Source organism: Vigna umbellata, chromosome 1 (assembly GCF_029865625.1).
Source record: "Vigna umbellata cultivar VRB3 chromosome 1, Vumbellata_1.0, whole genome shotgun sequence".
NCBI lineage: Eukaryota > Viridiplantae > Streptophyta > Magnoliopsida > Fabales > Fabaceae > Vigna > Vigna umbellata.
Genome location: NC_142165.1, coordinates 56,922,942 through 56,982,787, shown reverse-complemented (window position 1 = coordinate 56,982,787; position 59,846 = coordinate 56,922,942). Strand labels below are relative to the sequence as shown.

The following is a 59,846-nucleotide window of genomic DNA, read 5'->3' as shown; positions in this document are numbered from 1 at the left end:
TTAGTTTTCATTTCTTTCCTCTCTCTCTATATATATATATATATATATATATATATATATATATATATATATTTATTTTTTTTTGTTTTTTTTATTATTCTCTACTCAGAAACAAAATTAGTTTTCATTTTTTTCCTCTCCCTTCTCTTCCCCCTCTTACAAAGGTTTTATTCATAAGTGTTTTACTCAGAAACAGAATTAACTAATCTCTACTTAGTGTTTTATTCAATCAAAACATTTACTTTTAAGGTTTACTACTTAGTATTAAATTATTCCAAGCAACAATTTCATAACTAAGTAGGGGAACTACTTAGTTTTGAATTCTTCAATTCTATAAACTTAGTACTACTTAGTTTTATAATCAGTTTAGTAAATTCATCTTATGTAGTGTTTCGTTGAATATCGTCACTTATTCTAACCTTTCAATCCTCATGACATGAACAAAGGTCGTTTTAATGGATAAATCATGGATAGACATGCCTCGAAATATAAGTCAATATATGAGAGGATTGGATACCTTCTTGGACTTTGCATTAAGTAATAGTGGTGTTAGGGGAAAGATAATATGTCCATGTCAGAAATGCAATTTTAAGAAATGGCAAAGTCGTGAAGAAGTATATGATCACTTAATTATTAAACCTTTTCTAAAAGGGTAAATAGTGTGGTTTCTACACGGGAGAGAAGAGTAAATACGAAGCGCCTCAAGTAATGGTCGAAGCTCCTCAAGTAATGGCCGAGAAAAAGATGGTGGAAGAGTTGAAATTAATGATAATATGTGTGAAATGATTAATGATGTATTTGCACATCATTGCTCTAACAATGACATGGCGGATGATGACGAGATGGGTGCAAAGTCAAGCCATACTAGAAGTCATGATGGGACCAATATTTTTGAATTAATGCAAGATGGACAACAAAGTTTATATGAAGGATGTGATAAATATTCAAAACTTTCATTCTTGGTGAAGTTGTATCACATCAAATGTCTATGCAGAATAAGTGACAAAGCTATGTCCATGATACTAGAGCTTCTAGCAGATGCATTTCAACATGCTAAAATTCCAAATTCATTCTATGAAGCCAAAAAAGTCATTAACAAGCTTGGTCTTCATTACACCAAAGTTGATGCTTGCCCGAATGAGCATTGCAAGGAAGAGGGAAGAAATGGTGAAGTGTTATTGTTCTTCAGCTTTCTATTTCTCATTATATTTATGACATACTTACTATGCATTCGTCCATTTTCATAGGAAAGAGAGTGTGGGCACAAAGTTAGCAGAGGAAAAGTCTGGATAGGTACCCATAAGAAGAGCAATGGAGCTTTTGTTAGTGATAAGGCAAGAGAAATTGGAGTAAGTTTTATTCCTGCTATAGATGTATAACAATTTAGTGCAATAAATATGAAATTTATAGATGTAATTATGAGTTGTTGTTCACATTGATTGACGTTGCGCCATTGAAAATTGCATTCTTAAATATTGAGTTTGTTTGAACTGTGAAACAAATGAGTTAATATGATTAGTAATGCTTATGAGTATTGGTTTAATATTATAGATAACTTGATTATGTATGTCTGGTATTGCATGAACTCATCTTTAAACTCTAAAACTGTGTTAAGTGTCGAATGTATGTTATTATGTGAACTGTATAAATGGTGTAATATGAACATAAGATAGGAAATTGATGGTCAAAGCCTAAACTAGCTTGTGTGTTATCATGTACCTAAGTTGTAGAATGGAAGTGTGTGGTTATTAGAACTTTGTGCTTATGGTGAGTTATAGGAAGTATTATACTGGTGATGAGTGCATATTTATGCCCACATTTATGCTTTAAAATTAAATTTTTTGATGAAATTCATGTGCTTGAATGATTGATTTAAAGAGGATTTGGGATGATTTGATATATTGTGTTTGGAATTAAAAGGGACTTAAAAAGTGATTTTAATTGCATAAATTATTCTTGGAAATTCTTACGTTTATTTGTGTAGCTGAAATTATAAGTTCTATTGGTCCAAATGGCAATTCAAGGCCCAAAATCAGGTTTTATTTGGAAAATAATGTACAGATGGGCCAAACAGATAGACTTTACCCTTGCACCTCCTAAAATCCCTACATACACTCCTATTTCTGAAACAGGCCAACAACCAAGCCCAAACACTAAGCCTTTTCTACTACACCTCCCTAAGTTTCCTATACACACCCCTCCTAAACTAGACTCCACCAGATCATGCCATATGGCAATCTAAAACCTTAAGTTCTATCCAACCACATGCTGCCACATCACCCCCCTCTGCCACATTATCATCTTCTCCCCAGAAACCCTAATTCCCAATGTCGCGACGCCGCTATGAACCCTAGATCTGACCAACCACCTCATCGCCAGCGCCGTCGCACAGCAACCACCATCAACCACCAAGGCTGCCGCCACCAAACCTGTGAGCTCCTCCTCCATTCGCGAAATGGTCTCCGCTTTCAAAACCCCCTAATCCGGCCACCACAATGCCTCAACCATGGCAGTTTCTCCCTCGCCGTCATCTCCTTCACCTTTCTCGCGTACCATCCTTGCCAGAATCGCAAGGCCGCGACATCAACATCACGAGCCTCCTCCATGTGCCGCCGCATGAATCATCCTCACCACTAGTCAGCAGCAAGGTCGTCGCCTAATATTGATCCACATCGCACAAGCCGCCACAACCTCCTCGCGCAATTCACCTTCGCCAAACCTTAGCGCCGCTGTTCGAAAGTCATGGCGCGGGTCATCTTCTCCTTCATTCATCAGACCTGCAAACAAACCCAGAAACATAGAAATCGCCGCCATCTCCATTCGAAAATTCTGGTGCGAGAGAAGCGGAGTTCCTTCAAGCAGGCGGCGCAGGAATAGGCATAGAAGCTCCCTCTCCCCCCAATCTTAAACCCTAACTTTGGGTGGGAAAGGGGCTAACACGTGTTAGTCCCTCATTGGGCGCAACATCTCTGGTCAACAGATTTGAATCTGGTCAAGGTTGGTCAAACAGGGGTTCTGTTTCAATTTTGGGAAATTCAGTTGGGGCTGAAGTGCAGATAGAGGAAATTTCAGGGCTTATGTGTAATTTTGGAAATTCAGAAAAGCTAAAAGATAAAATTCAATTGTTGAATTAATTTAATTTGGGAATATCAACAGAAAATATCTTCCAAATAATGTTATAATTATCTAAATCTTTTAGTTATTTGGAAGATATAAGATAAAAGATTCTATCAACTGAATATTTAGAGTCCAAGCCCAATCAAGCCCTATATAAAGAGACTTAGGGGAGGCAGAAGACTACACTTCATTCATTCATTCATTCACTACTTCTCTCACTTTTCTTTCATCTTGTATTCATCTCCATTCATGGAGAGCTAAGCATCTAGGGCTATTCTGCTGTAATTCCATTATGGATTCTGAGGTTAGGTTGAGTTAATGCAATTGTTTATTTTGATTATTGATTTAAGTTGTTCTCTCTCTATGTATTTCATCTCTCTATCAAATTAAAAGCAAAGATTTTTGCATCATAATGTGTTTGAATCTACATGCATATTGATTATATGAGTTCTAGGGTTTCTAGGTTTAATTGAGAATCTACTTTGATTTAATTTAGGAACTTTCATATGATTAAATGATTTTTATTATCAATTGAGAATGTACTTTGATTGGTAGTAATAATTTCAACTATAATCAATTAAGAATTTACTTTGATTGATTAGCTTTTAATTTGGTCAGGAGATTTAAGAATAGACATGATTAAACACAATAGGATTTGATTGAGAATGTACTTTGGTTGAATTCATTGTGAATAATCTAGAAAGGTTTTGCATTTGATTGAGAATTTACTTTGGTTAAATGCATGATCGTCCTCAAATTAATTAAGAATGTACTTTAATAACCGATGATGAATCTATCTTGGAAAAGCAGTGGAATTAGCCTGTTTCATCATAACTATTTTTAAGTTTCTTATTTGTTCTTTAAACGTTCTCCAAACATACTTTTATTCTTGAGCATTACATTGCATTCATAAGATTGAAATATTGAAAGACAATTCCGTATTCATTGGGAGACGACTCAGGGTTACTTTAACCCTATCTACTTTCTTGAATACTACTTGGCAATACTGAAGTTGCATTGAAAAGTAGTATTAATTTGATAGCTTCAACGACATCCTATCAACTGGTCAAAAGTGAAGGATGAATATAATTAGTTAAACCTTTGTCTCACTTATTCTCTCAACCGAACAAACTGTTGCTCTTTTAAACTCTTCTTCTAATTCGTGCATATTTAAGTGATGGATTAAAACAATTTTATATCTGTGGAATAAACAATTTCGATACTCATTCAATATTAAACCATTGCTATCATATCAGTTCATAAACTAAATACTTGAACCAAAGAAAATTGAATTGAAAGTCTTCTGATAGTGTAGTAAAAATAGCCCTTTGAAATCTGGTTCTGGAAATTAACATCGCAACTCTTTAATCTGGTGTTGTTTCTGTTTGGACTTAGAATCAAATTGTTTGTGCATTGATAATTGTATATCTATTGATAATGAAATTGGGTGAATTGTTTTATCTGATTTAGATGATTTCACTATTTTATTAAATGTTGTATGTAGGAAAAAAATTCAAGCATATGAATCTACAATATCATCGACTCAATCAAAAGAAATATCCAGTTCAGATTCATTGGCTCATGCTTTAGGAATCAAAGAGCATTGTGGATGCGTTCGCGGTTTAGGTTTGGATCCTTGCCCATCTAAAGTCTTTGGAGTCCATGCTCGTTCTCATGGTGGATCATCTTCAACTCCTGCTTCTAATGTTGAATTACAAACTCAGGTTAATGAATATTTTATCAATTACTTGGTTTGTTCTTTTTATGATCAACTTCTTAGATATCATTTTTCTTACTTTTTTAATAATTTCAACTTTTAAAGGTATCTTCATTTGACAACACAAGTCAATGAAATGAAGACAGTGATATCATTATTGTTGCAAAATTATCCGGGTCGATTGTCTTCACAACTTGCTACATTTCAACCATCATCGGTAACAATTGCTAAATTTATTTGTATGATCTTTTTTTAAATATATAACCGACTAACTATTATGTTATATTGTAGGTGTTTGATCAAGGAAGTGTGCCAAACGATAGATGTAATGAAGAAGAAGAACCTTAGACATCTTTGTATTTAATTTTTAGTATTGAACATCTTTGTCTTTAATTTTTTATAGCAGAACTGTGTAGAGAATTTAAAATGCCATAACATTGAATTTTGTTTGGAGTGTGGCACTCTCTGAAAACAAACTTGATCGAGAGGCTACTTTCGGATGGTAAAGTACTTCTCTATATATCCTTATCCTCAAAAATGATATTATACAATTAAATTGTGCTATAAAGTTCTTACTTTCATTCTGGTTTGTGGGAACTAAGGTGCATGAAAAATCTATATTGAAAAGAAACAAAAAAGGTAAAAGTCATTGTAAGCAGAAGTATAACGCATCCTGATACCTTTAGATTTTTACTGCACTAATGATAATACTATATATAGTTAGTAATAGAGTATGAATGTCAGATAATTTATTTGTTCCATTGAAGGTTTAGGGATCCATTAACAAAAGGAGATTATCCAAAATTTACAAAGAAGCATTCTAAATTTCTTATTAATTCATTTGATTTTATTAGCATAAACTACTACACTGCTAGATAGGTATCTGATGCATCAAAATTAAGAAATTCTCCAATTTCAACCCAAAAAAAAAAATTGTATGCATTTCCGGTGGTTTTGGATGAAACCTCGGATAATTTTCGAACCCAGCTACTTCCGACGGTTCGTAGAACCCCAGCTAGTTCCGACGGTTCTCCAGAAACCCCTGAAAAAGGAGCAGTTTGCAGAACCCATTGGGTGTCGGCGGTTTCCCAGAAACCCCTAGTAATAGGGATGGCTTTAGGGAACCCCGATTAGTTCCGACGGTTCCCAAAACCCTTGGAAATTGACAGAAAATCGTCGGTAACTTTGTGACGGTGGTTTCCCAATGGTTCTTGTAACCCCTCGAAACATATTTTTCAGGGGTTAAAATCCCCGGTAACGTTAAAAATAACCTCTATTGGATATTTTTGTATTGGTTACGAGGAAGGCTTCACTCTAATTTGTTAATTAGGAGGAATAATGCTACATAATGTATGGAATGGTTGAATTAACTTCTTCTATCGTTCAATATTTAACATAAACACTAGTGCAGTAAGAGGAAATGACACCGGTTACTTTTCCTTATAGGCCCCGGTTCTACAACCGAGGCATATACAAACGAGATAAAAAATAGTAGGTTTTATGCCTCGGTTGCTGGTCGAGTCAAAAAGAATAGGATTGTGCCTCGGTTTTCAGGTAACCGAGGCAGTAACGTATTATTTTTTTTTTCAGCCGTCCTCAACCGTCCTCAGTCGTCCAACCATTTGGGGTTCACAGCAAAAACAACAACATATCAGAAATGCACAACACAGAAAAGCCGTTGGGGGAGAAACGCCGATGGTGGCCAGGCCGGAGGCGACCCACTCGCCGTTGGGAGAGAAACGCCGATGGTGGCCGAGGCGGAGGAGACGAACTCGCGCGAGGTTGAACGCTGATTTAGGGCTTCGCGATCTGGAGCACTGTCGGAGGCAGAGGCAGAGGCAGAGGCAGCAGTGACGGTGGCGCGGTGGAGGAACCCTATTTCCGGCAGAGGCAGAGGCAGAGGCAGAGGGCGCGATCTGGAGGAACCCGCGACGTAGAGGTGGCGATCTGGAGCACTGTCGGAGGCAGAGGCAGAGGCAGCAGTGACGGTGGCGTGGTGGAGGAACCCTATTTCCGGCAGAGGCAGAGGCAGAGGTCGCGATCTGGAGGAACCCGCGACGCAGAAGTCGCGATCTGGAGCACTGTCGGAGGCAGAGGCAGCAGTGACGGTGGCGCGGTGGAGGAACCCTATTTTCGGCAGAGGCAGAGGCAGAGGTCGCGATCTGGAGGAACCCGCGACGCAGAGGTAGCCGTGGAAGAGGTGGAGGAACCCGCGACGCAGAGGAAGAATGGAGAGCAGGAGGAAGGAGAAGCTGAGGAAGGAGAAGCCGTGGAAGTGTTGATTTGACACAAAGACGCTAAGTGCAGAGTGGCAGCGAAAATAAGCTTTTGTTTTGGCACCGGTTAAATGGCCAACCCGAGGTATAAAGCGCTAGAAACCATTTACGATTTCGGTTCCTAATGAACCGATGCCTTTAAGTCTGACGTAGCAGGTAAAGTTGCAGGTGTAGCAGTGATATAGGCCTCGGGTCTCAGATTAACCGATACAATATCGTTATTTTATCGCGGGTCTTAGCTTAACTGAGGCATATATGTTAGCTTTATTTACGATTCTGCCACCGCGCTTTTATATGCTTCGGGTTTACTTAAACCGAAGCGTATATAGCGATTTTAAATCTTTTTTTTACTAGTGAAACAAAACTAATTCAGTATATAATATAAAATTTTCAAAACAGGAATTAGACAATTAAAAAAACTCACAAGAAAAAATAATATACTGATTTAAGTTACATCATGTGCAAATTTAATGGCATAACAAATGTGGAGTATCACTTTGTCACATCAAAACAATACTGTTGCTGGCAAACTCAATCGTTAAGGTAATAAATTTAAACTTTATTAATCAGATAGCATCAACACATATACTTAGCATGATTTAGGACCTGACACCATGACGAGAGCTGTATATAAATGGATGTCATATTCATGTCCGTTCTCGGATACTCTCATTGTCAACCATGTAACTAATATCACTGTTGGTAATTTTAACTCCTGAACTCGCTTCAACATGTTTCGTTTTTTCCGATGATGTTTTTATTTCTTTGCTTTTACCCCACAGCACCATGTACAACCCAGACACAATAAGCACGGCTCCAATGACACTGAACATCAAACCATCATAAAGTAGAATAAGATAATAATAAAAACTGCAGGTAAACTATGTAACGATAGTAAATTTCGTAAGCAAGTTTAAAGAAATTTTTGGATTGAACAAAGGTGCACTCATATATGTAACTTTTATGTGTACCTTCCTAGATATAGGTTTTCCTCCAACAGCAAAGGAGCAAAAATAGCCACAATGACAAGTGAGAGAGGGTTGAAAACAGATGCATACAATGGACCTTTAACTCCTACACACCAAGAAGTGACAATAACAACAACTCCAGATAGCACAATTCCCTGCCACAGCATTTTTGTTTCTTAATAATTAGCAATTGGAATGTATACTATTTGACCCTCAAATGATAAATACGAAATTAGCATATATATACAGAGAAAGCTGCAGTCAGAAGCCTGATACTCCAACCCAATCTCCATTGGCTCCAATCCTTCTCAACACATAGAGCAAAGACTGTGGCTTGAATTGCCCCCATTAAGGTCATCAATGCAGTACTTGAGAGATGGCTTGGATATTCTTTGCTCATCCTTGTCTGCATCATATACTGATCATTCACCATATAAAACCACAATTTACTCGTTTATGTATTAAAAAAACAGTTTTCTAACCTGAATGATGAGCCATGATGAAAAACTTAGAACACTTCCAAGACCACATAAAACACCTACCCATCTTCTTCCAGAGTCAACGTGAGATGATCCTAGGTGCCCCTTTTGATTTTTATGTAAGAGACTAGTGTGGAATCTCCACATCTTAATTTCTTCCCCTCTGTAAAATGTCAACAGCATTGACCCAACAATTCCTATTATTGGTCCCAACACCTTCACCCTCCCTGAGGCGGTTCGCAAGCTTAACTTTTCCAAGCTAAAAAAGTACAAATGAAATAGTTGTTTATTTTATAGAATTTAATATCTTTTAGAATATTAAATTTGATCAAATAATCCATGTATTAAAAATAAATAAAACTGCAGTGATGAAGATTTGTGACTACGTACCCGAACAAAACGGAAAAGATAAAAGTAACCACAGGAACGAGATTATAAAGGGAAGTAGCAAATGTTGCTGATACCCAAGCCAAACCGATGAAATAAAGATTTTGCGCTAAACTGCCCCTGTTCCATTGTCAAAATCACTTCAGTTAATGATTTTCCATTACAAGGCAAATTAAGGATGAAGAGGGAAGAATCATCAACCATGCATACCCAAATAGACCGCAAAAAAATGCCATCAAAAGCACCCTCCACGTCAACTTTGGCCTGCTCTTTCTGTTTTAAATATCACGTATGCGATACCAGCGTGTGTTCATGCTTCATATCAGAAAACAGAAATAGACGTTAAGGGGATTTTAAATGCATACCTTTCTATAACAAGAGCTAGAGAAAGAGAGAATGCAGCTCCGAAAATGTGACGGTAGGAAGTGAGGACCATAATGCTCATTCCATCATTTATGGTCAATTTATAAAGCACGTTCGCAGCCGCAGTTGCAACCTGCGACAGCACCATTAGCGACGCAGGCTTCAGCTCTTGCACTACTTTTCTATGATATTTCATCTTTGCTCAGCTGTTGCAATAGTTTGAGCTTCAAGAAGACCAAAATATATAGAGGTTATGTGCCATCCCAACCAAGCTAAAAAAATTTCGGATTAATTTATTTGTATATTACAAAAGCCCTAGCATTCAATATCTCAGCATTTCATTTAACCTCATCAATATCAAAATTTCATATTTCTATTTGTTACATTTTTTTTTTCAAGTTAATAAGTAAATTTTCTTTTATTTTCTAAATAAATGTAAGTTGTGTTTAACAAAAACTAACGGGACAAAAAAACTAAAGAAATTGAAAAATTAATCGGCTGAAAGAAAGTTGATACCTAACGTTTAAACCACTTAGTTTATAAAATTATAAAATATTTAGTGAAATTTTCCGATAAAAATATTTACGATGGTGAATAAAATAAAATACTTTTACTCGATATTTTATATAATTTTTAATCTTTATTTATAACTCCTTTAAAATTTATTTCTACATAAAATGTTTTAATTATATTTATTTTACATTCAATTTGACACTCATATTTTTGTTTACAACAAGACATTTAAAAATATATATTGTGTATTTTTTATTAAGTATATTTTATATCTTGTCATGTTTTTTGTTCAAATTTGAAATAACATAAAAAAAAGATTATTTTTAAATGGAAATAAGAAATTTAAAATAAAGAAAAAAATTAGCATACACAATGTGATACCAAAATACTTAAATATAAAAAAATACACCATTAGTTAATATTAATGTATTGCAATGTAATTATGAAATAATAAAATAAATATTATAGATAGTATAATAATTAAACTAAATTACATATTATAATAATAATAACTTGTGTTTATCGTTGTTAATATATTATTAAGTAAAATCACTAGTTCGAAATAAGTCTTCTACATATAGTGTTCAACGTCAGTATTGGAAAAGGTAAATGCTAAAAATGAGTGGTAACATTATTTTAAATAATTCTTCTATTTAGATGAAGAAAATTTCCATATTTTGACGTCATATGTTTAATTGAGGTTTGAAAAGAGAGATTGTGATGTCAATTAACGTTGAAATTTCATTTTTTGGACATTATATGATTGCAAGAATCATGTCCACCTGTACAAAAATGACATTTGGGTTGTCTAGGAAACAATTAGACGTATGAAAAGGGGAATTCCAACGTCAATTAACACTGGAGTTTCACCTTTTAGACATTAAAACGTGTGGCAGCTAGTTGTAAAAATTTACTACCATAAGAAGTCGAAAGTCCTAGATTCTGACATCAATTACCTACAAGACGTCAGAATTACTCTTTTTCTAAATGTCTTGTAAAAATTTGTAAAAACAAAACTCACGCACATTGTTTCACCCTTTCATTTATACTTAAACCTGAATTTTTGAATACGAGTGTAAGGAAGAAGAAATGTTAATTTTTTATCACTTACCTCTTGCAAAAGTGTTTCTCTTGCCTTTATTACTTTATTAGTTTTGACCGATTTATATCGTTTTTTTGATTATTGACCACTACAGGAAATTCATTGATTATCGGCGGGCTATTAGCGACGGCCTTTAGGCCTTCAGTAAACTTTGTTTACCGAAGGATTTTCCGAGGGTCTCCAAAGTAGTACATAATTGGAGGATTTTGGCCTTCGGTAATCGACATGGGACATTACCGAAGGAACTTGGCCTTCGGTAAGTGGTTGGTGTATTAGAAAATTTTTCCCTCCCCCTCATTTCGCAAAAGCTCTTCTTCCCCCAATATTCAGAATCTCCCAACTCGTTCTTCCCCTAAGTCCTTCTCCCAACTCCCTGTACTGCTTGTGCACACTGTTCCCTCCACCATCATTGCGCTCCAGCCTCGTCGTTCACTCAAGCAAGCCATCTTCGTCATTCGGCCGACCATTCCAAGAACGTCCTACCAGTAATCTTGTCGAAGGGTCTTGGTTGTTGGCTACCGGTGTTCGCCTGCGTTAGCTGCCGGAGTTCGCCGCTCACATTATCATTAGGGCGAAAATAAGGTATTCCCTCTCACATTTTCATTTCGCATTCAAACACATTTTCCCTCCCTTCTCTGATTTCCCCAATCTAAGAATCGTCACAATTATTTGGTCCAAGGGCCGTAGGCGCGGGGTGCTGGAGTTCGCCTCCCTCTATTGTGCTTCAACCGCAACGTGAGCTCGTGAACCGCCATTGCAGTTCAATCGTGCCTCTGCAAACCTGTATTGGCCTGAACTTCACTTTCGGTTTGAGGACTCCTGTTCGGGACACTTCACTCGCGAGGTAATATTCCTTCGTTCCCCACCTGAAACCCTACAGAGATATGATATACGTGTGTTGGAAATGTGGTGTGGTGTGTGATTTTGTATTGTTGAATTTGTAATTGTATAATGAGAAACATGACATTCTGTTCCATTTATCTTCTTTCATTTGATTTGGCTGGTCTTGTTTCTGGTTTCTAGTTCTAAATAGGAATGTAGGTTAGTTATTGTGTTCTCATTCAAACAATCAAACATGAGACAACCATAAGCATAAAGAGTTTATTTATGAATGTACATATACCTTGAGGTGCTGCGGAACTCATAGAGCTTGCCACGGTTGGAAAAAATGATGAGGGCAACCTCAGAATCACAAAGGACTGAGAGCTCATATAGGCCTTGTTGAGCAAGCCATTTCTTCTCTTGGCAAATGTGACTTGCCTGTTCATTTGGTTCTTTATCCTCTTCAGTTAAACCATCCCTCTTCCCATCTCTATTTTCTCTATCTACATCTCTTAAAAACACACACTCTTTCTTGCTCTGGAAACTCTCTTTCCTGTATTGGTTAATAGAAGATTGTGCTTTGTTAAATTGACTCTTTGCTTAGGGTACTGAAAGAGATAAAACAGTAGTGCAATAGTGGAAATAAAAGAGGAAACCTGAAAAAGGTTCCCTTACGTTTTTTTTTTCATCTCCCTGCCGTATACCCTCCATAATATGTGTAATCAGCTTACTAACTTACCACAATTCCACACCTCAACTTTTTCTGTAAATGCTACACACATTTACTACTTCATTCAACTTTTTTTATGCTTCAATAGGAAATGTATATTGAGTTAGTAGGTTATCTTCACTAGCAAAATACCCTTTGATCTAAATGTTTGTTAAGTTGTATTGTATCTAATGTATATTCATTTTATAATTGATTTTGGATTCTAAAGTTTGCAATTTGAGCATGTATGAATTGTTTATTTTGATGATAGCCTTGACGGAAAATAAATTGTGCAATTTGAGCATAGAAACTTATGTTGATGTTGTTTTAGTTTGCTGCTGATCGATCTATCTAAAACACTAAAGCCTTGATGGGAATCAGCATTTTCCCCTAAACCTAAACTTAAAATAACTCACAAAACTGAATAACAGTACACAATGTGCAAATAGGAGGAGCGGTTACTTGTTAAGTAACCTTACCGTTCAACCTTTCCAAAATAACTTTCTGTCAAAGTTATTCACTGTTTCCCCCTGAAATTGGCTTGCATAATACTCCCACATATGAAATAAGGAAAGAGTGAGTAGAGGAATTGCCCATTATTGCAATATAGATGTCGAGATTGCACCAGATCAATGATAGAAGTGAATGTTAATGAGCCTATTTGGAAGTAGAAGCCCACCCTATAAGTTATTACAATGTTTGATGGTGCACTTTCACACTAAGAAGTGCAAACTAAGCTATTACAATGTTTGGTGGTGCACTTGGAATTGCTTGAAAATGAACACAAAATGGAAAGAAATTACAAAGGTTCCGTGATACCAAGTCAAATTTACAATGCAATGTTGGTACAATGAAATAAAGCCAAGTGTGGCTGCTAGTTCAGATTGGTTGAAGACCAAATGTGATGTGTTTTTGCTGCTGAAATGGCTGCTGGACCAGCAATGTTAAAGTGTTGTTGGAGTCCAAGCTTGAAGCCCTTTTAACACCTCATCCATTTCCTAAGATGCTACCCCCTTGGAGCAAGTAATCTGAGGTAGAAACACTGCACCAAAACGTCACAGCACCAAAGCAAACACCTAACCAGTCAACAAACAAATCAGCTGCTGCACCAGGATTTAATTTTCGTAGTACAGTTTTTTGGCACAAATTTGAACGCAAACAAGTTGAATTCAAGTGAATTTAAGCTTGGAATAACAAAAGGGACACAAAAGGAACCTAGTAGAGGCACTAGAACAGGTTAAACAAGCAAGAAAAGACTCAAAACAGTGATGAAATTGTGTGCTTCGAAACTGTTTGATAAAATTCAAAACTGTTTGACAAAATGCCCCAAAGAACAGCAGATTTTGTGTTTCTGGTTTTTGACCTTTCAAATCTGGATTGCAAGGTTTAAATTGGTTTTTATGATTGTTATACACTTGGATAAGCATATAAATGTAATTGGAAACTTAAACCCAACGTTTGCCAATCCAAAAATGAAAATTAGAATATGGCTAATGCCAAACAACACAAAAAAAACATTCTGCACCAGAAATATGACTGAAAATTGGTGGTTTAAGTGTCAAAATTGATTGGCAGTGGTGCAAAGGCTTAAGTGAGACATCAAAAAAGTGTATATCATCATTGTGAACATGTTTAAATTCTGAAATAGCAAAGAAACATTCTGCATCCGAAAATGAATGGTACACTTCCAATTTTAAGAAAATTTGATGGTTTAAATGGTGATTTGGCTCATTGGCTGGAAAATGACCAAATGAACAGTATGCAGAAGTTTTAAAGGGTCAAATAAACTGTTGCTAATGTTCACAATGCACAAAAAACAAGGGGAGGCAGAAATTGCCAGTGCAAGTTGTTATTTATGCAGAATAAAAGCACCAAAATTGCAACATTAGTGAGAAATGTAGGAAAGAAATTGGAAACTGCAGTGGTGAAAATGAACAGCAGTGATTCAAAGGTTGAAATGCCACTTCAAACAAGTTTGTATCATCAAATGGAATATGTTGAAGCACTTAAACAGCCACAAGAAAGTCCATATCAGTTTTGACTGGTTTAGTTCGAAATTTAACCAAATTTGATGACTAAAACTATAATTTGATACAAAGGCTGGAAAATTACCATATGAACAGTAACAACAGGTTTCAAATGGCTAAATATACTTGCACAAACAGTCAATCAGCACAGAAACACATTGCAGCAACAATTGATAGTGGTAGTTCCCAAAAATGTAGAAAAATATACTAAAAATTGTTGCAGCATGAAGAAAACAGCAAGTTCAAAGCTGGATGGATCAACAAACATGCAAGAAAGGTCCTAAGCAACTACATCTAGCTTCAGAAATTGAGTTAGGGAAATAACACATGGCCTAAGACACACAAGGACAGCAGCACGGTGCAAAGCTGGATTAAAATAGTGACATATGTAAAACAGATTTTGGAATCAACTCAACCATTCATTTTTCAATTCTGTGATTGATTGGAGTTGCTATCACTTGAGACATGCTTAAAATCATAAAAGAAACTTGTCTCAAGCTTTAGACAGAACAAAACTGAGCAGAATCAGTATTGACCAAAGCAGACCAGAAATTGAATTGGAGAATTGTGAAACAAAGACAGCACAAGCTACTAAAAGTAGGCAACTCAGGTATGCATTTTGCATTTTAGTGATTAACAAGAGTTGATACTACTTGAAACATGTTTACCAATAGTAAACAAACTTGTACCAAGATTCAAAACCACAAAATCTGACCAAAAACAGTGAGCACAACTTGAAACCAGTGAAGAGTGTTGATGCAAATTTATAAAACTGGAAACAATGTTTACACTGCTATTAGCTCTAATGATCAAAGCTGGACATGGTGCCATTGCTTTTCATGACCAACATAGAGCATAAATTGCTTTAAACACAAACAAAACTGAAAAACCAAATAAATAGAAGATTTGACTATTTATGGACCTAAGATTACACTACACCATGGTAAATTTGGTGAGAATGATGATGTGCAATCTGTAAAAGACGCTTAAAAGTGTCTACACAAGTTGTTACCTCCTAGAAATGACTAAGAATGAACTCAAGAATTGATTCCTAACACACTTTCTTGAAATCAGTACTAAAACCTCATAAGGGCTACTAGAAATGCACTAGAATGGTCAAATTTTGATGACTGCACTAAACTAGCCTAAGAAACTTCAAACAAACTGTCCTAACAATTTTAGGATGGTAAAACAATGCTAATTAGAAAGTCACACTACAAAAACAACTTAGAACTCAAAATATGACACCCTAGAACCTAAAACTAATTAGTAGAATACACTAAAAGTGGTTATAATGCATATTGTAATAAAGTAGTAACCAAAATAGTAAAACAACTATCTATACAAGTTTTAAAACATAAAAGAAAGATAGAAATGAGGGCACAATGAGATGAGACAAAGTATACAAAATCAAACAGCAGTAAAAATGAAAACTGCACCAGAAAAATGATTTTAAAAGTGTGCTTTGAAACCCAAAAATGATTGGCAGTGTTTGTAAAGCTTAAGTGATGATTCAAGCAACTTTTATTCATCAATTTAAAGGTGTTTAAACATTGAAACAACAACGAATCACAGTACACTCGAAAATCACTAATTCACTTCCAAATTTAAGGAAAATTAATGGTTTAGGAAGTGATTTTGCATGTAGGCTCAAATTTGACCAAATGAACAGTGCACACAGGTTTGAAGTGGTAAGGTAAACTTGTTCAAACATTCACAATGCACAGAAACAAGCAGATGCTTCAAGTCAGACCTGCTATAGCCAATTATGCAGCATTTTTAAACCAAAATTAGCAATAGAAGTTTGAGTTTGTAGTGACTAAAAAGTGAACTTATAAGGTGAGAAATTGTGATTTCACCTAATGTAGACTCATTCTAAGGTATGTAAACATCCTAACAAGTCTAACTTAGTGAAATCAAGGTAGGAAAGTAGTGAAAAGCAAAGAATAACCTAAAACTAAAAGTTTTAGTATTTACCACCTAAAAAGTGTGTTCAAAGGGTGAACAATTGCAAATAGAACTAATGTAGACTAAATTTAAGTAATGTGAACATCTTAACATGTCTAAAGTACTGAAATAAACCTAGGAAACTATTCAAAAGCAAAGAATTAGGTACAACTCAAGTTTTGAGTAGTTGGAAGCTATAAAAGTGTGCTTAATAGGTAAGAATTTGCAACCAGACCTAATGTACACTTATTTTAAGTAACATCCTACCATGTCTAAACTAGTGGAATGAAGCTAGGAAACTTGTCAAAAGCAAAGAATTACCTCAAACTCAAATTTTGAGTATTTAGAACCTAAAAAGTTTGGGTATTTTAAGTAATGTGATTGTCAGTAGATACTTTTATAGCTATTTGATTGCCTAAATTATGTTAATATGTATTATATATCCATGCTTTTATTATAGATATTTGATTGCGTAAATTATGCTGATGTGTATATTGTATGTTCATGTATATTGTCTTTCATTTATTAGGCTACAACTTGATTAAGTTAAGTAGTCATTTAAAATCCTATGGTACTACACACATTCTCAATGCAATGAGAAGGGTAAAAATACTATAAACACTTAACCTACAAAATATTTGGAAGTACTCTAGACAAGAGAACTTCAGTAGTAATAAGTTGTCTCCTCCAACTTTAATACACAACCCCTTAGAATATCTAAGGCATTTCAATACTGAGGACTTCTCTTTGCATGCCCTTATTGAATGCCTATGACAATAGTGTTCAAATTGCCTTCCATGTTCGACTTGAGTAGTAATAGGTTTATTACTTATGTCACATGAAGTGTTGTTGTTTTGGCTAAGTTTTGATTTGTTTGGCTTGTCACAGAACATGGCCCATTTTCCCAACCATCGTGGATGGATGTACGACCGTTGTTATAGTGGAAGGAGAGGTTTGAAGGAATCTTTTGTCATCGGAGTTGAAGAGTTTGTGGAGACGGCCCGACGATATAAATATTATGCCCTTGATGGAGGGATTCGATGTCCATGCATCAAGTGCGAATGTACAAGGATTTTGAAAGATGAAGTCGTCAAACTTCACCTTTACCAAAAAGGGTTCATGCCTAATTACACGGTTTGGACATTTCATGGTGAAGAAATTCCTTCGACCTCCACTCAACTGAAAAGCGGCTTGCATCAGGTTCGAATACTATTGTACATACATCTGAGATAGATCAATTTGCCTATATGCAAGAGATGGTCGACAATGCTCTTCGTCACCATGCTGAACAAGAAGTAGACGATAGTCATGATGAAGAGTCTCCAAATGAAACGACTCAGAGGTTTTACAATTTACTTACAGAGGCAAATCTACCTGTATTTGAAGGTTCATCTGAGTCAAAATTGTTAGTGTGCATTAGACTCATGGCTGGCAAATCTAATTGGAACGTTCCCATTCAAGCAGTGGACTTCTATACAAAATTGATGTTAGATTTGACACCACCAAACAATTTTATGCCGAAGAATTATTACCAAGCCAAAAAATGTGTTTCAAAGTTGGGATTGGAAGTCAAGAAGATTGATTGTTATGTTAATGGATGTATGTTATTCTATGACAATGATAGTGGCAAAAATGATGCATTGTTGGTTGAATGCAAGTTTTGTGGCTTACCTCGATATCATACGATGCATGCTAGACGGAGGCAAAAAAACCCATTCCCTTAAAGTCCATGTTCTACTTGCCTATAATTCCAAGGTTACAGAGAATGTTTACTTCAATGCAAACATCAGAACACATGACATGGCATGATGGTAACAAAACTAAAGGATTTTTGCGTCATCCTTCTGATGGTGAAGCTTGGAAGCACTTCAATCGTAAACATCCATCCTTTGCTAGTGAACCGCGTAACGTCAGACTTGGTCTATGCTCTGATGCGTTTACCCCGTACATTCAGGCGTCTGCATCACCATATTCATGTTGGCCCGTGATAGTTACCCCATACAATCTACCACCTGAGATGTGTATGACAAAGCCTTACATGTTTCTATCGTGTATAATACTAGGTCCATCTAATCCCAAATCATTGATTGATGTTTATTTGGAGCCTTTGATTGATGATTTGAAGAAGTTATGGAATGGTGTTTGGACGTATGACGTTTTAAGGAAGCAAAATTTTCTTATGAGGGCAGCCTTGATGTGGACTATTAATGACTTCCCAGCGTACGACATGTTATCTGGTTGGAGCACGCATGGTCGATTAGCTTGTCCACATTGCATGGAACATACAAAGTCATTCCAATTGAGTTATGGTCGGAAAAGTAGTTGGTTTGAGTGCCATCGACGATTCTTGCCCATTGATCACCCCTTTAGAAGAAACAAAAAGGTCTTTCGCAAAGGGCAAGTTGAAACGGATATGCCCCCGCCGAAGTTGACTGGATCACACGTTTGGAGAAGAGTGAAAGACTATCCAAAAGTCACTGAATATGGTCAGAATAGGATAGAAGGGTTTGGAGAATGGCATAATTGGACTAAAAGAAGCATATTCTGGGAACTTCCCTATTGGAAAGACAACTTGCTAAGACACAACCTCGATGTCATGCACACTGAAAAAAATTTCTTTGACAATGTCTTCAACACAGTTATGAATGTTATAGGTAAGACAGAAGATAATGAGAAAGCAAGAAAAGATTTACCTTTGTATTGTGGACGAAAAGACTTAGAGTTGAAGGCGCAAGGTAACGGCCGATTATTTAAACCAAAAGCAAATTACACCATGTCAAAAGATGAGGCAAGAATAGTGTGTGGATGGATCAAGGAGCTTAGAATGCCAGATGGACATGCTTCTAACTTGTCCAGATGTGCCAATGTTCAGAACGGTACTATTCAAGGGTTGAAGAGTCATGATTGTCATATATTCATGGAGACTTTCATCCCTCTTGCGTTCAGGTGTTTGCCAATGCACGTGTTAAATCCACTGATAGAAATCAGTAACTTCTTTAAAGATTTGTGTTGCACGACACTAAAGGAGAATTCCCTTAAAAAGATGGATGAAAATATCCCAATTATTCTCTACAAATTAGAAAGAATATTCCCTCCTGCATTCTTTGATTCAATGGAGCATATTCCAATTCATCTTGCATATGAAGCTTGGCTTGGGGGACCTGTGCAATATAGGTGGATGTATCCATTTGAAAGGTTTATGGGAGAATCCAAACGTTCAGTTAAAAATAAAGCTAGAGTAGAAGGCTCAATTTGTGCAGCTTACTTGCACAGAGAGACAACTTATTTTTGCTCACATTATTTCAAAAACTTCATGTTGTCCCCCACTCATGTCAGAAATGAAATGCAATGGCAAGTTGAACCACGTGAAGGTGCATTATCAGTTTTTCGACAATCAGGCCGTCACGTAGGGAAAGTATTCACTCATTGGTTAACTGATGCTGAATTCAACTCTGCTCATGTCCATGTCTTAATCAATTGCAATGAAGTAAAGTCGTACCTTGAGTATGTCATCATCCATCTCTTATCTTTCAAACGGTACAATTGTTATATACTAATGAATTTCATTTCTACCATCTCATTTGTTGTGGCTGAGCAAGTCGTAGAAGGAAATACTTTTGTAAGAATACACTCAGAGTTTCCCCATTGGTTTAGAAATCAGGTTCGTATTTTTTCCTACATTTAGAGCAAGGTTAATTTGACTCTTGCTTTTATAATTTTGTTAGTACCTTTGTAGGTTTTTAATCAGGCATTAACTCCCACGGTTCAAGAGTTAAGACATCTCTCCAATTGGCCAATGAGATGTGTCAAAGAATGGCACACTTACTTCACCAATGGTTACAAATTCCATACACATGAATGGTCTAAAGGAAAGAAAACATCAAATTGTGGTGTGTATGTGAAGGGCTTAACAGAGATGATGATTTCTACGGCATCATTCATAAAATATATGAGTTAGAGTACAACAGCACTACTTCTCCAAACAGAGTAGTACTTTTTTATTGTGAACGGTTTGATCCTTCTAGAGCTGGTACTAGAGTCGATCCACGCTTTAATATTGTCGAACTCAACCAGAGATTAAGATATGGACCGTTTGATCCTTTCATTCTACCAACTAATGTCAAACAGGTTTATTATGTGCCATATCCACCATTCCGCAATATTGACAAGCGTGGTTGGGCCGTAGCAATACAAACCAAGCCTAGAGGTCGCATTGACTCAAATGAGGTTGAGGAAGATGTTGCCTACCAACTTGACCAAATGTCACAACCATAAGAAATTATTGAAGTTGAACGTATAACCGCATTGGTCGACCCTGATGGTGATGGAGATGAATTAGAAGCAACAATACAAGGTGATGAAGAACAAGAAGAAGAGGAAGAAGAAGAAGAAGAAGAAGAAGAAGATGATGATGATGATGATGATGATGATGATGACGACGACGACGAAGAAGAAGAAGATGATGATCATAAAGAAGATGATGATCATAAAGACGATGATGAAGAAGAAGATGAAGATGAAGATCATGATGACGACGATTGAATGTTGGACATCTATTGTAGCAAATTGAACTATCATTGTAATAGAGTTATCTAAAATACCATCTTAAAAGTTGTATGCAATAATTTATACATTGACTTTAAAAACCATTGATCCTTCGTTATTCATTTCTATTTTTTCGCTTTATTTGTAACCATTTCAATGCAGTAATGACAGGACAAGGTTCAGAACGACCTGATAAAGGAAAGGGGGTAGCAAGGCCTAGAAAGAGGCAACTACAGACACCAAAGTATGTACTTAGGGTGCCTGCTAGACTACCTACCACTGCTGCCGGCAATACATCATCTGTGGGGCCTCCTCCTACCCCTACAATACAGCCTCCTACACCTACAGTAGACTCTACTCCTACCTTTGCAATACACCCTTATTCTACCCCTGCAGTACACCCTTCTACTACCCCTGCAACAGACCCTCTTCCTCCTCCTGTGATTATAACCGCCACTCCTCCCCCTGTGGTTATTACCCCCACTCCTGTCCCTGACCCTACTTCTATACCTTCCTCATCTGTCCTACCACCTTCTGAGACCGTCACACCATCTGCTGATCCAGATTCAAGTGGTGATGGTGAAGGTCTTGACCCGCCCCTCCATGATCGACCATGGATTGAGCCGAATGGTAAAGGGTAAGTTTTTAATCTCTTGATGTAATTTGATGTTTAAACCCTATTGTAATTCAAATGACTTTTGTTATGCAGGTTCATTCCATATAGTGTTGCTTCCCAGGCCATCACATGTTCAATTAAGCAACAGTTTTTAAGTCCATGGCCTACTTGGGGAGCAATACCTGATGACGACAAAAAGCCATTTTGGGAGCGCTTTCAGGTGAACAATACTTCTATAATTGTCCTTCTTATTTTAGTATGTTCTGTAATCAATGTTTGTTCTCTTTAATGTTACAGATGAAGGTGCAGTGGAAACCTGAACATGAAAGTCAGATACACAGAAATTTCCACATGAAAGCATCTCATCGGCTGTCAGAGATGTTTAGGGATGCCCGCAATGCAGGACAGCGCTCTTACTGGCTGGGTGAACAAATTTGGAACTCTTTACTGGCTCATTAGAATACAGTAGAGTTTCGCAATAAGTGTGCCAAAGCCCAGAGGAACAGAGCATCTGATAGGGGTGGCACCCTGCATACTGGTGGGTCGATCACCATTCATGAGCATGCCATTCGTATGGTATAATTTCATTACATAACTTTTTCTTTCATATATAAGTTATGTATTTTCTATTTCATATGTACACTTCTAAAGGTCAAATTATGTTACAGGCACAAGCTCTGGGACGGGCGGTCCATGTTGATGAGGTCTTTGCACAGACTCATGTAAGGAAGGGCACTAATCAATTCGTTGATGAAAGATCTCGGAAGACTCATGTAAGCAAATAACACTCTTAGTATTATTAATTTTTCATTTATATTATTCTATCATTCCCTAACATTGCTTTCAATGTTTCAACAGGAAGAATTTTCTACGAGACTTTCACAGGTTAGATCTGAACATGAGTCAGCTCCTACACCGGATGATGCCAATAATGCAGAAGATGACATCCGTAGGACACAGTGCTGGATCGACATCGTTGATGGGAAGAAAAAGGGACGAGTGTACGGTGCAGAACAACTTGCTGCAAACTATACAACATCGAGAGGAGGTACTCTGAAGCACCAACCTTCTTCTTCCACCACTACTCCTGACGAGGTCGTTCTTCGCCTCACGCAGGCACTACAGCAACATGACCAGGAAATCACTGATTTGAGAGCAGAGTTTACAAACTTTAAGGCCCTGGTCATGAGAGTGTTGCCTGGTACTTCACAGGATGATTTAAATATCCCTCCGACCCAACCACAACCCTCCTCGTCACCCGCTGTCCCTCAGCAGCCCACATCAGTCCAACCCTCATCAGTCCAACCCACACCAGTCCAACCATCTATAGAGGAGCAGGATGATGAAGATGGCTCTGATGATAACTATGTACAGTATTAGTTTCATTTTCTTATTAGCTGTTATAGAAACAATTGGATATTACAACATTAGGAGTTTACATCATTTGGATGTTAGATCAGTTGGATGATTTGGATGTTAGAACATCATTATGTTACATTCTTATATGTTATTAATATAAATACATGTTCTATGCATTAATGGATGTTCTATGGATTAATGGATGTGGTATGGATATTTATCATATGATTGCATCTTTGAGATGCACATTATGCAGGTCTGTATGTGCTTGAAAACTGTTATGCAAGTCTGTTTGTGTATGAAAATTGCTATGCAGGTCTGTTGTTGGTTTCATAATAAATACAAATGTCTTTGACATCTCCCTTGAACTCACCGAAGGCTTTTGCCCTTTGGTAAATACCCACTTTCGCTGATTACCGAAGGCTTTTTCCCTTCGGTAAATACCCACGTTCGATGATTACCGAAGACTTTTGCCCTTCGGTAAATACCCACATTCGCTGATTACTGAAGGCTTTTGCCCTTCGGTAATTACCAAAGGCTTTTGCCCTTCGAAAATTACCGAAGGCTTCTGCCCTTCGGTAATTATCGAAGGCTTCTGCCCTTCGGAAATTACCGAAGGGCGAAAGCCCTCGGTAAATGTTAGCGGCAAGGGAATTACCGAGGGCTTTTTGGCCGTCGATAAGCCGTCTGTAAATGCCTTCTACCGACGGTTTTGGGCTGTTTCCGAGGGCTTGTGGCCTTCGGTAAAGCCCTTCTTTTTTGTAGTGGACGTCCTTACACGAGTTGAAACTCTATCACCCCCAAGTGAACCAACTGGTTCGTTCATAAGTGCAAGGACAACATATGTCACATTTGTATTATTTACCATAAATATATGTGTTTTCACAAGTGGAGGTTACAATTTTGGTTTTGTTTATTGATTCATTTCGTGTTTCTGTTCTCCATTGAAGGTCTATCACAGCGAACAACAACGTCGGGAAGTTCTCCTCTCTCCATTGTTGCCAATGACTCTCTTCTATCAAGGTTAGTTTCTTGGTTTTGATAAACATTACAATATAGCCATATATTATTCGATACGTGATTTTTAGTTTTCTTATTATATTTTGTGTGTTGTTTCTTGTATTTGTCTTTGATATTTGTCAAAGTGATGCAGTAGAATGATTAGCCTGTACAACAAACCAAGATGGGGATGAATTGGTTTCTTATCGCAAATAATACCTTAATTAATTTTCTCATATACTATAAATTTCTTAATAACAATTTAAAGAAATAAGAGAGTAAGGAAGAAAGAAAATTGCAAAAGTGATTTTTATAATGGTTCGAATTACCCAGATTTTATGTCTAGTTGTTAATCTTAAACGAGAATTAACGCTTCACTATAACAAACCAACAAACTGTTACAATAAAATAGAAAATAACATACTTTAAGGTTAGAACACCTCTCTTATTACCCCAAGAAATGAAACTCGTTTCCCTTGAAACCCACAAGGGATGAACACCTCCCCGAATGCTTCACGAAAGATGAATACATCCTTTGAATCTTCACAAAGGATGGCAGACTTTAACTCAGCAATAACAACACTCAATCACAACTCCCGTGAAATTTCTCGCTCTATGCCAACACCAAGTTCTCAAAGCCAAAGCACAAGGGTTACACAAACCCTAGAACACACTTATCACAACACACAACAAAATAGATAAGTTTTTCGAAATTCAACTATTTTGTATGTTAGAATGAGAGTCCCAATCCAATTTATAGAGATCTCACTCAAGGATACCTTCAAATTTTTGTTGTCAGCTATTTAACATGTGATAATTGATTATCCACTTATGGTAATCGATTATGCATTGAATGAAAGCACAATAGTTAAAAACTTGCTTGAAAATTCTCATGATTGCTCTTGATAATCAATTATGGCAAGTCAAAATCGATTACTGATAATCGATTATTATAAGTTGGTAATTGATTATCTTCAGAATAAAATGAGGTTTTTTTTATTCAAAACAAATTTTAGCGCAACCTAACGCAAACAATACATAGAATCAAAGATAAACCACAACCTATACAAAAATATACTAAATTACAAAAGTTTTACCACAAGACAAGTCTTCATGAAGGTCTTATTGCAACAAGGTCTTCATGAAGGTCTTCCTTATAAAAAATATGTTCTTTAAAAATCTTTTCAAAATCTTTTGATATTTCTTGGAATGCAATCAATAAAGAATGAATAACAATGCAAGAGTAAAGGGAAAGAGAAATTCACACAATGATATATACTAGTTCGGCCAAGCCTACATCCAGTCTTCTTTTAATCAACCTTAGATTGAAACAAACTCCACTATAATGATTGAGTTCTTACAAGCAAGATACAGACACAACCTTTTCAATGTACTCTCCTCACAACTCTAAATCACTTATACCAAATATATCCAGAAAGAACAATCATCTTTCTGTCAACCCTTAGATACCCCACTCTAAGTCATAAGAACTCCTCTAAGTGCTTCTTCCTGGCAAGCAACAACAGGGAACCACAATCACTTGATTGTAAAATGAAAATTGATCTAGTACGGTACACCTTGTTGTGTAGAAAATGATCAGCCAATGTAAGCTCTTCAATTCTTCAAAGAATCTTGATGAAATTATCCAAATGTATGAATTCTTGATTCTTGAAAAGAGTATGACCTCTTGTAATAAAACTCAACAAATAATGTTAGATATGAAAGTTATGAATCATCAAAGTTGTTGAAAACAGAAAACAATGCATCTATTTATAGATATATTAGTACAGATGCATTTTAATCGATTAGCTAAATAATGTAATCGATTAAGTAAGTCATTCTGCTTTACCAGATTTACATTTTAGAGCATTTAATAGATTAAGCAAAGCACATAATCGATTAAGCAATTAATACAAGTCATAACATTTAAAAATATGACTGTTAAGATAGTTATGACTATTCTTGAAAACTTTTTCATTCAAATCACATCAATGCATTCATTAAGCATGTGCAGCCATAAGCATGAGTTTTAATCGATTATACCCATAATGTAATCGGTTAAAACTTGTTGTTTTGCTACAATAAAGTGTGTACTGATATTTGATGAATCTAACAGATTATTCAAACTATGTAATCGATTAATTCATACAGATATGTAATGTGAAAAGAGTTGTCAACAGAAATTCATTTGAAAACAATGAATGCATGTCACAGATAGTTCAAGCACATAGACATATATAAACAATCAATAGTTTTGTCATGTGCAGGAAACTATAAAACATTTATGTTGTCATCATAAAAAACTCATATGTGAGATATGGGTTCAGCTTTCCATAGCTCCCCTATCAACAAATATGTCAAGACTTGGACAACATACATGATCATTTATTCATGTCTAGTATAATAAGGAGTTATATAGTTTGGACTTGGCATGGAGAAGTACTACACAAGTATACAACGTCAAAAGGAACATATTATATTGATGAATGAATGAGTGGTCATTTAGAGAACATGGTACATGATGTTGGTAAAGAAAATTTTGGAAGAGCTGATTTATATGATTCTCTTAAGAACGATATAGAAGAAGAATTGTATCTAGGATGCACCGACTTTACACGACTGTCAGCAACTTTGAAATTGTTTAGTTTAAAAGAAAGGAATGGTTTGACCGATAAAAAATTCAAAGAATTATTATAGTTGTTGAAGGGGATGCTTCCAAAAAATAACATGTTACCTATATGTAATTACGAGGCGAAGAAAATTTTATGTCTAATGGGTTTGGAATACCAAAAGAGACATGCATGCTTCAAATTGTGTATTGTATAAAGATGAGTATGTTTCACTAAAGGTGTGCCCAACATGTGGTTTATCATGGTTTAAGAAGAAAATTGATGGAAATAATGGTGATGAAGACAATGATGGTCCATCTGTTAAGGTGATGTGGTACTTGCCTACAATACCTAGTTTGAAACGATTGTTTTCTATTAAAGAATATGCAAAGAACCTTAAATGGAACGTTGATGGAAGAAAGTGTGATAATCTTCTTGACACCCAGTTAATTCCCCACAATGGAAAAAGATTGATGAAACATTTCCAAAATTTGGTGTAGAGCCAAGAAACTTAAAACTTCTACTTGCTATCAATGATATGAATCCTTATGAGAACTTAAGTAGAAAACATAATTCATGGCCATTGTTGTTGATGATTTACAATATACTTCTTTTGTTCTGCATGAAGAGAAAATATATGATGTTGTTTAGGATGATGTCCGGTCCTAAACAACCTAATAATAATATTGATTTGTATCTGAAACTATTAATTGATGATTCGGAAATGTGGTGGAAAGAGGGCGTTGAGGTCTTCGATTCATATTCTGAAGAAACTTTTCGTTTGCATACAATGTTAATTTCCCAACATATGGAAACTTGAGTTATTACAGCGTTAAAGATTATTTTGCATGTCTCATTTGTGAAGAAACACTAATTATCTTCAATTGAAGGATGACCAAAAAATTGTGTATGCGAGACTCCTTCCTCGAAATCAACCTTATTGTAGATTGAAAAAAGCGTTTAATAAAGTCTTGAAGATGATGTTGTGTCGAGACCTCGTAATGGGAAAGAAGTATACAACTAGGTGAAGAGCATTGATGTTGTGTTCGGAAAACATCAAAAGTAGACCATTGAGAAAAACATTTGGAAGAAACGATCAATATTCATTAATCTTCCATATTGTTATAAACTTGATGCACGAAATTGCATAGACGTGATGCATATTGAAAAAAATGTATATGATAGTGCCGTCAAAACTTTACTAAACGTAAAAGGAAAGAAAAAAGATGGAGTAAAAGCACGACAAGATTTAGATGATATGGACATTCGTTGAGTTACATCCACAATCAATTGAAAGATACACCTACCTTCCTCTAACTTGTCAGACTCTTTTTAAGAAAGAAAAACAAATTTTTATTAATGTTTAAGTAGTGTGAATGTTCCACAAGGTTACTCATCAAATATTAGCATTCTTATTTCCAAGGAAAATTTAAAGTTAGTTGGTTTAAACACTCAATCGTATTTACCAAAAAAAATTCACCTTAAATAATTATATATATATATATATATATATATATATATATATATATATATATATATATATATATATATAACGTAATATTTTAAAAGCAAAATATGATGTGTTTCAAATTAATAAAAAGACTTCTTTACCAAATAATATTAGGATGTCATACAAATAAAAGTAAAAGTAGTTAGAAGCTAGAATCACATGTAAAACATATATTTTTAAGCATCGATCACTACTTACTTTACTTTCCTTTAATGTGTTTTAAACATAGGTTGAGTATCCATTGTCAATGATGTGTCACATTTTTTTTCTCACTCTTCGAGTTATGTATGTAGCGATAAAAAGAAAGACAAGTCAACTGGTTTTTCTTCCTATTCTTACTACTTTCATGTGTTCTAAACATATTTAATATGATAATATACTTGTTAAGATGTATCAGTGTAAAAGAAAGCATAAAGTTGGAAATGGAAGTAACAGATCAGAAAATAAGGACACCTAATTGATAATCAGTACAGAACTGTTGATAAAAGCAACATCTCTAATTGTGGCACAGCAACACCAATCTAGCCAAAGCAAGAGCATTTACCTCGATCTTACGAAAGTTTCAGCTATGAATAGATGGAAGATACGCATACAAATAATCTTCTTCACCTAAAATAATGAAACCAAATGATACGTGCAAACTCACACTAAACTTTATTTTCATCAAGAACTTTTGAAAATTTTATATAATTTAAAAAACATAATAATTATCATTCTTATGATTAATACTTTTATAAACTATTAATTTAAATGAGTAAATTTACAGAATGATTTTTAATATTATTATATTTATTTATTTTAATCAGTCTTTACTGTTTTATACGCATAAATACAACTTATCCAAATGAAGATTAATGAGGACTAGTATTCTTAAACTAATATCAACCGAGAAAAAAAACAAATTAAATAGAAATTTGTGCTTTTATTTTTTTTTTCCTAATTCTTGTACTAAATTAAATAAATACCAAATGTGATATTATGTAAAACATAAGTATACTTCATATACATGTGTATATTGGAATCTATTCTTTATCTTAATGTTCTTAATAATTATAAAATTTAAATAAGGTAAAATACATAATGTCAAATAATTTTTTATTTAAATATATAGTGTTTATTATTATTATTATATATATATATATATATATATATGAGTATCATATGTTTCACATTAAATATCATCATATTTTTTTAATTTTTTACATGACATATTATTGCGTTAATTTGGCGTTTAGTAAACATAATTTATAGTTGATTTTAAATCATTTAATTTTGTAAATATATATATATATATATATATATATATATATGTATATATATATATATATACATATATATATATATGAATTTCATATGTTTCACATTAAATGTCATCATATTTTTTACTTTTTTTTATCATATTATATGACATATTATTGGGTTAAATGGAGTTTGGCGTTTAGTGAACATATTTTATAGTTGATTCTAAATCATTTTGTAAAATTTTTAAATTGCGCTTTTAAAATCAATATCAAACCGATTTATAAATATCTTATTATAAAAAAAATTATTCAGTGGAAGATATTTTGTAAAAGTTATAAAAACACTATCACAAATAACATGATTTAGGACAATTATGGTGTATTGTCTAAATGGCAATAATAGTGAGGTTTTAATTGTTTTCTAAAGAGGTTTATATCCTATTCAAATTAAAATATATTTTTTCTTTTCCTTCTCATATTTTTACATTTTCTTCCTCCCAAAATTTTACACTTCAATTTTTTTTTTCCCAAATTCCAAAACAACATCTGTACATAAGCATTAGTTCCCAAATTTCATCCCTTCTACATCCCTCTCGAATTTTCCAAATTTCTCGTCATTTCCTTCTTCCCTCCCTTTGTCCTATTCTCTTTCTTCCTTCTTCAATTTCCTATTTAAATTTTCCTTCTTCCATTTTCCCTTCGAACTCTCCTTATTTCATTTTTCGTTCTGATTTTCATTCTTCCATTTCTCCTTCTTTCATTTTCCCTTTTAATTCTCTTTCTTCAATTTGTCCTTTTGATTCCTAGTTCAAACAACAATCATCGTAGAGCCACCACAATGACGATGGAATTGTAGACGACGATTGCATGGAGCGATGAAGTCAATACCAAAAAGTGGAGCTCTCACTGATAAGGTCACGGTCCACCACAGGCAGAGAGGAATCATTCAAGAGTGGTTCGTACCTAAGGTACAGTCTTTCTAAAACCTCATTTACTCTCCAATACTGCTTTTTCTTTATATTTTCTTTTGTTTTCCTCATTTGGCGTTCAAAATTTGAAGCCCTATTCTGAAATTCATATTCTCATGTTTTAAGACCCTGAAAAATTAGGAATAATTATAAATAATATTTGTATGAATTTACCATAGCTTAAATGTGTTGGGTGAATGCATGTAATATTATATAAGTGATTACTATTTTGTTATGATGTTGGAGAGCTACCAAAGGAGTTAAAAAAGGGTTATATGTGAATTTGTGCACTTTTTATTAGTTTAGGCACGTTATGCACTAGACAGACTATCTTTCGCGTGGGGGAACAAGGTTCGAACCCTAGCTGTTGCGTTTGGGAATTGAATTTCCTTTAAATGTTGTTTGCCTCTATGTGACTGAGTTGTCGAGCTAGGTTCTAAGGTTGACTAGAAGGGGAGATGACCGAGCTCCTTGGGCTGGGTTGGGATGTAGCTACAGTGGGAACTCGACCCAATTTTCTGAATGTTTTGAGTTTTAATATTTTTTTTAATGGTCCAAAACAGTGAGCACCATTAAGTACATGTATTTTTAGGTTCATCGGCGAGAGGGTGACAAATTTAGATCTAGTTTAGGGGGATAAATACTAAATTAATGATGGTTAGCCTTATAATTAAAACCTAACAACCTTGATAAAATTTTCAGAGAAAGAGTGAGGGTTTTTGGGTTTGTCATGCCAAGGTGTAGAAGTTGAAAGTGTTAGAGATTGAGTACGGATAAAGGTTGCTTGGAGTAGAGGTAAAGAGAGCTAGCCTTCAATGTTTATGATCAAATAGTTGTGTGTGAGTGCATGTTCAACCTATTTTATGTGTATGCCGTGAAGATGGGATATGATATTCATGATTGCCGAGTGGTTTTCTCAAACCCAACATTATTGTGTTGTATGCGTTCCATTCAGTGGAATAGGTATGTAACCTTCTATGATTTTAATTGTGTGTTTATGTATGTGTTGATATTCATGTTGCCTTGTAGGTGCTGTGAGGTTGTATGAATCTACTCATAATTGTTAAGTTTGTTTCATCCCAAATGTCATTGATTGGGTTGAGTAATGGCCATGAATTATGAGATGTTTGTTGTAGCTCTTACTATTATTTGTATTGATACCTTGCAAATGCTTGAAACTTTTGTTGACATGAGCAAGGATGAGAAGAATTTGATGCACATTTGGAACTCGTTTGTTTAGAAGCATGGGTAAATCCTTGTTTTCTACTGAAGTTATCACTTAATATATCCTTAAGCTCAAACTGATATGCATTTCTAGTTTGTTGATTCAATTATTTTCTTATGGTGGTAGTGTGATTGTATATGATTACATTTCATGCGAATGTGAGCCTTTCTCGAAATTTCATGGTTTGTTTGGACAAACTTTTGTATAAAAAGTTCTTGGAAAGAAAATAACGTGTACGAAACAATGAACCTTAATTTTTTACAAGTTAAAATTAGTTTATTTACATGAAATTAAAGTTCTTGTGAAGTTAAAGGAGAAAGCTTCTATAAGTTTTCTTATTCATAAGCTAATTTGAGCTTATGGACAAGCTCGTCTAAATAATTCTGATTTTATTATCATAAGTTTAATCATGAAAAGAAATTAGTTTCGTTAATCCCAAAGTTATTTGTTTACTCTTTCGGAGAACTATCAAAGTGTTTCTTGACTATAATTCCAGCAAAATAAAAGAATGGGTTATCTAAGTATTGTTAGCAAAATAATGAAGAGAGAAATCAAGATTCAAGAAGATTCTTTGAAGACTTGTATTGATATAGAAAGCTTTTGTAATAATTGTAATTTTGTGTCTAGGACTTAGGTTCTTGGCGGTTTTGATTCCATGTATCTTAGAATTATAAAATTTATGTTCATAGTAAAAAACACACTGTATTATTCGATTAAACCTAGTATTAATCGATTAATCCTAGTAAAAGGTGAAAACTCAAACTGTCTCTGGAATAATAGATTAAAGTAGCTTTTAATCGATTAGTTAATTGATTAATAAGTAGATTAATCGATTAAATGTGACCGTTGGAGTTTTCTAGCCGTTGTAACTAGCCGTTGTACTCATTTTGCTTGAGTCAATAAATAGGCTCTCATTTTCCTTCAATAATAACTCTTCTGTTGTGCTCTAGAACTCAAAAACTCTTGAGAATTGTGTGATCTTGTTCAACTAAAGAAACTTTTGTTTGTGGAGGTGTTGAAGTACTACTGCGGTGACAAAGGAATAGTTGGTTCATCCTTGGTGCCTCTGAGGAAGTGTTCGGAAGAGAAAGTCATCCTTCGTGAAGTATTAGGAGGAAGTGTTTCATTCTTTGTGAAGACTCAAAGGAGGTGCATGTTCATCTGGTGTGGTATCAAGAGAGGTGGTTTCTAAACTTTTACAAATTGTTTCTTTGTGATTGTAATTTGTAATTGTTTTGTGAGTAGTGACCTATTTATCTTGATTTGAGATAAGCTACTAGATGTAGAATTGGTAAAATCCGAACCAGGATAAAATCATCTGTGTAAATTTCTCTCAACCTTACTCTCTTTACTTTATCATTATTATCTTCTTATTAAGTTAAATTGAGAAGAAATTTTAAAAGGCACACGTTCGTATTAAAAACCAATCCCCCCCTCTTGGTTTGTTATTCCACGCTAACCATTCCGCTGCAACCGCTCTGACAATTATGAACACTAATATGTTACTATGTACTTTTTTATTTGTTATTATAACATAAAATGAATGCATATGATCTTTTATTTATGTATCAAATGATTTATTAACTCATTCTATTTAGTTAAGTAGATCGCTTAAATTAATAAATTCTCATGTAATACTTGATAGTATGCAGATAAAAAACAACCATGGGAATATTGTCAAATGCAGTCATTACTTGCTCATTGTTAGTTCCGATGGAAAGCTTTTGTCATGCATTATTGATGAATGTATATTATGTTCTCATTTAGCTTTTAATCTTGAATTTTTAATTGGTTTTTTTACTTTATAAAAATATTTTAATTAGGATTTGTTATAATTGGATTTATTGAGCATGATATATAAAATGATGAAAATAGTTTTTAGTTACATAAATATTTTTTGGATATTTTAAGGTGTGTTAGTGCAGCTACAACTAAGTTTAGCTTATTGAGGTGTAGAAATAAATAGGTTAAAGTTTTATGACACCTTAAAGATAAATCAAATAAGGAAATAATCAAAAACCACAAGAAGTAAAATCAAGCATTGCATGAAGAAAGCAAGAAAAGCATGAAAAGATGAAGAAAATTAGCTACGCCAAGAAGAGGTAGTGGAAAACAAAATTTGGACCTTGCGGTTTTTTAGATTTTTTCTATAAAAAGGGCTTTGATAATTGATAAATGGTTATAATAAAAGATAATTTAAGGAAAATATATCTAGATGTTTTATGAGATATTTTTAAATAATTACCTTGTTGAACTAATGAGTAAATATCAAAAGATAATATTTGTCAAATCTTTTTGAAGCTAGAAAAGATCTTCTCAAATATTTTTAGATCTCCACAACAATCAAATATATCTTGAAGATATTAGATTATTTAGAAGAAAATTGAAGGAGATTACACTATCAGAAAGATGATTATAATAACAAAAAAGCCTAAATCAAAGCCTAGTATAATTTCTATATAAAGTGATTAAGGAAAACACATTACGGGAGCAATAGAAATTGACAATAGATTTTTGGAGGTGTCCTTTAGTGAGATCTTTATATATTGGTTTGAGACTCTCATTTTAAAACATGAAAACATATCATAGTATTTTTTTTGTGATAAGAGTGTTCTAGGATTTGTGTAACCCTTGTGTTGTGGCATTAAGAACTTGATGTTGGTATAGAGCAAGAACTTTCACTAGGATTTTGATTGACTATCGTTGTTGTTGTTGACTGAAGCATGTCATCCTTTGTGAAGATTCAAAAGAAGTGTTTCGTGAAACATTCAGAGGAGGTGTTCATCCCTTGTGACCTTCAAGAGAAGTGAGTTTCATCTTTTGTGGTAACAAGAGAGATGATTTTAAAAAGATGCTATCTATTGGTCTATATTGTTTCACACATTCATTGATAGCGCTTATTTAAAAAAAACGTTATCTATTAGGCGTTATCTATGTCCAATTCTGTAGTAGTGAGTCCTTTGTTTGAGGAGATGATTGTTAGGATACAAACAAAGTCTCACATTAGATAAAATAAGAGATGAACATGTATGGAGATATATCTATATGTTGAACCTCCCTACATTTTTATATTATATATTGATTTTTTATATTTTTAAATGACGTATATTTTGACTTAAAATTTAAAAGTAAAGACTACAAATTTACATTTATTTTCTCTACAACATATACATAAATTTTATGTCGGTTATATATACATCTGATATAAATTTATGTCTCTCACAATTATGTTTTACCTACGTTAGACATAAAAAAACAAAACATATTATATGTAAACAGTTTTTTTTTTTTTTACATTGATTGAACCAAAATAGGTAACTTTAGTCCATAAGTTGTTAGAAATTACAAAAAATGTTATTACGTTTCTTTAATTTACATTTTTCTTAAAATTGTAACCTATATAATATAATTAAATGTAATATTTATACTCGTGTTAGTCTAATCCAACTCGATTTTGCATGAGCTAGGTCTTACCCAATTTGGTTCTCCCTTGCCTGGGCTTGCCCCATGTATACTTCCATAACACGGATTGATTAAATCCTATATTGATTTTGAATTTTAAAATCCAAAAGAGTTGTCTCCAATCTATGTGTAATCCAAATTCAAATAATTAGATTAGACATAAAATGCAAAAATATAAATTAGATTTGAGATAAATCTTTTAAAATAGACTTAAATGTGTTCTATTCTAGTGTGTTCTACAATATGATTCATGTTTATAACACTTCAAGGTCCTTTCTTTTTTATTCAAACCATGTCATTTGAAACCTTGAAAGTCCAAGTGCCTGCCACTGTCAAGATGAAACCACTCGCTAGGAGGTTAAGATGCTAGTCTTCTGCAGAAAGTGCTGGCAAAGCTATGGTAACAACATAAGCTGATGAAGATGCTCGTTAGGGTGATGGCAAAACTGAAGCAATATGTCTCTATACCAAACGTTCAAGCAAAAACTAATGCAGAATCACAAACCAAAACTTTAGTAGAAGCGTATTTTATCTCTCAAGAACACTCAGATGCATGGCCATTAATAGGAAAAACTAAAGGGCTATAATACAAGTGGTTTTTTCTTAACAATTCAAACACAAAGTATAGTTTATGGGCACAATGCACTTTCATTAATTGCCAGAGAAAGGTGTGCAATTCCCTATGCGAAAAAGGCAAAGTTCCTTTTATTTTATTGCAATATTAGTTAACTAATTTATTAATTAATTAAGATTCATCAGTAGAGTAATAGGAATATCTCGAATGACATTAAAACACATTGATACAGAAGAATAAAAAAGAATACTAGATGTATTTACATGAAGTTACCAATTTTTTATGGGCGTAATTCACCAATCAAGTTTCTATATATTAATGCATAATAGTAAGAAATGCAGTTTTGTTTTCTATTAATTGAATGAAAAAGTGAACCGATCATTTTGAAAAAGAAATGTTTCAGTCATTCTATTGGAGTATTAATTAATTATTTATATAACAATATGAATACAGTGAATGGATCGTTGCTTATATATTAATTCAAGGTGCGAAAGAACCTAATTAGTATTAATTACTTAGGTTTAGGAGAAAAAAAAATGAGGATTTGTATATATTATAGATGGATTATAGATTAGTATAGATATTGATTTTAGATATATTTCTTGACAATTAAAATTACTTAAGTTTTAGCTGAGATCCATCGTGCACTTAAATGCAATGAACAAATAAATCGTTTTGTTGATTAATAAATATTATAATAAATACTTAAATGTAAAACTTTAATAAATAATATAAAAATTTAAAAAGAAAACAATGAACATTACAAAAATAAATTTAACTTCACTTCAACAAATTTAGACTAAAGCCTAAAAGAGTTTTAACTTGTCTCTATCGTTTCTTAAAAAAATGTACTTGATGTTTATTTCGATTAGAATATTTTCAATATATCCCTTTTATAATTTTTGTATTGGATAAAAATGTGAGAGTCTATTTCTTTCAGTGGAATTAACATCAAAATTTCACAAAAAAAAAAAAGAACAGATATATACCAAAAAAATATCAGCTAATATTTTGCTAGCATCGTTCTGTGACTTGCCTCAACAAATTAAGGTAAAATTGTTTCCTACAAGAGAGTGGTGTTATGCATATCTTACGATGTTCCCATAAAATATCTATAATTGTATAACCTACACTAAACATTGCTTCAACATAGACACATTTTTAAACTAATGATTAAAATAAAAAATCAAATTAATAGAAGATTTATAACCCCAAATTAACCTTTAATTTGAAGAATCAGAATTTTGTTGACTAGTTCATCATGTGGCCAACACTGCTTTGCAATATACCAGGAGTTTTACCAAGACAATACAGGATTTAACCCTTGTAAAAATGAAAAGCCAGAGCTGCTTGTGTTGGTGAATAAGGGTGTGTAAATAAAATGATCGAATAATATAAAATAAATAAAATAAAATGAAGAGTATTATAGTAGTTATTAATAGACATTACGTACATAGAAAGTTAGAAAAGGACCCAAAAACCGCATACTATGTTTCTTTCTATGTGATTGTGAAAAAGACGTGGTTATTTTAGGATTTTTACTACAATCGTGGCCCGTGGTTTTCGATTTGATGTATTTGCAAAGTTTACACAATTAACCATTTGCTAAATATTAACCCTTAAGCGTGGGAACTTAAAGCAATAGGAGGCATTGGTCTCCTCAAAATTTTGCGAGCCAATCACCAAATCCAAAAGAAAGAAGAAAATGAGCCTTTATAAACCCTTTTGATGAAGCATTACCCAATAGCAATAATAACAATCCTTTAACCTTTCTTAAAGCCTGTATTTAGAGGGAGGACGATCAAGTAAACTTGATTTAGTCTCCCTAAACCCTAAAATTTGGTTCATTCTCCCGACCAAATATTGAACATGGGAAACTGTGGTAGCAATCCTAAGACCAATGAGGGTCCTTCGGACATTCCAGAGCCTGTGACCGAAGAGGTTGAGGTTGAACATAAGGAGAGTGAAGCAAATATTGAGACCAAGACTGAGGAAACCCTAACTGATGCAGAGAATAAGTCTCTAAGAAACTTGCTTGATGAGGTATCACATTTTTTTTTCTTCAAATTTCAATCACATTTATTATTTAAAGAACGAAATTAACTACAGTTGATATATATTAAAATAGGAAGCTGGTAATTTAGCCTATTAATAATTGTGAGGTTGTATTGGCAGAAAGTAGAAGAGGCACTGAAGACAGAGGAAGTAAAGGCTGAAGCAAAGGCAGAAGAAGCTCAAAGTGGCGTGGTGAAGGTTGAAGAAGAGAAGCCAAAAGCAGAAGAAGTGACAAAGACTGAGGCCTAATTATAAAGAATAGTGTGCATGCTTGCGTTATATCTTGAATACACACATTTGTTCTCTTTCTGTTCAATGGTCAAGAAAAATTGACTACATCTAAATTCACCATATGGATTTTGGCTTCTTCGTTTAATATATTTATATCTCAATTATTTTCTATCAAGATTATTATTGATTTATTTGGATTTATCTATGTTACTTTCTCTTTCTCAGTGTTTTAATCTAATTATGAAAATTATAGACTATACGGATGTTTTAATCTAATTATAGAAGTTGTAGGCTATATCCTACCCGTTGAGAGAGTTTAAGGTTTAGTGAGATAAAATTTACTTACATAAAATAAAATACAGGTATTACTAATTGTCAAAATTTGTTGAAAACGTTAAAAAATAATTATTAACAATTTTTTCCATAGATTTTCGATGAGTCGAAATCTGTCAGTAAATTGTATTCGATAATATTTGCTAATAAATTTGTATTTATCAGTAATTATCGAAGGAAAAATAGTCAGTAATTACTTATGACTTTCGATAAATATAGAAGAAATAATTCGTTAGTAATTTCGAATGAAGAATCTGTTGGTAATTACTGAAAAAACAAATTTGTTAGTAAATATCGCGATCTACTTCAAACTCACCGACACACACAAACCCTCTTCAATATGATGTCGGAGGACCACAAATTTTTCGAAGACAAGCGTCGTAAGGCGCAAGATCGACTCTCCAAGCTTCTCTGGGAGCTTGCCTTGCTCAAGGGTGATGACGTCCGGCTCATGGTAGGGCGGGACGATCTGAGGGTGTCAATGGAGATCCGAAAGAGTGCTCTAGTCGAGAAGAGTCGATTCTTCATGGAGAAGCTTCGCTACGAGGGTGTGGTGTTGCACTCGGTGGAGATCAATGACTACGACGACATGGAAGTGTATGTGGAAGCTGTGGTTTTGATACACTATAAGGATCTCAAGGCCAGGTTGTGTTCCATGGGCAATGGAGTTCCTAAAGTTTTGAGCTTGCTTTCATTTTGATGTTCATTGTTTTGTACATTCTTTTTGTTCTTTTTTCTTGACTGCAATTGGTTTTATGTTCTTACTTTTACTTGTGTTATTTTGTAGGCATCGGAAACTGAAGTTCTTCAAAGAGTATCATCATATCCATCTACTACTGCTAGAACATCTTCTTGAACCTAATAAGTGATGTTCTATAAGAAAAAGATGAAAAATATGTAGGGAAATGAAAGCTCTGTTATCCAAATTGCTTAAAGAGAAATAAACAATAAAGTCTGACGAAAAAGAATACCCCATACTGCCACAATTCAAAGGAACCAAGACAATAAACCTTGCAGGAAAAACAATTATATTAAATACCCTCTACCGCCTCGATGGCATTTGAACCAAGGCAAAAACCTACTCCTTTTTTCCTCGATTCAAAACCGAAGCAAACAACCTACCTCTTTTGTCTCGTTTGTATATACCTTGGTTCATCAACCGCTACATATAGACGAAAAAAATCGCTGTCATTTCCCTTTACTACACTAGTATTAAAACGATAAATTTTATCATCTTCATTCCAATATAAAAAATCACAAATATCAAAGGAAGGGGAAGAAGAAACCCATAACATAGAAGTTGAAGAAGAAATATTGTCATTTGTAGCATTGGCGATTGACGTTCAAAGTCATGATTATGCGACATGGTAATGACAGAGGTGGTGAATAGTCGGTATTATCAAGGGGTAGCTGGAACATGTGGCAACTAATTAATTCAGATTCTTGACATCGACGATGACAACGACGAAACAACACACATTTCCATTGCATATATGTCATAGTTATCTCGGCATTCCTTTTTCTGTTACCGATGACGCTGCCCGACACCATGTTGTCCAACAAAGGTTGTAACAAAACAATGCCACATAGTGCCCGGCTCTAACCAAATTTGTGGGTTTTACTTTGAGCTCCTCCGATATTTGGGCAAAAAAATTATTAGTCTTTTATCAATAGATTTATCAACGAATAAATTTGTCGAAAGTAAACATTTTAAATTATCGACAAATTTTATCGACGAAATTTATCAATAAAATAATTTGTCAATAAATAAAATATATATTATCACTAGATTTTATCAACAAAATAAATTCATTTATAAAATATATTCGTAATTATAATTTTAGAAATAATCTCCAAAATTGTTGTAGTGTTGTAAGAATGAATAATAAATTGTTTTAAACATATTTTTAAACCTTTTACAATAGACCTTTTCATTCTCCATTTACTTTAATATATTATCTAAACTTAAATAAACTAGATTTTCTATTTTATCCAACATTTTGTCCTAAAATAAACTTCATTTACTAAGAAAAATATAAAAGAAAACATTAATTTACTTTCCAAATAATACCGCTGGCTAAAAAAAACTTAAAGGACCGAAAATTACTTTTAAAGATTTTAATTGGTTAAAAATTTGTATTAATGTTAGTTTAGTGCATGCTAAGTTCCTTTAAAATACTTATATATATTTGAGTTTGTGTTAACTTAGAGACGTTAATTATAAATAAATAAGATTATTATTAATTAAGTTTCCATTAAATTTATTTATTTTTAAGTTAGTGTTAACGTAACCGACGTTAAATATAAAAATATTAAAAATAATTAAGGTTAGGATTGGCTTATCGTTATTTTATTTTAAAATTTGTATTTATTTAATGTAGTATCACCTAAGTCGATGGTAAATTATATTCTTTTAATGTTTTTAACCATCAATACGAACTATAGGTTTTTTTTTTTTTAATTTAATGGTCTAAATTTGAAAATCACAAATCTTTTCATCAACAATTTTTTTTCACTTTATATATATATATATATATATATATATATATATATATATATATATATATATATATATATATATATATATTTAAAAACACTCATTTTTTCATTCACATTTATAAATCTCTTCACACTTTTCTCTTTTATCTACCATATTTCTTTCACCTACATTAATCTCATTCATTTACACTCATTTTTGCATCACACACATATCCTTTATTTACATTTTTTTCATCATCTTTCATCTCTATCACTTGTACTCATCTTCTTCGTGCGGATATTATGTAATGCATTGGATGACCCACATTATTCGTGCCCATATCACAAGAAACTGAGAAACGGTAATATTTAAATTTAATGAATTTTGATTTTCTCCAACATTTGGAATTCATATACACTAATTAATATCAATTGTCTTGTGTAGAGATTCAAGACTTCTTCTCCACTTCTTGAGAAACCACTTACATTCCTGAGGAAGGCATTTGCAAAACATTTAGTTAGATTATATAATCACTAGTACAGTAAGAGGAAATAATACCGATTATTATTGCTTATAGGCACCGGTTCTGCAACCGAGGCATATACAGACAAGGTAAACAATGTAGGTTTTATGCCTCGGTTATGAACTGAGGCAAAAGGGGTAAGATTATGACTCGGTTTTTAGGTAACCGAGGTCGTAACGTTTTTTTTTTAATTTTTTCAGACTTTAGGATACTGATTCACCATGGAATGATCCTGCTGAAATGTCAAATTATAATATTATGACAACAACTTGGTAAACCAAATTTGCAAATTTTGAGCCATCTCATCAAAATTTGTTTCTGCAAACTGGGTGAGTTGATCAAATTTATCTCTTGGAAACACTTGCAAACTGGGTGAGTTGATCAAATTTATCTCTTGGAAACACTGAAAATTCAGAGGATTCATAAACCCTATAGAGGTCTTTAAACACAGTTCGATAAATTATAGTAGGATCTGTGACCGAGATCGACAAAAAAGCAACTGCAAGAAGCAAAATCAGAGCAACAGCCTTCGGTCTCACTGTGAAACATGGTTTTGGCACTTCTTTTGCTTCACCAAATATTTCTGGCATGAGAGTCTCCTTAACAGGACACGATCCGGAGATCTAGCCACACTCTTCTTCCTTTACAATTTCATTCGAAGAAACATCCCATTCCTTCTGCGAACCTTCAGATTGGGCATCCTTTGTGATTTCTAAATCTGAAAAGCTTTCAAATATGAGGTTGTCCTCTAATTCCCATTCCCTAAAGATTTCAATTCGTGATTTAGGTTTGTAGTGAAGAATTGAGATCAAAATAGAGACCCAAGATTTCTCAATTTTAGAAACCCAATTTGATAAAACCCAGAATGCTTTCCCTTTCTGCTCCACAATCGGACCACCATAAAAGCAACCCAGAACCCAATTTGATTTCTTTGCGAGTTCGTCCTCCTCAATTGATGCAACCAGAAAGCAAATCGCGCCTCCATGATTCAATCTTCTCCACCCCAACCTGCACACAGAATCACAGAAACAATGTTTGCTCCATCATTCATCTTCACCCAAAAACTCAAAAATCGCAGAATCCAAACTCAAAAATCGCAAATCCTTTTCATGGTGCCTACCTCCATTGACGCGGACAAGTTCTTTTCTTCCTGGCAAGCACAACCATTGAGCTTCAATTGCGAACTCCTTAAGCTGCCATCAATGGCCGAGAGTTGCGCACCTCCATCCTCTCAACAACGGCGCAGGAGTAAGAAGGCAGAAAGTGTTTCCCCTTTCCCCATTTGAAGAACCCTAATATGGACGCTGGCCAAGACGCGGGCGAAGACGCAGCTCAAGAAATAAATATTAGTTTTACAATCAAAATAAAACATCAAAACGCAACAATAAAAACCAACGAAAAATTACCTCTAAGGAAGAGAATCGTAAAAACCAAATAAAAAAGACGTTTGGAACGATTTTGATCGATTAGAAAGCTTCCTAAACGTTGACGATGACCATGGAAACAAGAAAATCCAAATTTAAATGGTGAAAAATGAGTGAGGATGGAAGAAGAAGGTAATGGCACACTACTCTCAAGAGGATGCGCTAAAACTGTTTTACTCGAAAACGACGATATTGTTCCTTCGCGTTTTCTTTTTTTTAACCTATTATAGGTTATTACCTCGGTTCCCACTAAACCCAAGGCGATAAAGAAGATATAGCCTCGGTTCCCTAACCGAGGCCTATTCTCTTTAAAGTTTTTTCTATAATAAATTAATATATAAAATAAAAAAGTAACGCTAAAGAATCTGACTTGTTTAAATTTGAAAATCTTATCACAATAACTGATATTTAAAATAGTTATTAATAACAACATAAACTCAAATAAAAAATTAAATAATACAATTCTCTAAATAAGCTCAGAAGAATATTTACTATAACATAAATATATAAATAAATCGAATCAGATTGAGTACCGAACTTTTTATAGACTTTGTTTGATAAAAAGTTACACCAAATCGATTATATAAGAATTATTAATCTAATCAAATCTGTCCATAGATTGTTATTGGACCAGTCGGGTCAAACCACTTTGGTTTCATAAATATGAACTCTGTGATTGGTTTTCATGATTCTTTTACTTTATTTTAAATTCAGCCAACTACGAGGCAATGCATGGTACTTTTTTCCGCCTTTTAAAGAATGGAAAAGTTTTAATTGAATATAAAAATATTTTCTACAGCACACACCTAATAAAACCTAATATACTTTTACTTGTTTTACTTAATTCTTCTTAAATTAAATTATTTTATATTTAAAAATTAAAAAAAAAAAGTTTTAATGGTGTTGTCTAGGTATAGGATAAAAATGAAAAGGTTTAATGTCTCGGCAGGTCTCTACCAGAATCTCAAATAGGTTCCCAACTTGTTCAGAGTCTCAATTGATCCTTACTTTTGTAAAATTGAATCAAATAAAGACTTGCCATCAAATTGAAAAAAACACTGTTAAAGAGGGTGTTACGTGGCATGCTGATAATGTACATTTAATTAACCTGACATTAAAAAGGTGTGTGAAGTGTATTTTTATAATTTTTGAATTAAAAAATGGAGTGCAAAGAGGGAAAATAAAATTTAAGTAAGGGCAAAGTTGGAAAATGAAATTAAATTATGTGCAACAACCCCTTTCTTTGCAATTGTGAAATCTAAATCAGATTGAGGAAAGGTAAGTTTTTGGGTTCGTGGGAGAAAACAAAATCTAATGACCCAAAGAGAGGAAGTAGTGCTTGATTTTGAAGACAACAATGGCCGCAACAACAACAAAGATGAAAATTTAGCATTGAAAGGTGTTGTCAATGGTCTAAGTGACAAGCTTCATCAGGACTTGTAGGAAAAACGCAGAGGTAGTGAATCAACAACAAAGAGAAAGCAGGATTACCAAAAAAACAAAGAAAGCCACCTCCAAACTTCGCATTCACAAGAAAGTGTGGTGAGGTCTTCTTCGAGCAATTCAACTCCACGATACTCGTGGAAATCATCAATAAGCAGAAGAAAGTCTCGGCTGATAGACCCTCTAGAGAAATCATGCGCAAAGTTAGAGTCAAGTGAACAAAAAGCGGTAGAAAATGATGATAATGTTGAGGACATGCTTGAAATTTATAAGAAAACGAGGTTCAATGCATTCTCACTACTTTAGTGGCTATGTCTGGCCTTAATAATCGTAGCCTTGCTTTCAAACATTTGGATATCGTGCTTGCAAAAACTCAAACTCTGTGGCCTTCCCCTGTGGGAATGGGAGACAATGATTTTGGTTATACTTTGTGGGCGTTTGCTCTCAGGTTGGGTAATCAAACTAATCGTCTTCTTCAAGGAACACAATTTCATACTGCGAAAACGAGTGTTGTATTTTGTGTACGGTTTCAAACACTTAGTGAAAAACTATGTCTGGTTGGGTCTTGTTATGCTGGTGTGGCATTTTATTTTGGTCAACGCGGTGAAGAAAAAGGTCAACAACAGGATTTTGTCGTGTGTGACAAAGGTTGTGGTGTGTCTGTTCATCGACACTCTTTTGTGGCTCCTTAAAACGATCCTCGTGAAGGTCTTCGCCTTGCACTTCCACGTGAAAACGTTCTTCGAACGGATTCGGGAGGCTCTGTTAAGCCAATACTTGATCGAAATGTTGTCGTGTGATCAGTTGAGGGAAAGGGAAGAGGAAGAAGGTGAAGATAGATCCGTTGGGAAGGTCTTGTGTAATAAGAAGAAGAAGCAAGATGAGGAAATGTCGATCGAGCAGTTACCCCTTTCTTTGCAACAACGATTTTGTTTCTCGCACGAACCCTAAAAGGGGTTGCTGCACTTATTTTAATGTCTTTTGTCCACTTTGTCCTTGTTTAAATTTTATTTCCCCTCTATGCACTCAATTTTTTAATTTAAAAATTAAAAAAATACACTTCACACCTTTTTAATGTCACGTTAATTAAAACTACACTGTCAGCATGTCACGTAACACCCTCTTTAATGACGTTTGATCAATTTGACAACAAACCTTTATTAGATTCAATTTTATAAAATAAAGACCCAATTGAGACTCCGAACAAGTCGGGGACCTATTTGAGATTCTGAACGAAAATAGGGACCTAGCGAGACATTGAACCTTTTCATTTTTACCCTATACCTAGACAACACCATTAAAACTTTTTTTTTAATTTTTTAATATAAAATAATTTAATTTAAGAAGAATTAAGTAAAACAAGTAAAAGTATATTAGGTTTTATTAGGTGTGTGGTGTAGAAAATATTTTTATATTCAATTAAAACTTTTCCATTCTTTAAAAGGCGGAAAAAAGTACCATGCATTGCCTCGTAGTTGGCTGAATTTAAAATAAAGTAAAAGAATCATGAAAACCAATCACAGAGTTCATATTTATGAAACCAAAGTGGTTTGACCCGACTGGTCCAATAACAATCTATGGACAGATTTGATTAGATTAATAATTCTTATATAATCGATTTGGTGTAACTTTTTATCAAACAAAGTCTATAAAAAGTTCGGTACTCAATCTGATTCGATTTATGTATATATTTATGTTATAGTAAATATTCTTCTGAGCTTATTTAGAGAATTATATTATTTAATTTTTTATTTGAGTTTATGTTGTTATTAATAACTATTTTAAATATCAGTTATTGTGATAAGATTTTCAAATTTAAACAAGTCAGATTCTTTAGCGTTATTTTTTTATTTTATATATTAATTTATTATAGAAAAAACTTTAAATTTAAGTTGAATTTATTAAATTATGATAAATATATATGTTGCATTATTTATTTTTTTAATCTAGACCATAGACAGTAACTTGAAAAAGAAAAAGAATGTAATGAAGGGTTGAGAATTTGGATGGAGAAAATTATTGGTGTAGGTGTGGAGAACCAGATTCTACATGATATAATTGTTGTCCATTATATTCCAATTTCGATTCTTGCACTTCCAGAATTCATTCATTTAGATTCCAACTTTTAAATATAATATGTTGTTTGAAAAAAGGTTTTAAAAAATTAAAAATTTAGAATATAAAAAATAAATGAATACTTAAAATTAGATAATTTTAAATTTTAGTTTAAAAGTTAAAATTAGATCATTTTAAATTTTATTTTAAAATTTAAAATTATTTCTATTCTTAGATTTGTCTATCTTATTCATATTTTCTCTTCGACTTTTTTTTATGGTGTTGTTAGTTTAACTAAAAGCGATAGACATTGCTGATTTATAACATCTTTTTTCAGAAATATAGTATTTTGATTTTTTTATGACTTCACATACACTAAATATATTAAATAAATATTAAAAATATAGTATTTTGATTTATAACTAAAATAATAAGTTAGAATTGACTTCACATACACTAAATTAAATAAATATTAAAAATATATAAGCTAATGTAAACTAAATAAACGTTAATTAAATTAAATATAAAATTAGATAAATTAATGTTGATCCAATGAACACTAACTAAAATAAATAAATAAATCAATGTTAAATATTAACATAAACTAATTGAAATAAATATTAAAAATAAATAAATTATCATGAAATAAATGTTAACTTAAATATTAAAATTAAATAAATAATATTTGTAACATTCCAAAATATAGTATAAACTATACACTACAAAAAATTAGATTTTTACCGGGGGTTATTTTTTCCGTTTCCGGCGGTTTTAACCCCCGGAAAATATGTTACCCGCGGTTAGAAAAACCGTTGGGAAAACCTGCGTCGTTAAGTAATTACCGGCGGTTTTTTAAAAAACCGCCGCAATTAGCGGGGGTTTTGAAAAACCGCCGGTAGTAGTAGGGGTTTTACTAAAACCGCCGGTAGTAGTGGGGTTTTTACTAAAACCGCCGGTAGTAGTGGGGGTTTTACTAAAACCGCCGGTAGTAGTGGGGGTTTTAAAAAAACCGCCGGAAATAATCGGGGTTAAGTAAAACCGCCGGTAATTTGTGAGGATTTATGAAAACCACCGGTACTTTTGAGGGTTTTTAAAACCGCCGGAAATGTAAATAATTTAATTTTTTTTATTATTCAAATTACTTGATTATCATTAATAAACCAAAATTAAATAATATGAAACCAAAATTAAATGTAAACATTAAATGTAAACATTAAATATAAACCAAAATATTATTATATAAATTGTAAACATTAGAAATACAATCAATGTTTCTTAAAAATTAAAATTAACATGTTATGAATAATAATTATAGTTTCCTACTTCTTCATTATTTTCATCATTTGGTACTTCTTCATTTTATCCATCATTTGATATGCTTCCTTTTTCAAATACCTACAATATAAAACAATAATTAATTAATAATATTTTAAAAAAATTATTAGACGAATTTAAGAACTATTGATTGAAAATATTAAAATATGATATATATATATATATATATATATATATATATATATATATAGAGAGAGAGAGAGAGAGAAAGAATGCGCACACATATTCATAAGAAATAATGCAAGGTAATTTAACATAATACTACAATGACCTAATCAATTACAGCAACCTAAACATAATTAAGTTATTGTCAGTTTATTTTCAATTGAAACCAGTGACACAGCCTGCACTAGTTCTATTTTAAACAAAAGAAAGGCTTAATTCATATATATACATATAATACCCCACTATGTGACAGGGCATAAATCAAGCAGTACAAAATTTAATAAGAGAGAACGGTTCCTGAACGTATGGAAGAGGCACCAATAGCAAAATGAAGAGACTTGAAGGACTGTACCAAGTATAGGAAGATCTAGTCAAGTATTTCTATGTGGTGTTGAATTTGCATCGCAAGCCTTAACAAAGATAGGTTACACCACAAAAGCATATATTGACAAAAAAATAAGGTTAAAGTCCAATTATTTGAATGGAAAGAAAACCAGCCCGTGTCATAGGCAAGGAAACCTACACTACAACCATATACTACACTAAAAACAGCGTCTGCACCAATGTAAAGGAAATAAAACTGCAGTAACAATTTTATTAGTGAAAAAGTGACTGCACAACTTTAATGAAGGAGGTTCTTAATTCCATTCGTGAATTCCAATCCAAGGTATACATCAATTCCATATATAACCTTCATTACTTTACCAATTAAATAAATCCTAAAGAATGAAGTAGGTACAATACAAAGTAATTTGACAGATCATTTTATTCAAGGTATATGATTAAGTGCATATATATTCAGCACTAAAAGATTCTTTAGTCATGATTAATGTGCAGCTTTGGCCTACACCGAGAGAATTAGCACCTAGCAAGAAAAGAAAGCTAAACATAGTATGATTAATGTTCATCATGTAATCTAACCTCTATGGCTCGGTCAGGGATGATCACAACTTATTTCTCTTTCTCCTTCTTTATACTTCTTCAATTCACAGTCGCCTTTGCATCTTCTTCCAACCTAATTCTTGAAATCTAATTTACAAGAAGAGAAGAGATATGTGACTGTGAAGAAAGAAGAAAAAAAATAAACCATAAAAAAAGAGTAACAGAGAGATAGAAAGAGATGAGAACCTCCTAAACACTCTTCTTCTGCAGCGTGCAGCGTGCGGCATGCAGCGTGGTGGCAGGTCGAATATGAAATTGCTGGAAGAATCTCGCTTAATCATTTTAGAAAAACCAAATCCTAAATAAATAAAAATAGATATACTAAAAATACTTATATCCTTATTTGATGTATTGAAACCAAGAAGAAGCATGCATACCTTCCTTGATACTAATATAATTGTTTGCGGTGCATCCTTAGAAAATATAGCAGTCCGCAATTCTGCAACAAGTAGTTGCATCCAATAAATAAAAATTTAGCAAAACGAATAATGAAAACACATGCCTTTTTTCAAAGTAAATTTTTGTTCAAGCTTAATGATATAAAAGTAAGGAGAAATGTGACAAGAATCATCATGTTACGTTCGTTGAGCTTACTTGGTTGCTAAGCCTTCAAGGTTTCCTCCATCACCAATGGTGCAAAATGCTATTTGGCACCATTTGAAAAGGTACGGTTTCACCCTGCAACAAAGTGTTCATCTATGTTAAAACCTCTATTCTTACCAACATTTGGACTAGGTAAATGCATTACACCAAATTTAAAATTTTTCGTTGAGAAAAACAGAAAGAAATTTTTCAGATAGTTGAAACCAGATAAAGTGAACTGGTTTGAGAAGCTTACAATTTCTGGAGCAAAATCAATTTCATGGTTCCCTACAGTCCAAATCCATGGTTGATATGCAACACTTCTTTCTGTGAACCTTCCCCAAGTATCCCACCACGTTATCATGATTCGGGTAGTTATCAACATAAGAGAGGTCGCCAACAAACAATACAGTTTCTCCTTTTCTTGGACTCAATTCATAGTGAGAAAGAGTCACATTTGAATCAAAACTCTGACCAAGATCCCCTACAAATAATGTCACACCAATTTACAACAAAAATATTATCACTAACACAAGTATAATGCTTCAAAACCTACAAAACAACATTTGGGAAGTGATAGTGATCACAGATAACAAAAGTAGAATAACTGTAAAATTTATCGTAAAACCCTAGCCTCAGTCTCCCACCTTTCTTCTCCAATGGAGGTCAAAGTGAAGCAGCGCCTCGCAGACGCTAACGCCCACCGCCGTGTCACCAGCTTGCTCTCCCCCTTCCACGTCGTCACCCACCGAAAAAAACCTCTTCTTCGACGGCGCTGTGTCCGAGCTCTCTAAGCGCCGCGCTGTGCTGCGCTTGCACTTCTACGGTGACGACGAGCGTGCGTCGTTTCGCTGAAGGCTCGAGCGGTGCTGGTGGACAGCGTCAGTCGCGTAGACGAGGATGAGAAGGATCTGGACCCACGGGCCAGGCACGAATGCGTTGCAGAGCCTGGGAAGTTGGGATCGATGGAATCTAGGGTTTTGCGGAGATTGAAGGAGAACGTTGGAACTGAAAAGGGGTTTACAGGATTGGGAGGGTTTGGGAGAAGATAAAAAAGAAAAGTAGAGTTTCAAACTAAACGAAGGGCAATGAAGAGGAACTGGGGTTTACAATAATTAGTCAGAAAAATTATTTTAAAAAAATAAATAAATGTTTAGGGGCGGTTTTTACTTATAAACCGCCGGAACTATTTAGGGTTTCAAAAACCGCCGGAAAATAACCCGTCTTAAAATATACTTTTTTTGTAGTGATCCACTTACTATTAAAGTGTTAATAATACAGTTATCCCAAAATAACTATAAAATTATAACATTAAGCAAAGGCCTAATCTAACACAAAACTATGTACATCTCCCCTTTCAGAGCTTGCTTCACTGAGACCTCTTTTCCTTTTGTTCACATTCACCGGATGATCATTGTAAAGGATAAACTGAAATGGGTAAACATGGCAAAATAGAAAAGCAGGGTAAGCTAGTGTAATTTAATAATCATGTTAACATACAATTCAATAAACAGATAAAACACTCATACGCATGCATAAAACATATACCGACCATTTTACTTTGATCGTCCGGACAAGTATGAATATGTAGCTTGAGGTCGTTCATGCGCCCGGGGGTGTAGTAATTGGAACACCCTCAGCTGCCACCCGGGGTTACTCTGTTATAACTCACCTACAATACCCTATAGGCTAGGACCTCCTACTATTCTCACGACATGACATACCCATCTCTACTTGAGACTTGGTAATCATTAGAATGTCAAGATGAACGTCGTGAATTTCGCTGTCCATATTCATACTTTACCACCACCTTGATAACAAATCACTGAGACCTTCTCCTTGGAATTCTCTTTCACATCCATATTACAATTATCATACCATACTTTCATTTTTACACCATTATGATAATGCATACATAAGTCATCAAAGCAAATGGAACAATTAATTAAAATAGCACACTGGAATAAATATAAATGTAAGCCGAACAAAAATCACCAAACATATATGAACAAGACCGGACACCCTGTGAATGTTGGAGACCAATCGTTCAATACTAGGTACAGCTGAAGAGAGGGTCGAGCACTATTAATGACCGACAACTATAGGATTCCAAGTACCACAACATGACCGAATACTACCACCACTAGTGCAGCTGAATATATGCCGCGGTTAGTGCTAAAACCGCGGCCATATGTCTCATTTTAAAAAAAAACGAAACACTATATGCCGCGGTTGTGGTTAGAACCGCGGCATATTCCCCTGCAGTTTTTTAAAATTGCAGGTCTGTTTTTGTGATATCCACTACCACAAAAACAGACCTGCATATAAAAACATGTACACAAATTCAATTTGAACATAACAAACACATGTTCAAATGTATTTCAACATCAAATAAACTACAAAGTCTAAGAAAATTCAATCTAATCAAATGCAATGTTTAAATCTAAGAGCTATTGTATAATCTAATTATATACTTCGCAACAGCGTTCCTAATGAATAATAGTGACTTCTCAGGAACTGGTGTAGTAGTCTTGAATCTCTGCAAAAGAAAATTCATATTAATTAGTGTATATGAATTCAACATTTGGGAAAAAAATCAAAATTTGTTAAAGTTAAATAAACCAAGCCTAAGATTTCTACACTCTTTACCAAATTCGGGGAATTGTCGATCAATATTTTTCCATTGCTTTGAATCAGCTGGATGACGAAGCAGCCCGTCAATTTTTCTCTCATCTGCATGCCATCTAAGATTTTTAGCATCTTTGGGATTCGTAAACAAACGCTTAAGTCTGGGCACTATTGGAAGGTACCAAACTACTTTCAAAGCAGATCCATTTTTTTCTATCTGACCATTATCTTCACTATTGTTTTTTGACTTGTATCGTGATAAGCCACATTTTGGACACTTTGTCAAAAATTCAAGGCATAATACCCAATTTTGTCCCCACTTTGGTTCGAAAATCTCAAGTTAGTCCCTTTATAGAAAAGTGAGTTGAATGGATCCTTACTTGTAATTAATTGACTCTAATGAGTCCCTTCCGTTAAATAGAAGGAAACGGAGTTAGTGGACTGATGATGTGGCAGTTGCTTTGATGAGGTGTCAATACGCTTGCGTGCTTACGTGGTTCAGAAAGCTTCAGGTTCTCCTCTTCTCTCCGCGCCATTCCAACGGGATGAGACCCAGAGTCTCTTTCTTCTCCCCGCAGTTCGCTGGCCTCCCAACCAAAAATGGCCACCGCATTCCAACCGGCATCGATGCCATCTCCGACACCCACGGATGGCCATCGTCGGACGCCGCTCCAGCCCCTCCTTCTCGCGTGCGAGGGAGGACCTCGCTTTTCACGTACGCCCCAGATCTGCTCCGAATCCATCCTTGCCGCGCCTCGATTCAGCCACCGCGGACGGATCCCACGCCGCCGCACGTCACCAGGACCCAGATGGCTGCGACGCTTCTTCTCTCTCCGCTCGCGACCCAGATGGCCCAGATCAGAAATTAAACCCAACAATTGCTGAAAATTAAGTTCATGCTAAATCAACAAATAATTGTTTCAAAATCCACTTAGTTTCACTTTGCAATTTGCGCAATGTGCAATTTATCCTCAATCAAGATCAAAAGGTGGTACTGTAATTTTTTTAGAGGATAACAATTTATCATCAATCAGTGCTAGTAAACATTATGCAGCTATTGTTATTCCAGTGCAAACATCCTTACCGGTAGTTATAGAGAGGAACAAAGTAGCCGAGGAATCTAAGACGATGTAGCACAATTAGGGTTTGAGACAGAGCAAGTAATCCATGGAAGGAACAAGATACCAACACCGTCCATGACCTTTGGGATATAATCAAATCGGAGAACTTTATGTGTTGAATCGTAGGAAGCATTCAAATATAGATAATTGCAGAAATATGTGAATTATAGGTGCTTCCATCACTGAGAGTTGGTGAGCTCGAAGAAAGACCTGAAATGACAACTCTGCAAACCCTAGCAAGATGAAGATTGGAGAAGACGAGAAACCCTTCTGATTCTCTTCATACAAAATTTACAGTTAAAACTCAAAGTCACAGTTAAATTTTTTAAGAGTAATTATAAGGTATAATACCCAATTTTTACTCATTCATTTTTTTTCTGAACCACGTAAGCACGCAAGCGTATTGACACCTCATCAAAGCAACTGCCACATCATCAGTCACTAACTCCGTTTCCTTCTATTTAACGGAAGGGACTCATTAGAGTCAATTAATTACAAGTAAGGATCCATTCAACTCACTTTTCTATAAAGGGACTAACTTGAGATTTCCGAACCAAAGTGGGGACAAAATTGGGTATTATGCCAAAATTCAAACTCTTTCCTAAACAAAATGCAGTCATTGGGACAAGCATGTATCCTTTTATACTTCATACCCATTGGACAAAGAATTTTCTTCGCATCATAATTACGAGTGGGCAGTGTATTTCCATCTGGCAACATTTCATTCAACAAAGTCAACAGTTCTGTAAAACTCTTATCAGTCCATCCATTGCTCGCCTTCAAATTCATGAGCCTTAACACCGCTGACAAATGTGTGAACTTAGTTGAACCAACATACAAAGGTGTTTCCGCATCAGTCGACATCGTCTCATACACATGAGCTTTGGCAAAATTTTCTGCTCCAACATCGCGGATCATCTCCTCCAATTTGTCTTCATCCGGTCGATCTTCTTCCATGGTGGAATCAGTAACATTTACAGTTTGAGAGTCAGCGGGAAAATGCATTTCTTCGCCGTGCCATATCCATGTTGTATAGCATCTTAGAAAACCATCACATATAAGATGTTCTCTAATTTGAGTTGCGTTCAACTTTCTCCCATTCAAACAGTTCACACAAGGACATCTAAACTTCACTTCATCATCACTTCTCCCCTCATTACGTTGCGCAAATTGTATAAATTCCTCTACACCTCTCTCGTACTCAGCACTAATACGTGGTAAATTAATCCAATTTCGATCCATATTCCTAAATATTACATAAAAAGATAAGCTACTAAAAATCAAACTTGCAATTTCATACATATCATTGAAACTTAGTGAATAATATTTTAAGGTTTATAAATAATACAAGAACTACAACACACATTACCAAAACTATAGCAAAAACCATACCATACATTACCAAAACTATAGCAATTTCATGCATTACCAAAATTTTAGCAAAAACAAAACCATACATTACCAAAACTATAGAAATTTCATACATTACCAAAACTATAGCATTATGCAAAATCTAATGAAGAAATCATGTTAAGAATGCAAAAGGGCATAAATACCTGGAACAGGGGCGGCGAAAACGCTTGGTGCAAAAAAAACGAAATGGCAGCGGAGAGGAATCACAGTCGTTCCAAACGATTTTGATCGGCTAAAACTGTTTTTTATCGTCACAAATGAGAAATGACCGAACAATTTCAAGTTTAAACAGTGAAAAACGCGTATCTGAGATGATGGGTGTCGCGGAGGAGAAGAAAACGCGAACAGAGCACGCGAAGAAGACGACACTGTTCCAAGTTTTGTTTTTTAACTCTGAACTGGGGAATCTACCGCGGTTCACTACTTAACCGCGGTATAAAAGGGGTATATGCCGCGGTTTCACGAGCAACCGCGGCCTATACTGATTAAAAAAATTAACCTAAATGGCATTTTTGAAATTATTTTCAAACTATATGCAGCGGTTCAGCGGGCAACCGCGGTATATTCCTCGAAATATTTAAAATTCATTTTAAATTTATTTCAGGTAGGAGAATAGGTCGCGGTTGCTCGTAGAACCGCGGCCTATACCCCTGTAACGTGCTGAACACACTGTCTCCCCAACTGCCTTTTGGGGAATTTCAGTAGATGGCAGGGGTATATGCCGCGGTTACTCTGCGAAACCGTGGCATATACCCCTGTAACTTCTGAAATTCTCTGACTGGCAGAGAAGTTGAGAAGTTACTGCGGTATATGCCGCGGTTGTTCTGAGCAACCGCGGCATATACCCTTGTAACTTTTGAAATTCTCTGACTCAGTCAGCCCCTGCAATAAATTGGCAGGGGTATATGCCGCGGTTCTCTGGACAACCGCGGCATATACTCTGTTATTTAATTTTTTATTCACACGTGGCGTCAAAGGGGATGGTTGACTGGAGTATATGCCGCGGTTCCGCTCTGAACCGCGACATATGTGTTCGATTTATTTACAAAACTGCCACCGCGCACCATTATGCTGCGGTTTCCGATGAACCATGGCATAATGTGCGCTGTAAAAACCCAATTTTTTACTAGTGCACCAGGCCAAGTATTAAGTTTAGACCGAACGCTCATGGCTTAGGTCGAACATCTATAGCTTAGGTCGAATGCTTAGAGTTCATACCGTATACTAATATAAGACCGATTACTATTATGACACCGAGCACTAGTACAAGACCTAGCACTAATATTAGACCGAACACTAGTACAAGACTGAGCATTAGTACAAGACCTAGCACTAGTACCAGACCGAGCACTAGTGTAAGATCTAGCACTACTAAGAGGCCACACACCCCACTAAGACCGATCGCTACTAAGAGGCCACACACACCACTAAGATTGATCGTTACTAAGAGACCACACACCCCACTAAGACCGAACACTCTGGACTTAGATAAAATACTCAGGTTGGACCAATTACTAAAGTGGCCGAAAAGTCATTAACAGGTAAGGCCCATGATAGGCCGAACATAGTTAATACCGAACGCCTATACAAGATCGAACTCTAGTGTAGGACCGAACGGTACAACAGTATACTAAAACGAATATCAACTTATAACCGAACGGTCATTAACTGGTAAGGCCCATGAGAGGCTGAACACAGTTAAGACCGAATACCAATACTAATACTAGACCTAACACTATTTTAAAATCAATTACCAGTACAATACCGATCGATCATTAACTGAAGTCCCACATAAGCAGAACTTAGTTAAGACCAAACACAAGGAGAAAGTCGAACGGTCAACGAAGGACCCTCAGCGAACTGCATAATTATGTAGAATGACGGCAGAATTATTATTAACACCAATCTTTACCAATTTTCTTCATTCTTCCCAACTTCTAATTCTCCCAATTAATATTATATATACCAAACTCACACCGAACACAAATTCTCCATCTTTACTACCACACTTCCTCCCAATATCACTCAGCCACTAAACCAGAATTATGCAGAATCACAATCATTCAGTTTCACACACATGCAGCACCATCAAACAACGTTTTCATACATCATAAATCAAGCAATTAAATTAACTAGCTTCCCTTACCTCTTTGACGGAACTGCACAACTCAAGAACTTTAGAAATTTTGCTCTCAATACCAGAAAATCCTAAGAACCTATAACTCACAGATTTGTGAGAACAAACCAACCAAATGACCAAAAAAGTGAAATTAGGAGGGAGGAAGAAGACCGATGAACACATGCAATCATAAACATGGCTTGCATGTGTCACAAACTTTCGAAAAATCACAAGAACTCAAGAAAACAAGACTTACCAGCTCTAAACAAGAATCTGATCGGTGGAAAAGGATGTTTTTCAGTCCAAGATTTCATTAATCCAAATATTGAGTCTAAAAGAGTCTTCAATTGTGTGATTTATGTTTTTACAAATATTTGGTTTATCTTGTGTGTTAATATAACATGCTTATTTAATATATGATGCATATTAGAAAGTGGACTTCCAATAATGCATCTTTTGATAAATTAGCTTACCCTTTCTTGTGTTGAGGTTTTTCTTGTAGTTGTTTTTTTTTTCTTGCAATAATCATGTTGTTGATTTGAGTAGAAAAAGATATATATATTTAGAGTTTTTCTCTGGGAGATATGAGTTAACAAAGATATTAAAAATTGTTAGATTCTTTAAATAAGTAGTTTTCTTTTAGAAAGGTATAGCGTTTTGAGATGTATAAATGTTATATTATTATAACCATATCTTTTGGATGATTGTACTAATATATTTTATACGTGGATTATTTGTTTTTTAAATATTAATTATGAAATATTTTATTCTAATAGTTTTGAGTTATTAAGATGAGATGGTATATTATTCACTATTTTCTTCTTCTCCTTCATCTACAATCATCTTATAATCTCTTTCATTTATACTCATCTATTTCATCCACATTCATATCTTTCACACGAATTCATCTATACTCGTCTCCTTCATCTATTATAATGTTTTTTCATTTATATATATAAATATATGGAGTTACTGTAGAAGAGTTTTTTTAAGTTATTGGCATTAGCATAAATCAAAATAGATTTTATTTTGTAACAATACTAATTAGCAGATATTACAATACTAATTAAATAATTACATAAACAATAACAAATGATTATATTTACATTTTATATAACTTGTCCCACATGCTTCCTAACTTGATATAATCAAGTTAATCCTAACACCAATATACAATCAAAATTCCATATTTTACAATATAATACAAAATTAACTTTGTAGTTTCACTACTGTTCCTTGCAAGAACATTTACTTAATCTTCTGCTAACGTATAATACATATATGATGATTGAATATGATACCAAAACATCACAAAAATAAAAGATAAAATATTGAAGATTTTCAATACTTCTTAGAGCAATATTATCATAAAAGATTCCTCAACACCAATCAATATATCTTACACTACCACCTTCATAGCACACATATCAATATAAAATTTAATTTCTATATAAAGGTGTGTGTGATTCTCAATAATTACAAAGGTGAACACCTTTGTAATTGAATAATTCACGAATACAATGAAAATTTTAATTATATAATTGTTTGAATTAAAATGAATATAAATTCTTGTTAAATCAAATTAATATGTCTCTTTCTCTCTTTTTCTTTCATATTAATCATATTATATTGAATTTTATTGTTTCATTGTAACCCGTGTTACTACATTGTTTCTACCTCATCAACAAATGTTTTAAATAAGACTTTTTACTTTTTTATAGCCAACAAAAGTTTTTAAGACTAAAATTGATAATTTTTTTTTTATCAATATTAACTACAACTTCTTTTCAATGTCAATGGGAGAATATTTAAGTTTACATTGATGAAAAAAAAATCATCAAGAAAACTCCAATCAAACACACCATAAAAGGTAATCTAGATCTTAGTCTAAATAATTATAATCAGTTAGAAACTAGCTGTTGACGCCAATTGAAAAAAAACTTATTGTCAATTAAAATCTTGATGAATTTTAAGTGAAAATTAATACAACCATATAAAATGGAAAGAGATCACCAATATCAGTATTTTCAAATTATTGATAATTATTTAATATTTAACCCTTTTGTATTTAATAATAATTAAAATAATAAAATTTAAAAACATGAAATATATAAATTTAAATTTGAATAACTAATAACTTCAACAAATAATTATGTAAATTTAAATTTATATATTTTTAATAAATAAAAATTGGGTAATTTAACTTTACATTAAATTTATTTTCAAATATTTCCACCTACAATCATATTATTATTTTATTTTATTTTTCTAACTTATTACACACACAAAATTATTACATAAATTATTTTAACCAAATAAATATACATTTATCAAAATTAATTTTTACAAAAGACAACCATAATTACAATATCTTATTAAAATAATATTTCTATTACCATAATTATAATATATTTAAATTATCTTATTTATTATAATCGCTCTTCAATTTATAAATATTAAATTAAATATATTTTTTAAATTCATATTGAAATGAGTTTGTAAAAAGTTATAAATTTTTAATAAAGTAATTTATTATAAATAAATATACAAATCTAGAAAACTAGAAAAAATGTTAATTATAAACTTTTCCTTAAAAAAACAGAATTTCAACCACAAACAATTTACAAAATTAAAAAAAGTATGATGAGAATTTAGTCTTTCACCAAAAAAAAAAATTAAACTTCACCCATAAAAAGAACTAGTTTGGAAACAAAATTTTCTGATGGTCTACCCCATAAATAAAATTAAAAAATGGTACTGAAAAAAAGTCGACTTTATTAAAATTAAATGTTATTAAGTGATGACACAATGCTTACATAAGCCATTTACGAAGTGTTAAGTAGTTAATTAATAGGTGGTAAGAACAAAAAAAGTGTATCTAATCTTTTTGATGAATTTCAATTTTTCAGTATCTTTTACTTCTCTTCTTTCATCTTGATCTTATGTTTGGTCTAATATGTTCAACATTGAAGGGTATCGTTTGAAAATTTATAAACCAAACAAGTTATATACAACTTTAAATGACCTTTTCCTTTCTCCATCCAAATTTTCAAATCCGACCTTTTTCTTTTCATACCTTTGGCTCAATGTCACGTGAGGGTTACATTGCACAAGATATGCTTTTTTCTTAATCAAGAATAAAAATTCTAAACCATGTGAGCACCACAATTAGAATCAATCATTTTTCACCATTATTAAAACTTTATATAAAGCAAATGAAAGAAAATACAAAGGGAGACGATATTGGTACCCACTTACCAAATTGAAATTGTGGAAAGAATCATAAAAGATACAAAAGAAAATAACATTCCACCAAATTTCTTTTCTAAATATACGAGATATCTTGATATTTTGGATTAAAACATGTAGATTTTTTCTTAAAAGAATAAAAATTCATATAAAACATTCTATTAAAAGTTTTCTTGATAATGGAAAATGGAGAGTGCATTTGAAGCTTACTTAA

The 59,846-nt window shown here is 33.8% G+C and overlaps 3 protein-coding genes and 1 pseudogene across 3 annotated transcripts; 3 read left to right on the top strand and 1 right to left on the bottom strand.

Annotated features, from left to right (window-relative positions):
- Positions 1 to 7,560: 7,560 nt before the first annotated feature.
- Positions 7,561 to 9,503, bottom strand: LOC148205856 (WAT1-related protein At1g25270-like). Its single transcript, XM_088112259.1, has 7 exons — positions 9,310 to 9,503; positions 9,155 to 9,217; positions 8,948 to 9,064; positions 8,561 to 8,816; positions 8,326 to 8,484; positions 8,082 to 8,233; positions 7,561 to 7,935 (listed from the first exon to the last, which is right to left on the bottom strand). Exons 1-7 carry the CDS (start codon positions 9,501 to 9,503, stop codon positions 7,758 to 7,760), a joined length of 1,119 nt encoding a protein of 372 aa, XP_087968385.1. The 3' UTR covers positions 7,561 to 7,757.
- A 2,105-nt stretch (positions 9,504 to 11,608) lies between these two features.
- Positions 11,609 to 23,032, top strand: LOC148205855 (uncharacterized). The gene is made up of 5 exons (XM_088112256.1): positions 11,609 to 11,766; positions 17,316 to 21,808; positions 21,886 to 22,164; positions 22,257 to 22,361; positions 22,447 to 23,032. The coding sequence occupies exon 2, from the start codon at positions 18,157 to 18,159 to the stop codon at positions 20,110 to 20,112; it is 1,956 nt and encodes a 651-aa protein (XP_087968382.1). The 5' UTR covers positions 11,609 to 11,766; positions 17,316 to 18,156; the 3' UTR covers positions 20,113 to 21,808; positions 21,886 to 22,164; positions 22,257 to 22,361; positions 22,447 to 23,032.
- A 14,262-nt stretch (positions 23,033 to 37,294) lies between these two features.
- Positions 37,295 to 37,934, top strand: LOC124837624 (uncharacterized). Its single transcript, XM_047313046.2, has 2 exons — positions 37,295 to 37,578; positions 37,711 to 37,934. The coding sequence occupies exons 1-2, from the start codon at positions 37,405 to 37,407 to the stop codon at positions 37,837 to 37,839; spliced, it is 303 nt and encodes a 100-aa protein (XP_047169002.1). The 5' UTR covers positions 37,295 to 37,404; the 3' UTR covers positions 37,840 to 37,934.
- A 5,905-nt stretch (positions 37,935 to 43,839) lies between these two features.
- On the top strand, positions 43,840 to 44,974 carry LOC148205854 (mechanosensitive ion channel protein 8-like; annotated as a pseudogene).
- The last annotated feature ends 14,872 nt before the right edge of the window (positions 44,975 to 59,846 follow it).

Bases quoted from the DNA above. Each gene is read 5' to 3' on its own strand.
- LOC148205856 (XM_088112259.1), bottom strand. From the start codon at position 9,503: ATGAAATATCATAGAAAAGTAGTGCAAGAGCTGAAGCCTGCGTCGCTA. The intron at 9,065-9,154 runs GTATGCATGGTT...ACAATGGAACAG, and splicing joins TTTTTTTGCGGTCTATTTGG to GGGCAGTTTAGCGCAAAATC. The intron at 8,817-8,947 runs GTACGTAGTCAC...GTACTTTTTTAG, and splicing joins ATCTTTTCCGTTTTGTTCGG to CTTGGAAAAGTTAAGCTTGC.
- LOC148205855 (XM_088112256.1), top strand. From the start codon at position 18,157: ATGTTCTACTTGCCTATAATTCCAAGGTTACAGAGAATGTTTACTTCA.
- LOC124837624 (XM_047313046.2), top strand. From the start codon at position 37,405: ATGGGAAACTGTGGTAGCAATCCTAAGACCAATGAGGGTCCTTCGGAC. The intron at 37,579-37,710 runs GTATCACATTTT...TTGTATTGGCAG, and splicing joins TAAGAAACTTGCTTGATGAG to AAAGTAGAAGAGGCACTGAA.